Below are 72,089 nucleotides of genomic sequence, written 5' to 3'. Positions count from 1 at the left end.
GTTGGACAAAATTGCTGCGGCTGGAAGGGTGTTGGAAATGAATGAGAATGAATTAAAGGATATGCACAAGCAGATTGAGGAATTGTCTGGAGATAAAATCGAGATCGAGAAGGCCAAAAGCCGTCTCGAGATAGAAAATATAGAGTTACACAATAAAGTGATTGAGCTGAAGAATGTTGTGCAGAAGCTGCAAGAGGAATGCTCAGATCATCAAAAGAAGAAAATTGAATTGATTTCTGAAGTTAGCTGTTATCAAGAGTTAGTTGATCAAGTAACACTTCAGAAGGACCATGCTTTGAAACAACTCGATGAGGAGAAGCATAATGGTGTTAACTTGAGTTCAGAAGTTACAAAAATGGAGAATACACTCAAGAAAACTGTGGAAGAGCTAGCACGGAAGGAGGCTGAATGGCGGAACGTAATCAACGGAAAGGAAGAGATGGAGAGTCACAGTAGATCAATGGCTGAAGATAGAGATAGATTGCATAAGGAACTTTTGGAGGCTAAGAGAAGTTTCAGTGATTTGAAAGCTAAAATGGAATCGACCACCATTAATTACGAGCGAGCATCGACTCTGTTGGAGAACACTGCTTCACTGTTATGTCAATTTAAAGCTGAGAACAATGGGAAATCGACGGAAGAAGCCGTTGTTGCTGAACAGAAACTCGAAGATGAAATAGAAGCATATGCAATGAAATTGGAAGCAATCAAAAAGGCATTTAAGAACAAAGAGACGTTGGCTCAAGACTTGAAGCAGAAAGTTGTGTTGATGGAGAAATCCATGGCGGAAACCGAAAAGAAAAAGAGTTTCTGGACTTTAGTGTCTTTTGCAACCACAATTTTGGCTGCAATTACTTTGGCATATGCTGCAAAAGGACGTTGAGTGGTTTGTGGTTTTACTGGTTAACTTTGTTTTCAGCTCAACTTTTTTCGTTTACTTGTAGGATTAACTGAGAAAACTCTAATGTACAACATGGTATGTTGTCTAGTTTTGAACTTTTAGCTCAGTGATCAATAATGGGTTCTTGGATAAGAAAAGAATCATAACCTTCTTCAACTGCTACATGCCAATGCTTCATATTTTTCTAGTGACACTCATGTGTTGTCTGCTTATATGTCATTTTGTTGCTTATACTTTTTGATTACACATGTCTTTGTTATCCGGGTTAACGTGTGAGTTTTGGAGAACCCAACAATACAAGCCAATACTGAGTTCGAGTAACTGCGTTTGTAAGGTGTGTGTACGTTGTCAGTAGGTTAGAAAGTTCTGAATAAATATTACATTATATTTGTTCACTAGGTATGTTTCATGATGACTAATTCAGTATTGATATAAATGCATGAACAAATATCATAGGAGATGAGCCATTTGTGATATCTTTTGTAGCTGGCTCCTATGTTTCTCGGATTTGGGTTTGAGTTTCGAATATATATAGATATATTCAACACAAGTTTGTTTAGTTTTTCAAAAACTTCTTTCATGTATATGGAAAGTCACATCTTCGTATTCATATTCGAATATACTTTACACATGAGTATTCGAACTTAAAGAAAAATAAGGAGTCGGAATAACATAGTTTGATTTTACACATTCAATACTTGGGTTCCAATCTCAGAAGAGGCCATGCGACCTTTATCAAGTTAGGGTGGCAAATAAGACAGTCACAAATGTCATCCAATTCTTGTATTTTGAGGCTATTCTATTCATTTCACTTTCTTCAATGGCCATTATTTTGTAATAAGTTAGATAACTTTTTTCACAATATAAAAATTATTTTAATTTATAATAAGAATATAATATTAATATATATTAAACATCAATTAAATTAAAAAATATTATTGTAAACAATAACACATAAAATATCATTAAAATATATATATATATATATATATATATATATATATATATATATATATATATATATATATATATATATATGCTTAGTTGGTATTTAAAATCCTCAAACTTTTGAGGGAAAAACTAGTGTAGCCCCCTGAATGTGTCCCTTAAAGTGAGAAAAAAATAATTTAATCCTTCGACCAACAAAATCAAACGTTGACTGTTATGATGCTTATATGACAATTTACAAAACTTACATGATAACACAATATTAATATAGTAGTTCATCATATTATTGTACATATCGTAAACAATAACACATAAAGTGTCATTAAAATAATATATATAGTCAGTTAGTTAGTATTTAAAACCCTTAAACTTTTGAGAGAAAAACTAGTGTAGCACCTGAATGTGTCCCTTAAAGTAAGAAAAATAATATAATCCTATAACTAACAAAATCAAACGTTAATAGTCACGACGTTTATATGATAGTTCATTGATATGATAGTTCATGATGTTATTATGGCAATACATGATATGCAATGATATGGTAAATAGGTTTAATTGTTTTTTTTTGATAAGTTTGTGGAGCCATTGAATTTTCAAAAATTCAATGACTTAATTATTTTTTTATAAAAATTAAGAAATTATTTAAATTTAAAATATAAAATGTAAATAATTACTAATATATTTAATATATGACATATAAAAATACTAAAAAATTAAATTATTTAAAAAATTCAATTTAAGGATCACATTGAATGTGAAAAAATTCTGAAATCACATTGATTTTTTTTGGGTAAAAGTTTGAAAATTTCAGATACCGAAAACATGTACAAGTTAAAAATCTAAATCTCGTTTGTTTCTATTTTTAAAATTTTCAAGACAATTTAATGAAGATATTGAAAACATTTTTATACTTTCATATTATCATATATTTTTATTTTTCATAAAGCCTTTTCTAATTTTATAATCAATCACGTTTTTTAATCGTTTTCTATTTTCTAAAAATATATAAAAATTGAAAATGACATATATTTTCTAGAATGTTTATGTTATAAATAAGTACCTAAAGTATATTATTTTTCTCAATCTAAATATCTAAAGTATTTTTTTAATCAAAATAAGTATCTAAATTTATATTTTTTAGTCAAAATAGGTACCTAAAATAATCAGTTTTTTTCATTTAAGTTTTGAAAGAGTTGACATGTGACATCAATTAAGGAATACTTTAGGTAGTTAGATGAAAAAAAATGAAAACTTTAGATACCTATTTTGACCAAAAAGATAAATTTAGATACTTATTTTAATCAAAAAATATTTTGGGCACTTAAATAAAAAAAAGTGATATATATTTTAGGTACTTATATGTTATGCAAGCCTTTCAAACAAACAAACCCATTGTTGATCAGCATGCTAAATATTTAAGTACAGAATGAAACCAAATATGAACATATACATTCAAATATATATATATATATATATATATATATGAACATATGGATTTCCATGCTTGTCTATCATAAATATATATAATCATAACCCATGAATCTCAAACTCAAAATTTTCTCATATCTTGTACAACAATATAATTGTATTTACAGATTACAGTGGGCTTGCCCACAGGAGTTTTTCAAACAATTCAACAGCAATAATCAAAAAACGAAAAGCTAAAAGGGCAGATTTTAAGCAAACTTTACAAATACTAACGCCATGTCTGAACGTACAGTGTCATAATACCAAGGAACCATTCGAATCCATGTTCTAAAACATAACACTAGCCCTACACCAACTCTTTGATCAACTACCATTCCTTATGCATATGTATTCCCGTCTTATGCGGCAAGAAGCCAGGGTTCATACCTATTGAACTTAGTAGTCCGTGCTAAACGTACACAAAAAGGCTCTAACCAGTACGAGAGCTTCGTCAAACCATATAACATCCATTGTCCAGACATGCTGAAATACCTCTTCTTCGTCAACAATGCGACAGTAACTGCAAACTTCCTAACCACCACGAGATCGTGTCGTTTATGGCTGCCTGTATGTAAAGTTAATTCTATTTAACAGTCATAACTCACGAATTCACTTATCTCGTCCATGACAGTATGGAAGTGATTGTTATTTGGCAACAAGTAGAAACCGATGGTTGCCTGTTCCATATATAGAAGTTTAACCTTATGGCCAGCCTTTTTAAGCCCTTCGACATAAGCCAACTGCCAATCCTGAATAAGGTCCAATCCGGCAACCACCACAAGACTCTTTGGAAATTTGATTCCTTCAAGGCTTTTACCATTAGGACCGAACGGATTACATGCAGGATGGTCACGGTTTTCGCCTTCAGGTAGAAAAGCTCTCCAGTACCAGTCTCGGTCTCGTAGAGTAACAAAGTATTTCCCATCTAAATGTTTTTCGGATTCAGTCCTTTCTTGACCACTAAACATTGGATTGAGCAATATATTTCCCAATACATCAATTCCAGATTCTACGGCTCGTGCCGCAACATGGTGTGCTATGTTACCACCAGAGCTATCCCCAGCCAAATATATATGAACCATTGAATCTTTCTGACTTTGAAGCCATGATCTAGAGTTCACCCAGTTAAGAGCGGTCCACCCATCATCATAAGCACACGGATATTTATTTTCAGGTGCACGTCGATAATTCACAGAAACAACAACAGACTGGCAAATACCCACCAACCGTTGACATAAAGTGTCGTATATAGCACTATTTGCTGAGGAATGTGCAAAGCTCCCACCATGAAAGAAAATTATAACAGGGACAACCTCACCCACAACAGGCTTCTCGAGGTCAACGATACTCGGTTGAGGCTCTTCAGCAGTTGCAGGTCTGTAAATCCGACAAAGGAGGCTCGTAGCACGATCAATGAGGACATCAAATGAGAAAACCCCATCAACTGGGTTCAGATTAGCAGTGACTTTACGATCGAGATACTCTGCCAAGGGACGATTGAAAGTGCCATCCGGTCGACGAAGAAGATTGTAAGCCAACTTAAAACTGGAGATGAGGACCCATGTATTTAGGGGAACCACCATCTATGCAATAAGATATACACACAGCATGTTAGCAACCAAGACATCATGAAATCAAATCTAGAACAAAGAAGATCTTTTACAACCTATTTAATATTGGCCTCTCTAAATTCATCAAATACATGAACTGAAAACCCTATAGACCCACACATTAGCTACACTCACTTGCAAAGATAAACAAAAATTTTGCAAAGTATTCAAGTCAAAAGTTACCATCCTACAAAGCAAGCTGATCCAAACCAATAACTATATATGATCTTCAAAATCCAATGAACACCAGCAAAGAAAAGAAAAGAAAGAAAGAAAGAAAAAACTACTACAAAGGCTTAACCAAATAAAAAAACTCCAACTTTCTTGGAAAACAAACTCAAATATCATGTTGAAACATATAAATAAAATTTTCTATAAGCAGCGACGGAATCATCTTTAAACAGTACAAAAATCTTTATAAAGAAGATTAGATAAGGTATCCAGCTCTAACAAAAGATCAGCAGTAATTCAACTTAAATCACCCGAAAATAAATCAAAATCCATTTAACAAAAATTTAACAACCCAGTTTAGAGATAAGCAATACAAGTTGACCAATGAAATGAAGGGAAAAAAAGATTGTACCTTGCACTCATTGAGGTTGACATCATTGCTTCCAGACATTTCCCCTTCTTTAAACACTCAAAAACAAAACCCAGAAGCTAAAAATAGATATTTTTGAACAAAGACTCACAATTCATATCACAAACCAAAAATCAAATGAAAAGGAAACCCAACAAAGATTTTAGTCTTTTCTCCACGCTAGAGATCCCTCCTTTGCCATTCCTTTTTTCTTTCTTTCTTTTTTCTGTTCCAAAGTCCATAAGCATACGAGCAAAAAGTGAAAAAGTTTTATTTTTATTTCTTAATAATTTCTTGAATAAAAACAGATAAAGAGACGGTAAAGATAAATCTCAGTTGTAACTTGTTGAAAAGGATAAGATGGTGTGCGCAGGTTAGAAATTCTAAGGGTGTGGTGCTAAAATACTCATAGAGTGAATGTGGGACATGAGAGACGACACGACAAAATGAGTAGCCGAAGGATTTACGTCGCGTGGGTCCCTTACATGTGGATTTAAAATTATATATTTTTGTGATGCAATTATATATATATATACATATATATTTTTTTGAAATAATATTTTATTTATTTATTCTACACACCAAGAAGTCAAGAACTGTAAAATAAGATAAATAATACATACTAAATAATTAATTAGTAAAATATAACTCCTTCAAATTTATTTTGAGATATAAGTTATTTATTACAGTGTAAATAAAACTTGTCATGTGTAGGTGATGTGGTTCATAAAATATATTAAAAGATATAACTTATCATATAAAATAGATAAAAATTGTATGAAATTTGTTACTTTAACGTTACAAGTTTCAAACTCGCCATCTTCACATTACGAGTTTTATGTGCATTATAGGAAATGATTTATATTTCAAAATAATTTTTCATCACTTTTTTGAAGTTCCTACCCATATTATTTTCCTAATTTTGCCCATTAAAAACTTATTTAATTGGGTAGAAAAAACCCAAAATATTTAGTTAAATACATGCAAAGAGTTTTCTAAATTAAATTTAAATTCATTGAGTTGGTTTTTTAAATAAATTGAATTAAATAGATTTATCAATTAAATTAAAAATAACAAAATAACAAAATAAAATTGGACCATAATTTATGTAATCATTTATTTTAATTTACTGTGTGGACCCATCCAGCCAAAGAAAATCTGTAGTGCCCCAAATGACCAATCCCAATAATAATTCCACCTTCTTGGCTTTTCCCTTCTCCATTCATTCCAACCCTACTTTATTTATTTCCACGGAACATTCCAAACCTTTCATAAGAATTAAGGATGAAGTATACAAATGGTATTTCGATATAAGGTATTGATATGTTATCTCACTATTAAATATTAAAAAAAATAATTTTTTTAATTATAAGATATTATTTTTTAGTTATTTAATTATTAAAACTTATAAAATGATTATTTAACTATTCATATATTATAAACCCGTCATTTTTTGTTAAAAAATCGAAGATCGCTTGAGCTGAATGTTAATTCATTGACAATGATATAATAAAATTAGATTTCATAATCATTTAAGTTATATTTTGTAAATTGAATCTCCTTTTACATTGTATCATCAAATTTAATACTTAAAATATAATATTGTCGAGCTAGTTATTGAAAATAAATGGTGTGCCAATATACATCATCAAAATTTATACAAAATAATTTAAAATCTTTTGAATATAAATTAACTTTATATAGACTTTGTTTATATCGGGTCCCGAATTTTCAATCCAAATATCCTCAAATAGTATTATTTATTGTTTGTTATCATTTTGCACTATTTTAATTTTCAATATTTCTCATGTATATTTAAGAAATAGGATAAACTACATATCTAGTACATAAGTAAATAACTTTTATTTTATTTGGCACCTAAATTTTATTTTTTAAAAATATACCTAATATTTATTTTAGTTTTCATTTTGATATGCATCTTTAAAAATTTAACGTTGATGTTACCAAATCATCATCGAAAAAGAGATAATTAAACCGTTCATTACTCAACTATCTTTTCACCCCTAGTTTGATCACTAAAATTTAAAAATGTTCAATTTTATCATTAAACTTTTAAATTACTCTTATTGTAATTACTCTGTTTTATTTTATTAATATTTGTCATGATATGATATCTATTATTATTATATTGACTTATACGTCGCATAGTATTAAAAAAATTAATTAAAATCAAACCCATATTTCAAACCTAAAGATTATACCTAAACCTTAGATCCCGAATTAAAATGAAATCTGTAGATTGAAGTTGACAATTTAGAATGAAATCAGAAATATGTTGTGAAACCGGTCATCAACACAATAATTTTCAACATCGAAATCACAATATATCTCAGAGTAAGGAGAATGAAAAGCTTTGAAGCATAGGGACCTTAACTTTGAGGAAGGGGAAAAACTGATGGTGCAGTAGCTACACTTGAACACGTACTATATACAATCATTAATTTCAAAATGATTTTGACTTGTCTACAAGCATAGCAACTCACATGTATTGGCAGATGCATGAAGGCATGGCAATCGAAATAGGTATATTATAGCGTTGATGTTTCATGGAGGAGTAGAATTATGAAGCTTAGGCGGCGGAGGACGTTGGAACCGAAAAAACCAACGGTGGTGGATCGAAAAACGACACTAAGGAGGATGGGGGTGGGGGTTTATAATTTGGATTCATGAATTGGGAATAATTTTTAGGTTTAGGATTTGGGTTAGATTTTAGATTTTTAATTTAATTTGTTATTTTAATCCTACATGGCATATATATTAATAACAAAATAGTAATAAATTTAGTATCATATAAAAATATTAATAAAATAAATTAGATTGATTAAAATAAGAGTAATTCAAAAGTTTTATTATTAAATTAAAACTTTTTAAATTTCAATGACCAAAACAAGAGTGAGAAGATAATTGAGTGATGAACGATGTAGTTTACCCTTGAAAAAGTAAAATATTTAACATCAACAATTCTGTTAATTTTTTAATAATATGTACCAAATTGAAACATAAACTAAATTTAAGTATGATTTAAAAAATAAAGTTTAGGTATAAAAAAGGAACAAAAGTAATAATATAAGTACTAAACATATAATTTATCCTAAGAATATTTAGGTGAAATTGGGCTCTTTTTAGGAGGAGCAACGGGCTCTTATATATTTACGATTTTGTTATATTCAAACCAAGAAACAAGTGCCCCGCGAGAACTCTAAACATGAAAGGAAATATATAATGTTTCCCGCGAAAACTCAAAATCTCGTGCCACGTTTGCAATCCTCGTGATCATCTAATGACCAATCACATTCCACCAAGCTTTGCTATATAATGTTCCGCGCACAACCCTCTTCTCTCGAATCATCCATTTATCAGTTTAGGCCGACACCTTTGCCATTCCAAATCTTCTATTCCTTTTTACCAACAAGATTAGGGGTTTGGGATTCTGAAAGATGAGCCCCCAGGAAGGATCAACCAAAGGAGGGAGAGGGAAACCTAAGTCATCCAAGGCGGTTTCCAGGTCACATAAGGCCGGTCTTCAGTTTCCGGTGGGAAGGATTGCTAGGTTCTTGAAAGCCGGGAAATATGCCGAGCGTGTCGGTGCCGGAGCTCCCGTCTACCTCTCCGCCGTATTGGAATACCTCGCTGCCGAGGTGAGATTTCTTGTGGTTAATCGATTTGTGCGGCTATGCTTTTTAGGGAAAAAATTGTGATTTAATAATCGTTTACGTTCTTCATTACGATTTATTTAATTTGAGTTTTGATGTGGGTTGAAATGATGGATTGATGGTTAATTGATTCGAGGGTTCGTTTTTTGATATCTGGTTAATTGATCTGTACTATTAGTCAATCAATAAATAAAACAGTTTCTTGAAGGTTGAATAATATAGGGGGAAAATAAGACCCTTTTTGATATTGTTTTTACTTGTTATCAGGTTCTGGAGCTTGCTGGAAACGCAGCGAGAGACAATAAAAAGAATAGAATAGTTCCAAGGCACATCCAACTAGCAGTGAGAAACGATGAAGAGTTGAGCAAGCTGTTGGGTTCGGTCACCATTGCAAATGGAGGTGTCTTACCCAACATTCACCAGAATCTTCTTCCCAGTAAAGCGGGAAAGAACAAGAGTGATATTGGATCCGCTTCCCAGGAGTTTTAGCATTTCTCTTATCCTTTTGATTTCTTGGGTTTTGTTTTGAACTGTTGTGTGATATGCAATGTTTTCTTTTCGCTTTGAATCCCTCATGTTACGTTTTTGATCGAATCTGTTATAATATCAAAGCTATTATATGAAATTTGCTTGCGTCTTTCTTCCTTCCTTTCCACTTCTCATTTACTCTACCTTCATCACTTTGCTAGAGAAAATTGATCACCATAGGTTGCATCTTATCTTGAATCTCATGCTGCATTCAACACAAGTTGTCAAGTATTTGATAATGTAGCCATTGCGTCAGAAGTCATGCATACCATCGGTTGCAAGGGTAATGGGAAGTAAAAGTCTTGGGGCTCCCAAACTTGATATTTATATGGCTTAAGACAGTTCATGTTGATCCTTTCTTTAGGAAGTTCTTAACATCGGATGGAGTCGGTGAAGTCTGTGTCTTGTCAGGTTTCAGTTTTTTATCCTCTTGAAGAGGGCTAAGACAGGGTGTCTGTTGTTCCCAAACTTCTTGATTTTTTGTCAAGTTGTTTTTTATGTGTTTCTTCATAAATAGGAGATCAATTCAAGGCATAAGGATTAGTAAAGTAAGTGTGTCCACGTATCATCTCTTTTTCGCCAATGATAATCTCTCCTAATTCAGAGTGAATAAGGAAACACGTCATTCTTTAAAATCTCTGCTAGACACTTTTAGTAAATATTCTGGCCCTATTAATTGAGAGAAATCCATCTTGAAGCTCATCCCAAATTAAAAATGGTTACACGCTGTCTAGTACGGTCACCTACCGTATGCATATATGGGGTGTACAAGTAATTAAAATCAAATAGTTGAGATTCTATAAATAGATGCTATTTTATATTTATTCTAAATTAATAAAAATCTAAGTCTATTTATGATAATATATCTTTATCATATAAATGCGGGTTGAATTTACGAGATAATGTTCTCGAACTTTTTTATTCACGAGATAATGCACATCCCAGATTAATTGCTGAAATGGGGTGAATTCTACAGTGATGGCCATAGGTCGTCATGCAATCCAGGCGATCTTGTAAGACGCCATGCAATCCTAGCGACATACGGGGGTGACATACGAATACGAGCCAGCCATACGAGCCAATGGAGAGGTCGCCATGCAGTCTGGGCGACCTTGTAGGTTGCCATGTAGTCCCGGCGACCGAGTAGGTCGCCATGTAGTCCTAGCTCACGAGACCATGCATGCACATGCAGCCAAGATTCCTTCACGTGCTCCCCTCCTGCTCCCCGCTGCATGCCTACAACTATTGATGCATGCATGTGAACCATTTGAGCCGTGAATTATTGGTACAATAATTGAACCATTGCTGCGTGAAATCAGCTGCTATCATAGCTGCAATTGCACAATTATTGGTGAAATAATTGAGTCAGCCGGTTATATATGGGGTGTGCATTATCGTGAGAACATAAAAAAAAGAAAGAAAGGGAGAAGAGATTGCAGCCAGAGCTTGGTCGCCGAGATTGCAGCCGAAGAAAGGGAGAAGAGATTACAGCCGAGAAAGAAAGAAAGGGAGAAAGGAAAGTAAGAAGAAGAAAGGGAGATAAGGTAAATTTTTTTATATTTAAATTAGTTTATTATTATAAATGTTTAATTTGTTAGTTTAGGGTTTAGGGTAAAACAAAAAGTAGTTAATTAGTTTGTTAGTTTAGGGTTATATGATTGTTAGTTTAAGTTATAGTATACATAAATTAAAAATTATTTAATTAGTATATGTTTGATAGTTATATAGTTAAAAAATAATTAATTAGTTTGTTTTGTTAATAGTTAGTTATATAAAAAATTATTTAATTAGTTTGTGTTAGTTAAATAGTTAAGTTATATTTGTTTGTTGAATTTATATTATATAAAAAATTAGTTAGTAAGTTTATTAGTAGTATATTATAATGAAAAAATAGTTTATTAGTTAGTTTTAGTTATATAAAAGAATATTTTATTAGTTGTTTAAGGGTTTAACGTTTACGTTTAACTTATATTTTAAAAAGTTTAGTTTGTTAGTTTATTAGTTTATTATATTATAAGTTATTATATTAAAGTTTAGTGTTGTAAATTAGTTAGTTAGTTTATATTATATTATATTAAATGATTTTTTAAATATTGTTGTTTAATTTTTTTTTACAGATTCATTCCAATGGCTGACCAAATTCTACTGTTGAGGCTTGACAATGAACATATTTCAAGTCATTTGGGAATAATGGTGAATAAAATATTTGTTTAATGAATTATAATTAATAAATATTTTAATATTATTTTATGATTGTGATAATTTTTTTGAAATATTTAATTGTAGGAGGACGAGCAGCGAGTCCTTCGTCTTCGACTACATAAAGTGCCCAAGCCACACCCACTGATAGAAGAAAATTTGCAAGAGGCTGGATTTTGGTATATAACATTTGTGCGAGATTACAAGTTGGTCCCAAGTTTGATCAGTGCGTTGATTGAACGTTAGAGACCAGAAACGCACACGTTTCATTTGCCGTGTGGCGAATGCACGATAACTTTGGAGGATGTGGCAATGCAACTCGGGGTCCAAACTAATGGGATGCCGGTGGTAATGTCACATGTGTTTAATAAGGTGGAACAACTTTGCAACTTGTTTCTTGGGAAAGCGCCCGTACCACCGGAGTGTAAAGGGTGGCGGGTGAGGTTGTCATGGTTGAAGAATGAATTTCAACTTCAATCAAATAGTACGGAGCACGAAATTATATATGCAACACGAGCATATATATTACAATTGATTGGGGGAATTTTGATGCCTGATAAATCCGGTAGTTATGTTCACACTCAGTATCTTCTTTTTTTAACAAATTTTGAGAATTGTAGGCAATATAGCTGGGGTTCGGCGATATTGACGTTCTTGTATCGTGAGATGTGCAAGGCGTCATTAGTCGTGAATGATAATAATACAGTAGAAATCGGTGGATGTCTGTTGCTGCTACAATCATGGGCTTGGCATAGACTTCCGTTTTTGACACCGATTAGTCGGATTGCGGTTGACTTTCCACTTGCCGGAAGGTAATATGAATCCTCTATTTTAATATAAAATATTAATTAAAAAATATTTATTTTGATTAAAATTATTGAACAAAATGTCTCTATTTTTGTTTTGATTGATATACAGATGGAGGCATAAAATTGAAGGCACAGGGTTGGTGCACAACAACATTAAAGAGTTCAGGTTGAAGATCGACATTAAGGCCAAAAAGGAGGTATGCATAATCTATATTTTTTTAATTATTATTTAAATTAATTATATTATTTGATTTAAATCAATTTTATTGTTTTTGTAATTTTACAGTTTAATTGGAGACCATACATGAATGAAAAATTATTTGCGTTGATACCGCACGATATTTTAGATGGGTTTCAATATTGGTGTGCTGTTACACCATTGATCAATTTTGCTTTTGTTGAGATCTAATTTGGGGATAGAGTGCTGAGGCAATTCCACTTCCACCAACCTATTCCGCGGAGTCCATGGGATCATGACCTCCTCCAAAACTTAGATGGTCGTCGTCCAGTGAATTGGGTTGAGACGCATGACGACCTGCACAGATTTGATGGTCGTCGTAAAGAAAGCGTTAATTGGGTTGAGAAGCATGCAACCTACATTAATGCTTGGAACAATAGGGCTTCATTCATGCCAACTCTTGACGCCATTCAAGACGACGACTTTAATTTTGAGACTTCGGCTTACCTTACTTATTTTTTGGATAATGGAAAGCCGTTCCTCACAACAATAGTAGAGAGGCGATAATTTTTGAGGTTTAAGAAAAGATTTGGTAAAGCTGAATACTCTCTACCGAGTAGGAGTGGGAGTTCATCTCTACAACCTGAAGCGGAAATGACCGATGTGGATAATAGCGCACCACAATCGTTGCATCAAGCAGTTGATGATTCTACTGTCCCGGCATACATACCAGAGTTTGTGCAGCCTGAGGCACCCATCTATTCTCCTACGTTTTCGTCGACGTATGACTTTGAACACATGACAGTTCAAATACCCCCAATGAATGAGGGGGATGGGTACAATACTCCTGAGCCACAACGGCCACAACGTATCAGACGTCCGCCCCGACATTATCATTCAACAACACCCCGGCATCGACAACAATTGTAAACTCGTTTGCTATTTATTACAAATTATTTATTGAAATTAGACTAGTTTTTTTAACCTTAACAATGATTTTTAGTATCAAATCATTACTAGTATCAAATAATTAAATATTTAGTAAATCAACTATTTTAAATCATTAGTATCAAATAATTAAATATTAACAATAAATCCTTATTAATAATAATTAGTAAATCATTAGTATCAAATCATTAAATATTAAAAATCATTAATAAATTCGACTATGTATAAATTTAAACTCAGTAATCCACACTTGTACACTCATTTGTTAGTATTCTATAATTATTAGTAATAATTATTAAATCATTAGTATTAAATCATTATTATAAATAATTACTAAATAATAACTAAATAATTATTATAAAATCATTATTATAATAATTATTATCAAATCATTACTAAATCATCAAATCATTAAATATTTAAATTATTATTAAATCATTTTTATAATGATTATTACTAAATCATTATTATAATGATTATTATCAAATCATTACTATAATGATTATTATCAAATCATTACTAAATCATCAAATCATTAAATATTTAAATCATTATTAAATCATTTTTATAATGATTATTACTAAATCATTATTATAATGATTATTATCAAATCATTACTATAATGATTATTATCAAATCATTACTAAATCATCAAATCATTAAATATTTAAATCATTATTAAATCATTTTTATAATGATTATTACTAAATCATTATTATAATGATTATTATCAAATCATTACTATAATGATTATTATCAAATCATTAAATATTTAAATCATTATTAAATCATTTTTATAATGATTAATAAATACATAGAAATACATATATGATTACTAATGATGAGGCCTATATCTTGGTAAATTAGGACAATTGTTTTTTGAATGGCCTTCACCCCTACATAATCCGCATCTCTTTGCTTGATCTCTCTCTATAGCATGAAAATCCATACTGGTATGAATTCGAGTGGACTCAGGTCGACCCTTTGGACTTCTGCGAAGCATTGGATTTGGTAGCCATTCATCATGATCCTTTTTGGGCCAATATGATTCATTCGAGATCTGTCTGAACACATAGCTGTAGACATTTAATATCCTACGTAGGTGGAAGCATTCATAAACATAAGTGTATACGCTTACACCAGCATACATACATGCAGCAACTGCATGAGCACATGGATATTTCTATGCCTGAAAACGACCACAATCACACTATTTGTGTCATAAATCAACTCTAAATGTTTGGTCTTCTCCTCCGACGTTACGACGTATGCACGACACGACAAAAGTATGACCAACTCGGTCGAAATTATGAACAACCATTGATGTTGCCAATCGCTCATTTGCTTCCATTGATTCCACCACTGTAGGAGCCCAAGTTTTACCTCTATTTATGAGACTCTCAATTTCCTTGCCTTTGTCCGACCAAACTTTACCCAGTCTAAAGTACGTCTCTTTCACCACACTCGCTATTAGGAGATGGCGTGTACCTTTTAGTACCGAATTAATGGCCTCAACAAGGTTTATGGTCATATGTCCGTATCTCCGACCTTCATCGTATGCTTGAGACCATTTTTCCCGCGGTATTTTTGAAGCCCACTTCCAAACACGCTGATCATCGTAAAATACCTTCAAATTCTCCAATCTCTTGTCAAAATTTGGTCGACGTAGTTCGTATCCTGTTCCATAATATATTGTGTTAAACCGCAATTAAAAAACCACGTAAAAAATACACAAATATTGAAAATAAAACTTACCCATGCTGACTATCTCGCTACGAATATGTGCGTTATGAAACTGGTCGATACTATTCTTGCCAATATGACGGATACAAAATGTCGGATATGCATACGGAGGTATCCAACGACTTCCTGGTCGTTCAATTGCCGCCAAAATACCCGTTCCTCTATTGGATATCAAGCAAACTCCATCTTCACGAACGACATATTGACGTAGATTGGTCAGAAAGAAATCACAAGCCTCTGTTGTCTCTCCCTCAACAATGGCGAATGCAATTGGAAGATATTTCGCTCACCATCTTGAGCAACTGCCATCAAAAGTACATGCCTATATTGACCATACAACCACGTACCATCTACTTGAATCATACGTTTGCAAAATGGAAATCCTTCAATACATGCCTTGAATGCCCAAAATAGTCTATGAAATATTTTCTTCCCTGGCAGAAGTTGACCTTCTTCGTCATATGCGGGCATGGTTTGAGACTTCACTATAGTTCATGGGATAAATCGCTTCATTGCTTGTAGCAAATGTGGTAGCTCATTGTACGATGTATCCCAATCTCCATACGTCAACTTCATTGCCTTCATTTTCGCATTCCACACCTTGCCATATTTTACTTGATATCCAAATTGGCTTCGAATAGATGCAGCTAACACTGAACAAGATATCCTTGGATCCTTTTCAACCATCGCCTTCACGTATTCACATATTACATCGGAGTCCAATAGTCGGTGGTCTTGTTCGATGGAGTTTCGCAAACATGCGTGCGAACCATTGTACCTCGTGATGACCCAAACATCGTGCCTTTGATTTTTCGACACTCTGATCTTCCACTTGCACTCTGGGCCATATTTTACACACTTTGCGTATAGGGTTTTCTGGTTGGACTCTGCAACATGGACATCAACATGGCATTTGATGCAGTACTCTTTAATCGCCAGCGTAGCTTCATTTTTTCCTCTGAATTGCACCCCAACTGAAAATTCACCAGAATTATCGAATGATTCAGTCATTTGGTACGGAGGTAAATGTGGCATGTCTGGGAATTCAGGTGCCCTCATTGCATCATAGTCTATCTCGTACATGTGAGGAGTAGCTTCATACGGTGTCGGAACTTCATCAATTGCACCTCCACCAAAAATATTTTCGTCGCCGCCCAAAACGGGTTCTTCAGTTTCTTCATCTTCGCTTGAATCATCATGAATTTCTCCCCATCGATTTTCAGCGTCAATATCAACAACCAATTCCGGTATGTTTCTCGTCTCATACTCTGTTGCTGTAGATGTCCCCCCCGACTTTATTTACACTTTCCAATAGTGCCATAAAACTGTTCGGGAACCTGTATGTCGGCTCCTCAAACTGACTATATAAAGCCATTTCAGATGGATTTTGAGCCACACCTCTTGATGACCCAGGAACATCACATATGTTACGCACATCAACAAATAATTCAATAACTGCTATATTGGTTGACTCATGTAATCCAACCATGGTTCCAATATCATCATCTTCTTCAAGTGGAACTGCAGCATATCTGACTGGGTTAGAGCATATCATAAACCTATACATCAAACCATCAACTGCAGCTCAAATTTTTCTTTCTATCTTATGCTTCATTTCTATAAATGTGATTTCTTTTTTTGAACATCATATTTATTGGTTTTTCAGACTGAAAAACTACTCCGACCTCATTTTCCATAATCTGTCCATTATAATGGACAATCGTGAAAAAGTTGTTGCTCATTTTCTCTACAAATAAAAAAATAAATTAATTTAGATTAAATAATTAGATAAGATAATTTCATAAATTATTAAATATAATATAATATACTATTATATTAATGATCAAATAAAATTTATTATTTAACTTGATTGATTGCTTACTAATAAACCTAATAATGATTTGATAATTACTATTAATCTAATGATTTGATATTTAATGATTTAATAATAATATGATTTAGTCATAATCACTAATAATTATTTATTATAAATATTTAATGATTTAGATTTGATACTAATCATTTAGTAATTATTACTAATAATAATGATTAGTTTGATAATATTTTTTATTTTTTAAAAATATCAAACAAATTTGTTAGGCAAAACTGTCGAGATAATGTTCTCGAAATAATTATTTCGCGAGATAATGCGTTGTCCAGATTATTTCATTCAATTAATTTTTACTCCTTACTAATATACACATACAATGTAAATTAAACAAAATATTTTTAAAACAACACTAAATATTTTTAAACACAATATTTTTTAAAACGGAAATTATCTCGCACAAAATAGTTTATATAATCTAATATAAACTTACTAACTAACTAATTTACACATACACAACAACAAAAAATGGACAACAAAAAATAATAAATTACTCACGTCTTTATGCCTTCTTCCTTTACTTTCTTTTCATGCCTTGTTTCTTTCTTCGAATCAATCTGTACGTGGGCAAATGTTGTGAAATAATGTCCTGTATGTGTAAACAAAATATTTATTTAAACAACAATAGCTCCCACAAATTAATTTTATATAATCTAATATATTATAATATACCTTAAACTAATAAACTATTTCTTTATTATAATATAACTTAGTTAAAATAACAAACTAATTAAGCACTAATTAATTTTTTATAATATAACTTCAACTTCAACGAACAACCTAATATACGTTTAAAGACACTAACAAATTAATTAATATTTTTTATATTTAATAACTTAAACTAAGAAACTAATTAACTAATTTTTTATATAATATAATATAACTTAAACTAATAAACTAATATAATATAACTTAAACTAACAAACTAATAATTTATACTAACAAACTAATTAACTAGATTTTAGTTTTACCCTAAACCCGAAACTAACAAACTAATAATTTCATATAATAAACTAAATTAAACAATAAAAAAATTACCTCACGAACTATGTTTGAGCCTTTATCTTCTTTTCTTCTTCTTCCTTTTCTTTCTCTCGGCAAAGTTTATATGTGCTTATGCTTCTGGTTCTGCTTGTGCTTCTACCCTAAACCCCATATCCTTTATATAAAGCAACTGAGCGTTGGACAGAGTCATTAAATTTGACTGTTGAAGCAAATAATATTAGCATTGCATCGTATAACTATTGAGCATTGAAAGGCTGCAATTGAACAATAATATTTGCTGCATTTGGCAGCTAAATTAACGCTGCAGTAACGCAACTATGGATGCAACACATGCAGCTACGGATGCAGGAATCTCCCAGCTATGATGCAACGCATGCAGCTACAGAATCTCCCAGAGCTTGGTCGCCGAGACTCCATGGCGACCTACCTACCACGCCGTTACTCCATGGCGACCTACACCGTTCGACGTGCATGGCCCATGCACAGTTCCCACGTCCCATGCACAGCTCCCACATGCATCCCACAACTCCCCCATGCATGCTCCAATACTATTTGATTGCATGGTGGTTGCATGGCGACCTACACCTGCTCCTTTGCAAAACACCACACAGGTCGCTCGGATGCCATGGCGACCTCCAAGGTCGCCCGGATGCCATGGCGACCTCCAAGGTCGCCCGGATGCCATGGCGACCTCCAAGGTCGCTGTAGAATTCACCCCATTTCAGCAATTAATCTGGGATGTGCATTATCTCGTGAATAAAAAAGTTCGAGAACATTATCTCGTGAATTCACCCAATAAATGCGGCTACCTTATAAATCCTTGGGAATATTTTATATAATTAATATGGAAATTGTCTAATAAGGCTTATTCAGGTTCTTGTACCTAGAAAATCTTTTTTTCTTTATCATAGACTTGAATTTTTCAAGAGATCATACAGTCCTTATGATATTAAAATTAAAATATTGTTTTTATGTAATTGAATTTAAAAGAAAGTTGAAATGTTTGATTTAGAGAAATTAGGTTGTTGAAGGCTAAATCTGTAATTTAAAGAATGAAAGTTGGGCCATTAGATGTAAAAATGAAAAAGAAATGTAGGACCACAGACTGTCACAATCTAGATATTGCAGTTATTATAATTTTAAATCTTTGATTCAAACAGATTTAATTCAATCCAGATAACACGAATCAAGGAGAATGTTTAAAGAACGATAACTTAACTTAAGATTACAAAAAATACAATATTAATTTTTTAATATTTATAAAACTTTAAATGATAAATTTTAATATATTTTTTTACAACTGAAAATGTTAATTTTTCATATTTAAAATGCAAAAATTTAATTTTTTAAGTTACGCAATTAACATTTTAAGATGTGTTCAACTAATGAAAATGTTAAATTATTTTAATATTTTCGATTACTTTTTTCATAGCCTTAAATTGGACTGTTGTATGACAGAACTATCTCGAATCAAGTGACCTTAGTAATAAAAAAATTATCGTTATTCTTTGAAGTTTCATGTTCAAGTATCATGAATGTTAAAGGTACGATCGATCAATGTCAATTAATTAAGAGTTATCTTTAAACAAATATTCATTTATATTTACCCTATATTAATAAATAAATAAAAATCAATCCAGATATTTGTCTCTATTTTCTAAACATTACACATAAACATGTGGGTTCACATTCAAGTTTTCACTCAAAAGGAAATTATATAAATAGCTTCATCTTCTACATCTAGGATTTCAATAAACAAGCAATCTTCCGAATCTTCTTTTCTTATCACTCTTTCTGTTTGGTTCTCGAGAAAGTTTTTACACCAAAGAAGAATAATGAATGTTTTAGTGGCAACCAACAGAAACTTTAAGCTGGCAGCCAGGCTTCTAGGTTTGGATTCTAAGCTTGAAAAGAGTCTGCTCATTCCTTTCAGGGAGATTAAGGTGACGCCATTTACTTTGATTCTTTATTTCCGAGTCGAAATAAGATGGATTTTGGGAGTTGCAGGTTGAATGCAGCATACCCAAAGACGATGGGACTTTGGCAAGTTTTGTTGGATTCAGGATTCAGCACGACAATGGTTGAGGCCCGATGAAAGGAGGGATCAGATATCACCCCGAGGTTGTTTACATGTAAACCCCACCCTTTTTCTTAAAGTTTCGCACTCGAAATTGAACCTAATCGGATCAGAAATTTTCCCTGAATGCGAGTGAGTGCAGGTTGAGCCTGATGAAGTGAATGCATTGGCACAACTAATGACATGGAACACTGCAATTGCCAATATACCATACGGTCGGGCTAAAGGTGGGATTGGGAACAAACCTGGAGAACTGAGCAAATCCGAACTCGAACGCCTCATTCGAGTATTCACCCAGAAAATTCATGATCTTATCGGCATTTATGCTGATGTTCCTGCACCAGATATGGGCACTGGTCCACAGGTACATGCATCTCTGTTCTCTGTCATTACGTTATCTACACTTGACTCTTCATTTGGTACTTAAATTGACAAATGGTTTATTGTTTTTGTTTGTTAACTACAGACAATGGCATGGATACTCGATGAGTACTTAAAATTCAATGGCCATTCACCTGCTGTCGTCACCGGAAAACCAATTGTAAGCATCAACTTCGCATCGTTTTTATGCTAGTTTTAACTAGACTTAATAATTCCGATGTTCGTGTCCTGTTTATATAATTTTTATTTTTACTATAAGACCTTGGAGGATCACTAGGCAGAGATGCAGCCACTGGCCGAGGGGTACTCTTTGCAACAGAGGCTCTTCTTAATGAACATGGAAAGTCCATCTCTGGACAAAAGTTTGTAATTCAGGTACAATTTCAATCCTGAAAAAAGAATAGATTTTGACACCAATAAAAAGGAGTTATTTGAAAATGGTGATTTTCATTTTCAGGGTTTTGGAAATGTTGGATCTTGGGCCACAACTCATCCATGAAAAGGGAGGGAAGATTGCTGCAGTAAGTGATATAACGGAGGCCATCAAGAACAGCAAAGGGATTGACATTCCAGTTTGTTCAAACATGTCAAATCCAGCAAGGGTCTCAAGGGGTTCCATGGTGGGGATTGCCTAGATCCGGAATCAGTTCTTGTTGAAGACTGTTACATACTCATCCCGGTTGCACTCGGAGGCATCATCAACAGTTAAACGGTTGTCGGAATTTGAACTCAAAAGATTGTTGCTATTATATAATTCAACTACGGAATCATTGGTGCTAATTGTTGAACTTTGATCTTTATTGGAAGGGTAAATGCAAATGATATTAAAGCTAAGTTCATAATTGAAGCTTCTAACCATTCAACCGATCCAGAAGCTGACGAGGTTAGTGCTTGTGATATGAAGTATACAAAATACCTGAATTCGAGTAACATAGATCACAGCAATGGGCAAACATTTCTTTTTTTTTATAAAAATTGCAGATTCTGTCAAAGAAAGGGGTGATCATTCTTCTAGACATACATGCAAACTCTGGAGGAGTAAATGTTAGTTACTTTGAGTGGGTTCAGGTATCCCCTTTCTCAAATCTTGCACATCTGTTATAGGATGATAATCGGTCCTGTTTGATTGCAGAACATTCAAGGCTTCATGTGGGATGAAGAGAAAGTGAACAATCAGCTAAAGACATACATGAGAAAAGGGTTCAAAGATGTTAAGGGGATGTGCCAAACCCACAATTGTGACCTCCGAATGGGAGCCTTTACCCTCAGGTTAACCGCATTGCTTGGGCTATTGTTCTTCGAGGTTGGGAAGCATGAGAGTGCTAACTGCTAATGCTGGGTTTGAATAAACATGGAGGCCACTATAAGCCTCCTGATTCTAGCCCACCATTATGGTAAACCCTCATTCAGATTGAAGAGCATCAAATGAAGCTTTGCCATTTGTATTTCTTGCTTTTAATGTTGAATTCTACCTTAATACATGCAATCATTGTATTATAGACCTAGAAAATTTGAAGACAACACAACAATTTTGGTACATCTAAGTATGAATCCAATTCAAAGTCAGAAACCGAATCCAGATATTGCAGTTTGGATAAACAAAAGACTCTGAAATAAACATGTTTCCAATGAACACAACAGTCACAATTAAAGCTTGGAATCAAATTCTCAAAATTGTATCCCCGCGAAAACCAAAAGGGATTGCAGATAACCGCATTTGCAATGTTACAACATGTTAATGCTCTAAAACCTACCTCTACCTCTGAATCCACCACCACGGCCACCACCTCTAGGACCACCTCGACCACCTCTTGGGGCACCCCTCCCACGAAATCCACCACCACCTCTACCACCACCTCTGCCTCCTCCTCTACCACCTCCTCTACCACCTTGTGCTTGTCCCTACAACAATACATGATAAGATATCATAAGTTTTTGAATCAGAGAGGAAACTATTCCAATACATCAACATAATGCTAGTGGAAAAAAAAGATGCAAAATATAGGGTGAAAATGAACACAAATTGTCAATAAACAAATTACGCAAGCGCAAATTTCAACAAATTATCCATGACAAATCAAAGCATATAAGATTTTAGAGCACAGGAACTGAAAACAATTCCAGGACATGATCATCAATCCTATTAACTGAATCACAACAGTTTTCGGATATGGAATACAAGGATAGTAAACATACTTTGGTTGTGGAAGAAATCTTGCAAGAGGCAAAAGCTTGCTCGGGTCGATATAAAACTTATCACCCGTGGCATAAGAAGTTGCCACAATACCTTCTAACAGTTTGATTGAAAAGTACTGCAACAAAAATAAATAAAAAATAAATAAACAAAACTCACATGAAGTCCTAACTCTTTAGCAGATAAAAATTCAAACTAGAAATTGAACTCACGGATTCATTGATGGGGCCGAAGATTTCATCAACTTTACCAATCTGGGTCTTGTTCTGGAGATAGATATTAGCATTAAAGAAAGGTATTTTCTCATTGGTAAGCTTTGTCACCGCATCACCTTCACACGCGTGAAGGAATGAAGAGACCTCTGCATTAATAACAACAAGAGAAAATTCATGTTAATATGTTTTAAAAACAAAACAAAAGAATCAAAATATAAGGTAAATAAAATACTTTCGCACTGTCATTTTTCTTTGACTGTACATTTTAGCTTCGTCCTAGTGAAAAACAATGAGATAATGCAACAAATAATAGTTACTGACGAAATATAGAGAAAGCCCATATTGAAAAACTAGTTCTTTCTAGCTTTATTTGCATCAAATCCGTTCATCTATAATTAAGCTTCATTTTCTCAGGCATTAAATAAGAAGAAAAAGCACAGACAAATCAAAGGGAAAATGAGAATAAATCATGAACAAATAATTAATAGGAAGTTACTACTTACTCCCCATTGCCTCAGATGGTCTCTTTCATATTTTCTCATTTTCTTAGCATCCCAACAAGAAAATAACACAAAACAAAACAGAAACAGCTAAAAATCCAAAACTAACCAACAACTTCAGCAGGAGGTCCTTCGTCACGGAAGCCACCACGTCCTCCACCACGACCAAAGCCTCCGCGACCACCTCCTCTGCCTCTTCCACCGTCCCTTCCGCCCCTAAAACCTCCGCCGCCTCTCGGTGGTCTCATTTTTCTTTTGCTTCTCTGAGCTAAGGGTTTCAAGGGTCTATACTTGAACAAGTGACAGTAAGATGTAGGGTTTTGATGTTCTCTTAGGAGACTAAATTACTACAATATCCCTTAAGTTCTCTTTTTGTTATATTTTTAATTCATAGATTTAAATGGGCCTTAAGTCGGGTTAAGCTAAAAAGGTTTTTCTTAATTACTCAATTAATAAATATTTATTTCAATAAAAAACATTGTTGTTATGAAAAGAAAAAGAGAGTTTCGTACTAAATTTGAAACTCAAATTTTTTAAAATATTTATATACATTCTTTTATATTGTAATTATATTTATTAGGGAATTTTAATACATCAATGGTTTATATTTTATAATTTTAGTTATGGATTAGGATCCACTTATATAATGTAAATTCTTTTAGTTTTACACATATTTAGGATCGTTGAATGAATAAAAATAGATAACTGTGTTTGATTTTTTTTTGTTTGCTACTCTTTTATCTAAACACTCTCACATGTTGTTTGCAGCTCGTCTACCACGCTCCCACATAAACTAAGATCCTATGAAGCCTACATCTAATAAATCACAATCATTAATTATATCATAAAGTACATTCATTTGTCTTTCGGTTTGGACTAAATTCCTTTCTTTTTCAAAAAAAAATATAATCACAAACCACAAGATCTCTGAAGCATCATTCAAACAACGTAATAAATCTAAAAATTCATATCAATGATTCTCTTCAAAATCTCCATAAAAACTCATGCATCTCTATTTAAAATCATTAGTATCAGTAGTTATAAGTACATCAATATATGAACTCGAAATAAAATATAAAATAACATCCCACATTAATCACCAGGCCAAACACAAGCCGGTCCCTTGGGGCTCTACTTCAATTTCATGCAAAATACCAAGACTTTTGAACTTATTTATTTTTTAAGTTGGGTGATGATTATCTACGTTTACCTGAAAATTTTCATCTATGAAGATTTGGGTATGATAGTGTTTGAGGAGGCTTATGAATTTGAACGTGTTGTGTATATATATATATATCTTTAGATCTTTGCTTATTGTTATTTGTACATAGAGATAAATCTTTGGGGTGATTTATGTGACTTTGATAGCTTTCAAGTTGTGGTTTTGTGTATTTCTCAAAGTGATATGCTTTGGATATATTTCAACTTCTTTTTAGAGTTTTAATTTCTATATTCTCAGTTTTGCTTTATATCCTTTACTTCTACAATCACAGAAATAGCAGATTCAATGGAGAATCTATCTTTGGCTTCACAGGTCAAGACCACAAAAGTTCCTGAGCCTGTCAAGAAGGTACTACTTAGATTTATGAAATACTCCGTTTTTTAATGGTTAAACGTGTGAATCCATACTAGTTGTACTAGCAGGCTAAGTATCGAATTTGATAGGTTTAATGTATACTTGACAGGATTTTTACGGTGATAATGGCTCTTACATGTATCCTCAAACTTAATGTTATATGCCGTATTGGGCATATTCTGTGCCCAGTTCACCACTTCCTGTTATGGGACATGATGGTCAGTTATATTCGCTGCAAGAATATTATTATCCGAAAAATCCTTATTACCCACCACCTATATAAACTAGCCAAGCCGATGCTTTTCAAGTGGAGGTTCCAACTGTAGCTGATAAAGCTTCTTTACCTGTTGAAACAAATAAAGGAAATTTGAGCTCCGTAGCAAGTGGTAACGATGGATCTGGATCATTAAAATCAACTTTCAAGAGCTCTTCTCTAAACCTGAACGCTTTCTATAAAGGAGGATTGACATCTGGTAATCTATCTCAAGGTTATCCGGATCCAAGTTTTAGCTATGATGGGGTCCAGTCTCCAATTCATTGGTTAGATATGTCGATGTCTTGTAATGGGCAATTTGAACATACTGCTAGTACCGGGTTTTCATATACAAGCAGCCTTTCATCTGTCAGGAATCAGAACCTTCATTCCTTTCCTCATGTGATGGTACGTCTAACTTGATATTTTATGTTGATTGAATGTCACATAGTTTCTATTATTGAATGACCAATTGTTCTAATGATTTGAATTTGCGTACATAATTTGCACAATGTAAGACCACCATCAGGTGTAGGCCAAGGACACCATCAGGTGTAGGCCAAGGATACGGATGCATGAACCACATGTACCCTAATAACTTGACTTATGGTCATTATGGAAAGACCATTAGAGGTGGTTCAGGTTATGGATTATATGGCTATGGTGTCCAAAAGAAAGGACTAGGGTGGAATAATGTTAGCAATAACAATAAATATAGATTTAATGGTTATGGGAAAGAGATTATTGATGGTTTGAACGACCTAAGCAGAGGACCTAGAGTAAAAGGGTATAAGAATAAGGATGGTGTTGGAACTGCAACACTAGCCGTTAAAGATCAGAATCTTCCACTGACAGAGAACTGTAAGGACAATGCTGTTCTTGTTGTTCTAGATATGGGGCTGTATAACAAAGAAGATTTTCCTGGGACTTACTCCAATGCAAAGTTTTTTGTCATTATATCATATAGTGAAGATGATGCCCATAAAAGCATCAAATACAATGTGTGGGCCAGTACACCTAACGGAAACTTGATGCAGCAGTCTGTGGGACTACTGAGAAGCCTGATGGCTGTCCTATATTTCTATTGTTCTCGGTGAGTATGATTAACATTACTATCTTTTGTATTGGTTCACCAAGTATATGGTTTGTTTGATTTTTACTAGGCCTGCATTTTTTCAGGTTAATACCAGCGGACAATTTGTTGGATTAGCGGAGATGGTAGGCCCTGTTGATTTTAATAAAACTGTTGAATACTGGCAACAAGACAAGTGGACTGGTTGCTTCCCTGTGAAGTGACACATCGTTAAGGATGTCCCAAACACTTTGTTGAGACATAAAACACTTAAGAACAATGAAAACAAGCATGTAACTAATAGTAGGGATACCTAGGAGGTATTTTCCTCTCATTGAGTGCCTATTCTATTACAACTTTTTTGTTTTACATCCTTCTTAAAGTGGTTGGTGACTGCTGTAGGTTAATTTCGAGCAAGGGATGCAAATTCTTAAAATCTTGAAGGCTGTAAGACGTGCATCCTTGATGACTTTGAATTTTATGAGGCTCATCAAAAGATAATCCAGGAGAGGAAGGCTAAGCATCAGTTGTTACAAAAACAGGTATGCTAGATTCTTGTGACTGAGATTTTTTCCCACCATTTATAAATGGTGCCTTCTAAATTATTTAAATATTTACAGGTCCCGAGTGGGGAGCGTAACGAAGAAAACCCGGCCATAGCAAAGGAAAATATAGAAAAACCTGTTGAAGCAGAACGAATGGCTGCTGCAACAGCAGATGTATTAAAGGTGACAAATGGAGATGTGAAACCTGTTGAAGAGAATGGATCAGTTGTTGCAACTGCAGATGGCCCCTTACGAAATCAGGTTGTTTCGTTACTGCACCTCGTAGTTGGCTTTCTTAGATTTTAGGATAGGGCTGTACTTTTTGTTTGCTGTTTAGAAAGTGTTATATAATCACAGCATCTATTATTACAGCTACTTTGAGTCTATATTTTGAGCTGAGACTGGGGTAGAGCTTATTCCGTAGAATGTAGGAATAGGCATATCATCTTTTTAAAGTGTTCCATCATTCATGTATGGAGGGGCTATGGGCAGAATCCCAGAAATGTGACTTGTTCAATAGCCCTCTTTGAGTTTTTTGTCTTTTTTCATTCTGCTTTGTTTCAATGCGAAATGAGTTGAAGCTTGAAGGAAACAAATTACTCTTACTGGATGGAATCAAATCAACCATCACATTTAACCAATTTCACAATACTTTTCGAGCAATACTTCAACATTGCCAAATTCTCATTTCATCACTATTCCTTCTAAAGCTTGCAACTTGATCCCTAAGATTTATTTAAACTCCAAATCAACCCAATACAACATTCCATGTTAATCTAGATGCAACATTTCATCAATCAAACCATAATTTCCAGAATGGTACTCTAATTTTCCAACAATTGCCTATTAATACTTCACTTTTCAAACCATGCAAAATAGTCCTTAAAACCCGACAAAGTTCCAATTTGATCCAAAACACAATTCCAAGCATCTAAGATCATTCTAAACCATTCACATATCAAACTAAAAAAAATGTAACATCTCTTCATAATACCCCATCATAGCCAAAACTTTCAATTAAGTCCCTCCTAATCATTTTCAATCAATTTTCATACTTGTTATACTTCCATAACACTCCTAAATTTAGATTACAACCTTATCTCAATCAAATTCAAATTTCTCTTCAACCACCATAAATACCCACTTCACCATTTAAGCATGAAACAATGAAATACCTATACCAATTTGTAGAGAATTAAGTGTAGAACATTTTCTTATTTCACACTTTAGTCCAAATTCTCACTAAAATGGATCAAAAATGAAAAAGAAAACCTTGCTCACCTTGGCTATGGAGTCACGGAAGAAAGGAGAAGATTAGCTGAGATTTCTTGAAATTTATTACAAAATATCTCCTTAAAAACCCAATTTAAAATGAATTAAAATTCATTTTAGCCCAAAAGTTAAAATTACCCTGAACGAATCCTAATTTTTACCACCATGCCATCCTTTTATCTCCATTTCAATATCATTAAATAGATATAAAAATCTCATATATCAATTTCCATATTCACTCTTTCAATTTTCCAAAAATTCAATTTAGTCACTAAATTTCATTATTCCACTTTAACATGGAAATTCCTCCAAATTCCACCAATTCACAACAAATTCCACTAATTAAAAATATCAACATAATATTTCTAGCCCCAAACTACCTTCCTTTAAATTTTTGCAGACTTCCGATTCGATTCAGTTATCTGAATATTTTACCGATCTTTATCGCTTAATAAACTTTTATACAAACTTCAAATAAAAATTCTAAAACCCACTAAAATTTTTATTCTTGGGCTGAACTACTCAATTACAGTCCCAAAATATAACTTTTGAAAATTTACATTTTTAATCTTTGAACTTTTACAAATTTACACTTTAATCCTCAGACTTTCAAAATTTATTTTTCAATCACAAGTCCAAAATTTGGGATATTACACCCTAAGTAGGTATTGATAATATATCGGTATTGTTTTTTCATAGTATCAATAGTAGGCCAAGATATTGGTACCATATTGAGCTTCAATGCTTGAAAAAAATAAATTTCCATATTGATACTAATAGTGATGAAATTTTAAAAATATTCAACTTAGTCTCTAAATGATTTGAGTTGAATATGAAATGATCCTAAAGTATGTTGTATTGTTTAAAATAATCCTTAAAGTAATGACCACTTAATCCCTAAAGTTCATAAATTGATTAATTAAATATCTGATAATCAAATTAAGTTAAAAATTATCAATTCTGATTAGTTGTGTAACATCGTTTATTTAATTCTTGACTAGATTGGGTTGAAGGTGTTACAATTAATTTTGTGGAGTAAATGAAATATGAAGATAAACTCTTCCACGTAGATATCCATGTATCATTAGAAGAGACTTTTCTAGCATGTAACGAATGCTAGGGCTCATGGTTAAGAAAGAAAGGATAAATAGGACAAACAAGTGTTTAAATGTGACTTAACCAAGGATCAATATCTTCATTCTTGCTTTGCTTGATTGGAATCTCCTTCCACACATTTTTTTTGGATCTCTCTAGTCTGCCTACTTATGAGTTATCACCCTGAAGTTCATTTTCCTTATTCCACTACCTTCAACATTTTATGATCTTCTCAAAAATTAAATCAGGAACTCGAAGCCAGTTGATCAACCTTTCAAAGGAGTCATTTTTGTGAGTTACTTCTTGCGTGTGCTTTCCATTTTCTTTTGATGATTTCAAGGTTTCAATTTCCTTTGGCGTAACATTATTTGTATCTTATTGTTCTCGACTAAGTCTATATCTTTAAACACATTGAGCTTGATCATAGTCATTTACCTTCATTCATGCAAGCATATTTTTCTTTACCTTGCCTCCTAATGTAAAGGTGATTCTTGGTTAGTGTTGAATCCAAAGAAGAAATATTCAACGCTCAAATGAGGGAAACAATGGATAATTTTCTCTTTATGAAAGGTAACGAAAGAAGGTCGCTCTCCATTTCATATACGGAAGTCCTTGTGAAAGAAGAATTTCCAGGGGATTGATGTTTAGAATTAACCTTATTATTCACTCAAAAATAAATAATTAATACATAATATTTTTTTGATTTATTTTATTTTTTGGTTGCTCTAGTTATTCAAAGCTTAATTGTGCAAGATGTCACATCTTATCTTTTTGTAGGAAATTTACATGTGATATCTCTCGTTCAATGTCTTAGGGTCTTATTGGTCAAAGAAGGTTTTGTGTCCAAGAAGATAACATGTCTTTGAAGTCGTCTCTTCGTATCAGATACTATCATGTCAAAAGCTAACTGTAAAGGTAAGTGTAATGCAACACCTTCGACCCAATTTAGTCGAGAACCAAATCAAAGATGTATCAAAACTTAAATTGAAGTTAAATATTTGCAAATCATACATATTATCATATTAAAATCACAAAACATATCCAAATCTTCAATTTTATCAATAAATAACAAGTTTCAAGTTAAACTTATGTTTAGGGACCACAATGAAATTTTATAAAATTTAGGGATCTAAATGTAAATAGTCATAAATTAATAATGCCGATTCAAAACCTTCCTTATGGAGCCTATATTAAGGGTGAGTTTAGGTATCAAATATGAAAAATGAAATATTTACATAAAGTATTATGTGTAGCGATAAAACATATCACACTCTCAGAAAGAAAATCTAATTTAATAATTATAAATTTCAAAAAAATTATTTTTCATAAACTATAAAACTTTTAGATATTTATTTAGCTGAAAAAGAATATTTAAGTTGTAAGATATATTGACTTGTTTTCTGATACAAATGAAACCAAAGTGTTTGAACACCTATGTTTCCTTAATCAAAGTCTTGTCTTAAACAATACATGATAAACAAACAAAACTAATTTCTAATGTTATGTAAGAAGCAATCTAGATTTGTGTTTGAATCATAAATAAGATTATATTATGAAATCTTGAAGACCAATCTTCAGCTCCAACTAAGACCATTGAGATCCAACTGTTTGCAACTTGAAGATCCAAGGTTGTCGTGTTGTTCGTCAACATTTAAGTCCAGCTTTGTTGAAATGTAAGGCAATCGATTAACCGAATCCAGCCTTTTGTTTCCGTCATCTATGAAACGATGTTCTTCATTTCTTCCGAATTTTCGCTCGGAAAAGCTTCCTCGTAATCCCACACTCATCGATAAATCACTGCAGTTCCTGTCTGCAAAAAACTCATTGTTTTCCGATGATTTCGGCTGCATCAATGGATATTGTGAGTAGTACTGTAACTTCTTAAACACGTTCCATTGTTGTTGTGTAGTTCTTGATCTTTTAGTGACCCTTCACAGGATGTCAAGCAACTATCCATCGAGCAATCGTTGGCAGGATTCGGTTGTGTCGATTGACGGTATAGACCTTGTAATTCTTTCAAATCAGAGAAGGCCGAGTTCAGGCATTGGTTAGACACTTTCGAAACCAGTTCCGAAAGCTGAACTTTGGCCGCCTCCAGCCCCACGGTGCCCAAATTCTGTCTATGGAGAGTCTCTTGAGCTTTCTCCAGCACCGACTGTAAGTATTTCCCTTGCGCCTCGATACGGAGCTGTAAATGTCGCTGTACCTGCACGCAATGAACAATCGATATGACACATTCGCGATCGCAATTTAAATCTTGGTAATTAATACGGTTATGTACCTCGAGTTGCTCATGCAACCTTCTCTGCACTTCGATTTGCATTTGCAGTGCTTCCCCTATTTGAATTCCTCTGGATTGATGAACATCAAATTCAATATATATACATATAGATTGTAGGATGAAAAACTAACAATGGAGATTTATCATCTTACTTGTTAGCCTGAGCTCCAATGCTTAAGTTATTCATGGGGGAGCTGTCTACTTCATATATTCTTTCGCCCGCCATTGTAACCGCCCCTATGTTCATTGCATCGGAATACAATCTTTAGATATATATTATATTATAATTGAAAACTTATTGGAAAAGGAATGTGTGAGAATTCTATCGAGTCAAGTCGAATTTGTGAAATTCGAGTCGAGTTGTTCGAGTTTCTGTACAAGTTTAATTGTAATTATTTATAGTATTATGATACGGGTTAATTCCAAATTATCAACTTTTTTAAACCATTATATATATATATATATATATATATTCCTTTCACGTTTTAATGTTATTTAATAAATCAAATACAATATAAATTTATAAAATATATTTATAATATTATATTTCAAAGAAGATATTATGAGGGTAAAGTATTGATAGAAGTATAAAGGAGTCAAGAAATTGATGAGGAGAAAGAATTTATTAAAAAAAAAACTTAAAAGACCAAATTGAGTAAAATGCAAAGTTAATGGACTAAATAGAAAAAGATACATTTTTAGTGAAAAATAGAAATTGGAGTTACATAGATATTCTATATTAGTAGGGGAGTATGTGGTCCATATCTGGTCAAAAATAGACTTAAAACAAATGATGAATTGAAGAAATAAGAAAATCATGTAAATTTGAGGGGCTAAATTGAAAATTATATAGTTTATTATCAAAAAGAGAAATTAAAAGTAGATATGTATTCTACCATGGTTTAGGAGTATTTTGTTCAAATTTGATAAAAAAATACACTTTAAATGAAGAAAAATTGAAAGAATAAGGAAATCAAGAACTAAATCGTAAAATTGTCAAAATACTCACCAAATTTTTTTATTTTTCGAATGACTCGAAATTTTCAAATCTTAACTCGAGTCGATAATTCGATTGGTCTCGAATAATTCAAAATAAAAAATATATAATTTTTTAAGTCGAGTCAAGTTTATCATAGTTGTCTTACCTAATTTGTTGTAGCCATTATTAGTTTGTCCGTTGAGATTTTTACTAAGCCTGTATTTCTGCAGTCAAAACGAGAGATATATCATAATCATCTAAAATTCGATATTTTCAAACTCTGTCTGTAACTCACTATAAGCCTTGAAAACAAAGAGATGATAAGTTACCTGAAGATGACTTTTGAGATGGTATAGGGTAAGGCCTGGAATTCCCATTAGTTTCATCACTGTTTTGGGTGTGGCCTCTGCAACAAATACAGAGAAAACACAATTATCAGAGTTCATATATATGCATATGGTTTACTCAGGTAACTTGTTTGATGCACTCACTGTCGGCTCCTCCAAGCTGGTTAACGGCTTCGATGAATCGCTCGTGAAGATCAGGCGTCCACTTCAATCTTGGTTTGGCATCAGTCGAAAGTACAAGGCCGGAATCTCCATGGCCACCTTGAAGGAACAGATGCCTCTCATTATGAATCCCCATTCTGGAACTCGGGTTCATGTTCTTCCCTTGATGCTGGTACATTTGGGGTCTTGAAAACAAGAACAAAACCAATTGTAAGTCTTGTTGTATGAATAACTTGGGATATATCTCAAAAACATGTGTCCGGCATGCCTGTGTTTTACCTGGTGCTACGATATTTGATGAATTCTTTTCTAAACGTGATGGATCAACCTCTTCACCCTTCAGTTCTTACAAGCCAAAGGTGAGCCCCAAGCATGGCTTTATAAAGCAACATAGCATAGAATCTGGGACTCTGACTCATGGAACAACCTCACCCGATCCAATATTCAGACTCACACAAACTGATATTGTCTTACTTTTTTTTAAGGGTAAAGTGGACAAATCACCTCCAGACTATAAGATATTGTTTTGTTCAGTTTCTAGACTATTAGAAATTGTAAAATGGTCATTCGATTATAGGGTGTTGATTTGTTGAGTTCACCGACTATTAAAAGTTAAAAAATGGTTACTCGACTATTCATATGTTCCAAACTCGTCATTTTCTGTTAAAAAATTGACCGTTTTCTGAGCTAGACGTTAGCCTATTCATTAGGATATAATAAAATTTGATCCTAGAATCGTTTCAACTGTGTAGTTGTTTGAGATTTAGGATCAAATTTTATCATATTCAATCAACATGTTAACGTTTAGCTCAGATTGCCGTTATTTTTTTAACAGAAAAGGACAAGTGTGAAACATATAATTAGTCGAATAACAATTTTGTAATTTTTAATTATCGGAGACTCAACAAAGCAACACCCTATAGTCGGGGACCATTTATATACTTTACTTTTTTAAAAAAAATAGGTTGAGGTAATTATAAGGTAATATATGTTCATAATATTTTTTTTAATCATTAACACACACACCCTACAAATATAATTGTTCGAACTTAAGACCTCAAGAGAAAACAACACTCCCTTTTAACCTATGACATCACTCAATAGATTCTGCCCAACCCATTGTACTTTCTTCTCTACCAGCCCCACACACATTTGTATTTATTACGTCTATAATTATGATTAGTAATATAAATCGATATAGAAATAATGGCCCTTATATAATGATAAAAATATTATTCAAAATTATTATTGCACGACCGTGATATCTACTATAACTATAATAGAGTTTACTGTTCTCACAATTGTGATAAATATAACATAACATAATAAAAAACGCCATCATAATTTTAATCCTTAATAATGATAAACATGACCGGAAAGCAGTGCAAGGAATGGCTCAGAAAAAGCAATTTTTTCCTGGAAATTATATGAGACGTTATCATTAGAATTAATTAGGTACTGGAATTTTGTTTGTGAGAATCCTTGATATTCGTCCCTAGGGGCAAAAGCCAGGAATCTTATTCCAGTATTTTATAAAGTTTTGAAGGAATTTTGTGACTTGGGTTAAAGGAATCCGCTATCTATCAAAAAAGCCTCCCATGCAAACTAATGGGATTAATTTATGTGATAAGTAATTTGATATCATTTAAGTATGTATCGAGTTCGAGATCTTGTATATATAGGAAATTTTCGTTGAAAGACTCATTCACTAAAATCATGTGTGTTATACAGGTCGGTCTAATTAATCAAGGTAAAATCTTGAGAACTGAAAAGACAAAAAAAAAACAAAAGGCCTCTCATGCTCTCTCAACTTATACCAAGATTCCTACCACTCTTTTACTAGGAAAAAAAAAGATGCTCTTAGAGATTGTTTGGAAGCAAGGAATCCATTCCATTTTGTCTCCTTCAGTAAGTTTGGTACTTATTCAAGCCTTTTGTTCACAAAGTAGAATGGGGGACCCAAAGTCTCTTCAATTCGCCTCTTCCAACATGTTATCAAATCCTAATAATAATTTCTCATTACCTTAATCGATTATAATCCATGTATTTTTATTTTAGTAGTTTAGGGTGTATCTGTTTAAATCTTTCTAATCATTGACAATGCAAATATTCTACATATATAACTGTTCATACTCGGGACCTCTAAGAAGAACAACACTCCCTTTTATCAACGAGGTTGCATAATGGTTCAATCTATGTATTTTTTTGTTTGTTTGTTTGTCTTGTTAGTGTGCTTCTGATGATTCTCTTGCATGAATCTTTACTTCTTGATCTTTCTGTATTTATTACTTTCTTTATCTTAACTAAGTTATTGCTAGAAAAGGTTTATTTAACAGAAATATACGTGCAAATTCTTCCATTCCCCCCTGCATGAAACTGCACGTAGAAACATGAAGCTAAATATATGCCTTGTATGCATGACATGAGGTTTCAAATCATCATTTGAAACATGAGAAATTAATCCTATAGTCTATAGATTAATTTTTACGTTTGAATTATGTGAATAATTTTTCCTTTCTAATATTGGTGTTTTGCTGCTTATCTGATTATTCGGGGATCGAACTACGTTGATGATGGAAATATGGATGGATCAAGAGGATGGGTAAGATTAGTTGTCCTCTTAAAAAATTTAAATTATCATATAGTTAATATATTTTTTTATTAGTAATATGTTTTTATCTGTCTAGAATTTTATATAAATCTACATCCCTTAAAATTTTAGAACCCCGTACCCTAAATAAAATCATGCGCGTATCTATAGATGGTACTTCGAACTAACGTTTTAATTTTCTAATCCAATTATTGTTAAGTTCCTAATATTTTGATGTTATTTAACTATTTTTTTAATTAATCATTGGTATCCGATCTATTGACCGACTAATCTAGATTGAGTATTGCAGAGACGAGGGCGACCCTCCCAACCCAATTTGCTCCATTCACAAACTCCAGGATTCGAACCCTTGACCTTGCTTAAGGGACCTAGTGCCCCCATCTCACTAGACCAACTGATTAATTGCACCATATGTCCCCAAACTATCAACTTCATTCAAATTGATCCTTAAAATTTTGAATATTCTAATTTCACCACAAACTATGAATCTCATTCTAAATTAGTCCTTCAATTTTTTAACATTCCAATTTCATACCAACACTATGATCCTCATTCTAAATTGGTCCCAAAACTTTTGAATCTTCCAATTAGTTTCAACCATAGTTTAACCTAATTTTGTTTCAAACATGTAATAATATAACTTGGCCTAAAGATTTTATTAACAAGGGATGTGATTAGTATACATATAGTTTGGGATGAAATTGAAATGTTTAAAAAGTTTGGGATCGATTTAGAATTAAGGTCATAGTTTGGGGATAAAAATGGAATCTTCAAAAGTTTTGAGGACTAATTTAGAATGATAGTTATAATTTAGAGATGAAATTGAGATGTTTAAAAGTTTAAAGACCAATATAAAAATGAGGGTCATAATTTGAGGATGCGTGATGCAATTAAATCTTACAAAATTTTAGTGTTCATGCTTTAATTTAAATTTTTTTAGATTTTTTTTTAATAGTATATGGTGATTAAAGATAATATGTTCATAATCCTTTTAACTATTGATAACACACACATACACTGCAGACATAGCTATTTAAATCTAGTACCTCGAGAAAAAAAATATTTTTAACCACTAAAATTGTTCTTTAAAATTTTAAAATTAAATGAATTGATTGGTATAGTTTCATCCGACGGTTATCTAAACTAGCACAATCAGGAATTTGTTTCCGATGGTGCCACATTTATCGTGATAAAACTAGTGAGAGGAAGAGTATCCCTATGAACTAACGTAAATGAAAATAAAAATTAAAAAAATGATTTGGTTATCATAAGGCATATTTCTTATGGTGAACTGTAAGTTCAATATGCTTATAAAATGTGTCAAGTGTAGTTCAACATGCTTATGCATGTGTAAGTACCAGATATCCAATCATGGCGGTAACCAGTAGGTGTGTTTAAAACTATCTGATTTGGTTATTAATACGATAACGATGTACGAATCAAACGGAGTCGGTAGTTAAGAGATTTCTTGTTATTCTTTAAATTTTTGGTTCAGCATCACGTATACTAGATGTATGTTAAAGAGTTGAAAGTTTTTGAATAATTATTATATTGTATTTACCCTAGATATATATATATATGATGACTTGTTAATTTAAATAAAATTAATAAGCTATTTTTATTATTTTAAATTGGATATCTAACTCGCTAATTTTAAAGAATTCATGTGCCAGACAATGGACCGTAATATCCGACTCATCAGGTATCTGATGATTTAGTTCCTATTTTTTTTAAACTAAGACTTTCATTTTTAATTTTCAAATTATTTCATCTTAAATTTTAAAATTATTTTTTAAGTTATTTCTTTTAACCTCAAAAGCATCTAAATTTAATTGTATTCCTTTAATTGTATTTTTTTGGATTTTTAAGTTTTAACTTTAGATTATATAATTGGAATTTTTAAATTTTATGTTTAGATTGTCTATTATAAAATTTTAAATTTTATGTTATTTTATATGATTTTTTTAAAATTAGTATAATTTAAAAAATAACATAAATATGAACCATGTACCTTTTTTTTTTTGAAATGTAATATATATATCCGATAATGAACAATCCTAATAAGAAAGAATTATACTCTATACCTATTTTAAATACCCTAAATACATAAATAAAAAGAATAATATCTACTTGATCATCACCAGCTAGTGCAGAATAAATTCGTATTTTATGTTATCAACAACAAATCTGCCATATCAAAATTCAACAAGAATAATAGTTGTCCAATAATTTTGTACATGTATATAATTTAAGAAGATATACTATATTATTTCATGTTGTATTAGTATATACAGGGACAATCATAAGATTTTATGTTAGAGGGTCAGGGGAAGACGAATTTATAAAATTTTAGGAGACGAAAACGTATTATCAATAGAAAATATAAAGGAAAAAATCTAAACTTTAAGAGAACTTGAAAATCTTAGGGGGATAATTGTCCTCCTTTCGGTCCATCTTTTGAGTGAAGATCATATAAGTCAATAGTTAAATAGAATGTTATTCTCTCTAGAAGTTGTGAGTTCGAACAATTATGTCTGCAAAGTGTATACGCGTTATAATATAAAAAAAATTTGAATGCAAGCAATTAAACAATAGTAATGTATATAAAAATTATGCTCGTCGAGTCTAAACGTAATTGATGTTATGTATATTATAATATATATGAAGATGCAATGACAACACTACATCAAGACTTGAGGTGGAACCTGACTCCTTAAAATTTTGATAAAATCATTATTATCCCCCTTGGAGTTAAAAAAAAATTGACCCTTCAGATAGTTTTTATTTTTCCTTATAATTTTTTTAATTTTTCACATAAATGTATTTATATATTATATTAAATTAAAATTGGTATTCAAAAAATATATTTTTATATTTAATTTAAGTTATTATAAAAACAAATCACAAAAATATAATTTTAAATTTATTTTTTAAATTATTTATTTCTCTTTTAAGTTGAAATTTCAATATTTACGTATACATCGATAAAATATAACAATTTATCGTAATTGATATATACACATAAATATAATTTTTATCAGTTTTTTATTTAAATGTTGACTTTTTATTTTTACTTCTCCAGACTGCAATCATGATCCCTTTACACGAAGTATTAAATTGACAAACACGAAGATTTGATATTTCCTCGAATTTAGACCTACTCATGTTGTATATTTGGGTTTTATGGGTGAGTCTCTTCACGGAAATTTTCTATATATTAAAAGCCTCAAACTCGAGATCTACTTAAATTATATCAAGTTGTTTACCACTTGAATCAATCCGGTGAATTATAAATTGTATTTATTATATTAATTATGTTATGAATTTTTATTAAACAGGTATACCTTTTCACTTTTCGATTCTTGATTTTTCATCTATAAGTAACACTTCCACACTTCCTCTATGATTACAATTCTAGTCTCGTAAATAATGGTGTAACTTTCTAGACTCGATCTATACATTGTAGTTAAATTTTAAAAAACTACACCGATAAGAATTCATAAAATATATCTTTTTATATAATATTATCAATCAATAAACCATTAACAATTATTATACCAAATTTATGTTATATCTTTCTCAATTCTTTTTTAGTGTGCATGTCAAGACTTTCGGAGAACTCCTCCAAAATACCATTAGATCAATATTATCAAATATATAAAAAATTTAACATAAGTCGAAATTTCTTGGATCTCACTGTCTCCACTTATACTTCTGCATACACGATGCTCGAATGCAAATTTAATGAATTTTGGTAAGCAGTAAACGTGTTAACTACGTTCCCTTTTTACGAATCAATACGCAAAAATAGTATTCATTATTTAACTAAATATGAATATAAAACAAAGGGAGCATGATACTAATTTCCTTCTAGATTCTGTGTTAACATATTATTACATTTTCAAACATTAATTCAAACATTAATTCAAACATTAATTCAAACATAAGCAGTATAAGTGTAAGGCATTCACTGGCCAATCATTTGTTATCACGTGGCTCAAAATAAAAAGTGTACGGAGTGATGTTTTTTATTAAGTAGAAAGATATTATATTTAAATAAATATCGAGATTTAAAACTCATACAATATAAAATAATATGATTATTCTTGATTACTCAGTCAATTATAGATCTCGAAATGTTATTCGTTTATGGAAAGTAATTATATGTGTAACAAAGGAACTTTAAATGATAATTATGGGAAAAAAAAGAATTTAACTAAAATATGATTCTCATTAAGGAATATACAATAAGAACAAAAGTACTAAATAAAAATTTAAATAGGATCGTAACACAAAATTATATAAATACAAATTATAAAATGAAGTAAGATTTAATTATTACTTTTCTTATGAAGTTATAAAATGCAAGAATTTAACTTAAACTAAAGGTCTAAAGCCAATACACTATTATTCCCAACTCATGAATTTTAGGTTATTCTTCTCCAAATAAATAAACACATTTTCTTTTGGAGAGTAATTGTCTACACTTGAACTATCAAACAATACTTAAGTAACACAACATGTTTTTTTTTAATTATTGGTATATGATTTATTAATCGATTAATTTGGATCAGATATGTAAAGACGAGAGCGACTCTCCCAACCCAATTTATTCCATACGCAAACATCATGATTCAAACTCCTAACAATGTTTAAGGAATCTAGTACATCATCTTATTAAACCAACTAGTTGTTGGTAGTAATATAAAATGTTTATCGTTGCACTAATTGCCTATTATATTTATAATTACTTTGTGATTTTTTTCATTTAACTTTTTATATTTTATTATAAATGTTTGTATTAATTAGATTTTTAATAGTTTGGAGATTACATAGTAGTTTTTATTTAGAATCTTTCTTAGTCATCGACAATATACACATCCCACAAATACAATTGTTCATACTTGAGACCTCTAAGAAAAAAATAGTTTTTTTATCAATAGGGTCACTCAATAGGATCATATTAATTAATTAGATTAAAACTGAAGTTTGATATTCTTTTTTATTTTAACAATACAAACTAGATTTCATTAATAAAAACAAAGTAATGAATAATGATTACTCGCACCCAAGCATAGAGAAAAAAATTGAGACAATAGTCCCAAAAAAACTCATATAAAAATATTAAACCTAAAGATACAAAGAAAAATGAAATATTCCCTTGAGAATGGCGACTAACATTAAATGACTCAGTAACCTTCATAAAATATCATTGTCTCTGTTGAACGAGACGTTTTATGAAGCGATAAAGGAGCGGTGAGCGAACCAAATTATCTGACAAACTATTTCGCTACACAATTCTGACTACATCGACAAACATCCTTTTACTAAAGAGGGGATTTGACTATACTTGATTACTGACAAACCAATTAAAAAATAAGTGTCGTTTGTGCGAGCACCAAAATGACCGCAAAGGTATACAAAAAGCATACCAAAAGTCATAAGATCATGCCATAAGAATAAAGAAAACGAGTGCTACAAGAGCATAGAAAAGTGTATCATAATGACAAAAATTCTTATTCAAAATTAAAAAAATAAATAAATGATATAGTATGAAAAATATAATCACCAGGAGTCAGCGACCAACATTAACATTGATATAGTCGTCGACTAAATAAAAATCAAAATGAAAGAGAAAGACAACATAAAAATTTTGAGAAAACACCTTATTCTTTTAAATATATATGCCTCACAGGATAGCCGAAATAGAATATTAATTTTGGTATTATTTGGATGATGTTTTAACACATGAAGTAATGTGACTCTGTTTTCAGAATTTAATATTAATCATACATTAAAGAACCAAATCATTAAAGTGTGACCGTATCTTATTCCATTTAATTATGAATCTTAAATATTGGCTTAGGCTAATAGCATATGTCCTTATTTTATCATGTTTTAGCACTAGTCAGACCAACGTTCGATCAATTTATACTTAAAATCAACTAAATAAAGAAGAAGATACCTGATGATCAATTATATTAAAATATTAAATTTAAAAATTCTATAAAAAAATTTGAGTGGTCTCAGTGATAAAAAAAATATTGTCCATCTTAGAGGTCTCGAATTCCAATAGTTACGTCTGTAATGTGTGTGCACATTATTATAAGTTAAAAAAATTAACAGATACATATGATAATCATCGTATACCATTAAAAGAAACATTAAATGTAGAAAAACAACTCAGCTGTCACATTTATCGAATATTAGATATAATAAAAACAGAAAATTGTAAAGAAAATAGATGGAATAAAGGCCAAAAGAAACTCAACAATAAGCTGTAGGTGAACAAATTTGATCAAGAAAAGGAAAAAGGAAATCGTTTCACATCACATGCAAATATGAATGTCGCTGGCCCTACTTTTTATTATAAAAAATATTTAATTTTTAGTTCCTTCATATATTTTAGAAATTATATCATTTATTTATATTAAAAAACGTATTAAATATAAAAATTGGATAATTTTTTTTAAAAAAATTAGAGATAGCATAACTTAGGGCAAAATGTAATCCCCCACCCACACACAAAAAAGAAAAAAAAAGGAAATTTGAAAAAGCGACCCCTCCCTAAAATTATGCATCTCTAAAAGTTCACATTCCTAAATAGTTGGCCAACATAATGTTTACTTTCTCTAATACTTCTTGCATACTTTGTAACACCTTATTTCCCATTAAAAGATTATATATATATTAACTCATCAAATTATCTCAATGATAAAAGAGAATGTTGTTTTTTCTAGAGATCATGAGTTCGAGCAGCTACGTCTTTAAGGCGTGTATGCATTATCAATAGGTTAAGAAAGTTCTGAACAAATACTACCTTGTAATCATCCAGACTATTAAAAAAATTCACTATATATTAGTTTAAACTTATACTTGAAAAGTGAAGTCATCAAGTGACATTAATAGTAAAATGGAGTGTTGTTCTCCTTAAAAGTCTTGAGTTTGAACACCTACATATGCAGAGTGTGTTATTAATGATTAAGAAATATTATAAATAGATATTATCTTATAATCCCCTCAAAATATTAAAAAATTATACTTTAAAAAGTGTTTTGTTTTTTACCTCCAAGAGTAAAGATGCCCATTTCATGCATATATTCCCAGTCATTTTCATGTGTTGGGGCAACCCATGTTGTAGTGTAGGCTTGCATGGTCCAACTGCATCTTTTATATATATATATATATATAAATAAATTTTATATTAGAACATTAGTAAATTTTATATATATTTATAGGGGTCCAAGTCTAATATTCCCAACCATCAATTCCATTCAATTTAAAGAGATTTCCTAAAAAAAGTTTGAATCCCATTTTATATGATTTAAAACAAGATGGACACATTAAATTATCACTAAGCATTGCTCTTGTTTATCACTTCAATGTGTAATCACCAATTTTTCCACTCAAATATATATATATATATATATATATATATATATTATTTTTATTTTTATAAAAAATACAAAAAGTAAAAAAAAAAAAACAGAAGGGAACATAATCCCTTCATATCAGCTGTTGTCTCTTCCATCTGCTGTTTCTGCACCAAGGCAACACCAAATTGGCAACCATGCAAAAAAGGAAAGCAAGATGCTATCAACACAAAGATAGGATTTTTTATATAACTTCTTTATGTACATTAGTTATAACTTCTTTATATATGCTTGTCTCGTTATTAGATATTTTGGAGGTGTAATTTTCATTTATGTTTTGTTATATGTCAAGAATATTCATCGAGGAACGTCAAAGCTACAAAGGACCATCATGGTATGGTTATAATAGAATAATGTTTTCCCCTTTTCTTTTAATTATTTTAACTTAATGTAAAAATAAATACTTAAATTATATATATTTATCATGCTTAAATTATTTTTCGGTCAATTAAGGTACACAACGTTATAAACGTTACTATTTTAAGTGTCTCGGTCACAATGATCGTTAAAAATTTTCGTTGAGTGACACATGTCATATTTATATAATTTTAAAACTTTTATTTTAAAAATCCTTAAAATTACAAATAAAAAAAATTCCTTAAAATTAAAATTATATGAATACGACACGTGTCACTTAACGAACTTTTTTAACACCGTTATGGCCGAGGCACTTAAGATAGCAACGTTTGTAATGTTAACCACATGGATTGACCAGAAAATAGTTTAGATACTCAAATGAGAAAATTGTATATTTTAGACATTTATTTTTGTATTCCTCACGATTCCCCAGAGCTTTGCCCTGATTAATTCGAACCTATCCTTGTCATATATTTTGATTTTGGTGGATGGATCTTCCAACGAAGAGTTTCTACCAACACAAAAGCTCAAACTCAAAACCTACTTAAACGATATCAATTTTTTCTTTCTTTCTAAATCTTTAATATTACAAGGATTCTTTACCCCGTATATATCCATATGTACTCTTAATTAGGGATGGCAAACGGGTACAGTTTCGTGGATTCCGCACCGCATCCGCTCCAATTGAAACGGGGATGGGTATAATTTTAGCGGGTAGTGGGCGGGTATGGATTTATAAAGTGGTACCCGTCGTGGGTGGTGGGCGGGTAATGGGTTTGAGACATTACCCGCCCCGCATCCGCCCGTCCCACATCCGCCCACCCAACTAAATATCTATTAAATTTTGGACCGTTATGAATTTAGGTGTAATTTTAGAGACTAATTTATAAATTTTAATATTGTATAATATATAACATATAATTTATCCAAATATTAAGGATATTTAGTCTTTAATCTGGTCTTTAATTAGGGAAATATTCGGCTCTTTGATTAAACCCATAATCCCACTAACCACATCACTTTCCATGTTCTTTAGCCCATGCTGCCCATCCAAACACAAATTAGTCGTATTATAAGCATTAACATCAAAAGCATCAGTTTTCATGTTCTTTAGCCCCTCAAAACCCATATTAGGCGCACTATGAGCATTAACATCGAAAGCAACACAACAATCCAGCTCTGCGACTACATGCTCCCTACAATTTGTCTCCATAACATTCGTTGAGCTACTCCTCTGACAAATTGAAGCATGCGCTGCTACCCCATCACGAACTGTCTGGGAATCAACTCCAACATCTCATTAGTTTGCTGTCAGGCGAGTCTAGATAGGTATGTCGCTAGTGGGTAGTGGGTGTGGGGATGTATTTGAAAATGTACCCGCGTGGGCGGGTGTGGATTTGAAAATTTGTACCCATCATGAGTGGTGGGCGGGTGGTGGATTGAAAAATATTAGGTGGGTATGGGGATGGGGGAGGGAGTATCCGCACCCGACCCGCCCGTTTGCCATCCCTACTCTTAATGCATTATATATGGTACTTAAAATATCTAAATTCAAATATTATACGAATTCAAAAAATAAACAACATATTTGAAAAATACATATACGCATTAAAATGGGACCTTTTTTCTACCAAGAAATGTATGACTGAATACTGATCAGATGAAAAATAATTGGCTTATTTCTAGGAATAAAACCTAAAAGGATATCTATGATTTAAAGTATTGTACCACAATGCAAAATATACAAAGCTTTCGACATCATATGCCAACTTTGCCCATTTTCTTTCGGATAATTATATGGAAAATGCATGAGCATCTGGACTAAACAAAGATCAAACACTTATGCACCCCACTTGACTATGTATGGAGAAATGCCCCCATATGGCCATATCCGAAACCCCTCATTGCTCGATATGTATGTTTATATATATATATAGATATGTTATAGGATCCATACACACTTCTGATCCTAGTAGGCAAACATACAAAAGACATGAGTTTTCCACCAAAATATACTGAGACCAACCTACAACCCGATAGATGCAAGAAAATACAGTTCAAATTCCAGTTAAACTAATTGCTTTCCATGGATATTTCCAATGGAAAGAGAAACTATGTGATGTTAATTTACTCATCGAAATGAAGAGAATAATCGCCGGCATGCTTCCTCTCCCAAAAACTTAAAGCAAATAAACCGAAAAGAAATCCAAGTGAATACAAGTATCCTGTTGTTATCATGACAACTAATGTCTCTTAAAGAATTTACGTTCATGTATATGTTATTATGTTAGAAGTAGTATACGTCCAACTCACCTGCTCCAAGAAACCAATAAATCACCTCCTTTGAATCACTCTATAATTAAGCACCAAGTCCTCGGGTTTCTTCCATATGTAAGCCCGCACAGTAGATAAGCTCATGTCAGGAGATAATACCTGCAACACATGATAGCAAACCAAACAAACGACTAGCTTACTATGATTGAACTTGACAAGTTGATACTATGTTGATTTCGAGCACCACATTTGATATGAAAATGACTTGCCTGATTATTACATAAAATCTCAATAGAATGCCGAGGATTTTTCCAAGGCTTCAGTCCAGAACAAAGCAATCGTCTCCAACTGCTGAATGCTGCAATTGTCCTCCAATTCCAGGAGCAAATGATCCAATGGTATTTAAACTATCAATTGGTTTGTCAAGCACCATCTTTTCTTTGACATAATAACCTACATAACCACAAGTGAATGTCACTATCAATGTGCCCTAAAATAAATTTGTAATAACCTAACATTAGTCTTTTGACCCTTACGTGATCTAAATCAGTATGCTAACAACATTTGCCTAGTTCACACAAACAAATGCCATGTAAAAGAAATTGCCTTTTGCAAGTACGGAAGAAAACCAAACAAGCCTACCTTCTGTATTCTCAATATGCGAGGTGACTGTGTGAGGATTTGAACAGCTGAACCTTCACATGGATGAAGGTGGAAGCTGCACCTGCAAAAATGAGAAGTGAAACTTCAGAAAAGGAGAAACGATTGAAAGATACCCTACTTATTACAAGATTTGGAACAAAAATATTATCCATGGTTCTGAATTATTGCTACAACACACAGGAAGCACATTTATTTTTTTTCTACATAAAGAGAAAAGCATATGTCCACTAGAAAAATATTAAACAATAATGACCGAAGGCTATGACAAAACAAAAACATAGTGAACTAACAATTTTTTAAGTTCATCCCCGTGTAGCAAGCATATTTGACAAAACAATAATGTACGCCAAGTTCGTTGCAAAATGCAAACTTGTTAGTTACAATCTAATTAAGCAAAGGAAAGTTCGAGATGGATAGAGAAGTTACTTGGTGTTCTCTCGTGATGGGAGCTGATTATTCAACCCACAATCCAAAACCCACCAGGGGAAGTGCTCCTCATCCTCAGTACCATACAGTTCTGTAATTTTCTTTCTCCAAGGACCTCCTTGGGAACCTTCAGTGATAATTGAAGGAGGGGAAACTGTAGACAACTCAAAAGGAGGATAGACCGTGGGGGACATTTTCAGCATTTCCATCAACCTCAATTCTTGAATGAGCAAGACTTCTTTGGGTAGTAACTTTTCCTGATAAAACATTTCCATTAGCTGAAGTCTGCAAGCCAAGTGTTTGCCTTCTTTTGGCCATCCAATGAGCTAACAGACCTTTAAGGGTTTCAAGACCTAGATTAATCTGCCAAAGACAAGTCAACACCAGATGAATATAATAATCAGAGAGATTTGTCATGTGTACTGTGTCAAAATAATGCCACAACCAATGGAAAGATTTTATACCTTATCATCCTCAGGCTTGCCAGTTATTTTCAAATCTGCAGAATACATCTCTGCAGAAAAGCATTGGGGTGTGTCCAAATGAACAGACAAGCTTCCAAGCGGGGAATCCACAGTGAACCATGAAGGAATGGTTACCTAGAAATAGAATGGATTTTAACAAAAATCAAGTATAAATTCAATAACGGAAGATGCATTATATTCAAATGATGTAATTTCAACTATGTAGTTACTGCACCATCTCAAACAACTGCTCCTTTTTCTCGTCAAATGAAACCTGGGCATTGAAATTAAAGAAATGGATCAACACACACAACTAAAAACATAATTGTGCATCTACAAGTGTGTTTATCTGCACCCAAGCTGTAAGTGAAAAGCAAAGTGCAACCCACTTCTACTCTAGAGAAAAAGACAAAATGGTTATATCCCAGAGCTTTATTGAACCAGCAGTATCCTGTTAAAGAAGCATTAATATTAAAAAAGAAAAACCTGGAAACAAGATCTTTGAAACCAAAATCTAACAAATACAAGTATTATCACATTTACCCTAGTCAATACATGCCTTTTTTTATTTAAAATTTCATACTGGACTATTGCTGGCGTTCCGGGAATAGTAAATATTTGTTCTTTAAAAACAGGAGTCTGCCAATGCCCAACAATGTCAGAACATCAGTAAAGGGAAAGGGATAGACAATAAATGTTAAAACAAATTCCATAGAGAGCCAAACTTCAAAAAGAAAAATATCATGGTTCATAAAAGAAAATCTAATATCTGTTCTTTTCTTTTTTGGGGTTGGTTGAGCAAGAAAACAATGAAAAAGAACCATTGAAAACTCAATGATAACCATCTAATTCACTAAAATGCAAGCATATAAGAAAACTAGTATTTATAAAAGAGAAAAGATGAATTTTGAGATCAAACTTGTCATACTAATTAACGAGATGTTTTGCTATAATTTCAAACATATATATATATATATATACACACACACAAGTACACACACAGTATACTTACTGGGGCAGTCCCTTCTAAAGAAACTCTTGCCCTCGAGAAAGACAAGTTTCCAGCCAAGAATGAATCACCTCTTTGAAAGACCTTCTGAGGGTTTTGTCCTTCAGCAGGCCTCCTATCAACTGAAGAATCTGTCGTTGCAACCCATATATTATCATCATGAAATGCCAGTAGTGAAATTGGGTGTTCCTTAGTGCAAAGCAATATGTTTTCTCTTGTTGACAAGTCTGTCAAATATAACTGATGTAGGTATAAATGTAAGCACAAGTCAAGAGTTAAGGCTATATATTAGAAGTAACAGACAAGGATGTTAAGAATTGTCAAGATTACTAACCAAGAATATATAGAAGTATAGCCATCGTTTGATGTCAGAATGATTTAAAACTTATATAAGCAAGAATAGTTATTAGCAAGTCTTAACATTAAATTTCACCGATTTGCAAGGCTTTTTCTCATCCCCCCCCCCCCTTAAATGGATAGTTTTAGCCTTTATACGAACTGAAGAATTTGATGTTAGGAATCATAGTTACTTGAGTTCGTCTTATTAGACTTTTATTCATTATTTAGATGCTGTAATTTTACCAAGTTAAACTTGGAAGTTTCCTACTTCACATGCCCTGTATTTGTATGAATATTATTAGTATGAATCCATAAATGAGCATGATTGACTTCATTTACTAAACAACTTTTCGAGAAATTCAGCAACTATTTTGCCAACCCTTACCCTAGAGCAAAGTTTAAGGAATTCTAGATCTTAAGCATAAATCACTTATTCTTCTTCATACTCTCTAATTTCAAGAATTGGCTGAAATCTTAAACCAACCCCAAATCCTTCCAATCCCACTCACATGAAATCAGTATCAAATTAAACCCTTCCCCATTAAATTACCACTCACAAGTACAGTTAGTTAACAGTAGCAGAACATCCCAACCCAAATCCCATTACAAAGGGTAAACGTGACTAAATGTCAAAAATGATAAACATGTCCATTAAAAAGTTTTAGCATGATACTTACAGAAAAATCTCTACCACTACTATAAACATGATTAAATGTTGGGGTGCTCGCAAGTGCCCAAACAGAATCTGTATGCACCGCATACGAGTGCACACAACGTTGCTGACCAAGATCCCATAGCCTACAAAATAAAATGAATAATTTTAAAAGACAAGGCCTTATATTCTTTCTGCTTGAAAATGACATGTGGATATATAACAGCTAATCAACAAATTGTGTACCTGATCATAGAATCAGAGGACCCTGATAAACAATATCTGAAAGAATTCAAAATGTCTGTCAATAAAATAAATACAGAACAGAATAGCTTACAATCAAATATCATTATTCAACAATAGTAAATCAAGGGAATAATCCATCAGACAACAATAAACTTCCAGATATGTTCAAAGGAAATGTATCATTCCAAATTCACCAGAAAGCCACATTCCGGATGAAAACAAAATGCTATAAAGCCATAACAAGGTTTGGTTTGGTTTCCGCAATTCAACCACCAGCATTTTTATCAAAATATCTAGCATCAAGGGACAACGGGGAATATACCAAAATTTTCCAATCAATCAACCAGATTGTGCCAGTGCTAACATTAACACGGTTGCAAGATAAAGTATCAGACAGAAAGATGTCTCATGATGCATGATCAAGCTCCATAAGTGTAAGACCTCCAACTAACACCAAGCTAATTCTATTTTATCTCAGAACTGCAGAGCTCAATTCATTGCACCAACCTGCCAGTAGAATCCAGAAGCAGAGCCCTAGTGTTATCTATATGCCCTCTTAGCTTCATAGACTTTGAACCAGTTCTTGGGTCCCAAATTCGCACAACCTATATGAGAGTGAGGCAGGAAATTCAGGTTACTACTGAAATTGTTAAATAAATCAAAACATCAAAATGATAACAAAACCAGATAAGACCATCTATTCCAAAATGTCATAAGTGGAGAGAAACATGTTACTGTCAGAAAACTTGAATTCAGTAAGAAGCAAAAACTACCTTCTCAGTTTCACCAGAGATAAGTTCGATCATCTATCTTGTGCAACCTAAACTCAATTAAACAAATATAAAACTACCTGAAATTCACCAAAATTTAGTATAAAATAATAAAAAAGGAAAATCTTTCTAGAAAAACGAAAAGAGAAACTGAAAACTAACAAGTCAAAAGGAAGTAGTAGAAGGCGGAGTGGGGCTGTGGCTCATCGGTGTGTTGTAAAACAACTAGTCAGACCGACGTATGTATTTATAGTGCTGTACAAGTATACTTTGATATAAATCTAAAGTTTATTTCAATAATATCATGGTTTTATTTAATTAATATTCTCAATTGATTATAATAAAAAAATTATTTTTAACATTAATTTAATAATTTAATGAATAAAAAATATTTTTTGGTTTATTTTTAAAAATTCTATAACATAGATTATAGATAAAGGACTAAAATTTAAGAAAATTTAGAGGGTGTAATAAAATAAAAAAGAGGAAAATGCTTACCAAGAAAGACATTGTAGGAGTATTTTATTATAGTCAATGAGCTCCTTTAATTCTTATTAGATCATCAATTATAAGTACATGCAACCTTGCTTTAAGGATGAGAATTTCATTTGTTTCTCATGTGTCAATTATATTTTATTTTGAAAACATTTTTACTTTAGTGACTAATTTTATCGATAGGTGTTATTTTAATTATTTTTTTGAAAAAAGAGGGGTTGTGGTGTTTTTTTTATGATTTATCTATTTTGATTTAGACAGAGAGTTGCAGACGATTGTTCAGTGAATGAGAAAGAGATAATAGACGAACTAAAGATTATAAAATGTCGAAAAACAGTGTGTGATCGTCTCCTTCTCCAATCTTATATGGTGATTTATATATATACCTTTATTTGATAATGTCAAACTTAGGGTGGTTATGACTATTTTATGGATTAAGAGTAAATAAATTTAACTATCAGATAATAGACTTAATTGATAGATCTTATGTACATGATGTCCATGAACTATAATACATCAAGAGCTATAAAAATCCTTAAGCTTTGAGGTTTGATAAGTGGATGAAAAACAACAATGATATTGATTTGCCGCAGGAGGTACAACACTTGTGTCTCCTGGTTCAAGGAATGTGATAAAGTGACATGAAGTGAGACTTGTAATTATTGCGGGGAAGTGTTTATGAAAAGAAAGGAGCCATTTTTTAGGAATACACGGGCTGATTTTTTATTTTTTTTTGCTATAATGTAGTTGAAAAAAATTATTCAAATAATGCACTTGATAAATTATTTATTTGAATGAAGTGAATGCTACAATATAAAACGGAGTCGTATTGTGCTCCCATCGTCTACTCAAGGTCGCATACATCATGTGACTTCCCCTCTCCTAGATCACTATGCGTCTTTCTCCGCTTTTAGTTTTGTCTTTAATTTTGCTTTGCCTTTTTTGAATTTTTTTTATTTTTCACTACATTGCAAAATTAAAGGCTGTCTTTAAATTATTGGGGAAAGAATCCGGGAGAGAGGAAGTAACATGGTGTTCTATACGACCTTAAGGAGGTGCGGGAAACTCAATGCGGTTTCGTTCTATATTGTAACATTCACCCCGTAAATAATCTCTCGAATATGCTATTCGAACAATTTTTTTCCACGCATAAATTCAGCCGGAATATGCGTTAAAATTGGGTTTGAATGGTTATAAACTTGTACACATGTTGACATTTCGTTGGTGTAGGTCGAAGGCGAATTGAAGTTGTTGTAAAATGTCATGTCATCCGGATATAAAAATAGGGGAAGTTAGGGCTAAATCCGTAATTCCATTTTATTTTACTTCTAATTTCTTGTTCTCGAAAATTTTTTCTCCAAAATCACTTTAAATTTTCTTTATTTTTCTTCAAAATTTCTTTATTATTCTTGATATAATAATAAAGGAAATTACAAGGGGAGCCAAGAATCTGCGGAAGAAAATAAAGGCGGGCCAATCGTTCTTAGTGGTCAAAGCTCTTTTGAATGTAAACCCGATCAGATTGAGGTGATAAGGTTGTCGATGTGTCGTAGTTTGCGCGATGGGCAAACTACGAGTTTGAGATCCCGTGGGGACTCGCTCCTTGAGCAATTGTGATGAGGGAAAAATAAGGATCGGGGTGGTTCTACCTGCTCTGGTATTCTTGCCCCCAGTCAAGTCGATAGTCGCTGCTTAGTATTTCTTCGCCGCCTCAAGGTTTTCGAATCCACCGAGTGTATAAAGTACCTGTTAATGAAAAGCATAGTACGCAATCATCAAAAGAATAATTCAGGGGAGAATCCAAAGAGTTCAGGCTAGAAGTCTTTTCTTGAACCAATGCAAGACAAAATGCATTATCCTGGATGGAGTGTTTAATGTCCCCAATCTTAGGAAATTAAATGCATCCATAAAAATCTCATTAACAGACAAATACCCTCAAATGGTATCAATGCCAGCTTAGGGATAGGGCACCACTGATTATAAGACTGGTCCAACGCTTATTACGAGAGTTCCCTTCTTGATTGGTCGGGAATCACTGTTGTTTTATGGTATGGATTTTTTGTATTTTACTTTCTTGAATAACCACATTCACTAAGGAATTGGTTCATCAAATTCTGGTAGAACTATAATTACTACTAAACCATTTTTTAAATTGTTGAGCTCATTATGAACGAGAATAATCTAAAAGAAGGGCATTTAAACAGAGACTGCTATTCTCTAGTAAACTTGGAATTTGAGAAACTGCAAATGAAACTGCATCCCAGATTCTAATTTTGTCAGTTCAGGACTTCACTTTCCCTTAAGTATCCATGTCCTACATATATTGAACATGGGTATGGAGGTACAATCCTCTTCAAAACAACTGAGATATCCGTGTCGGATGCATACTTTTATTTTGACACTCACCCTCAGAGTCTTAAGTAACTTAAGTTTCTAAATATAATAAAGAAGACACTCACATCAACATTGGCCAGATGATACAGGGGAACTGTCGGTTGAGACAAAATAAGCTCCTCATAGCAGAATGCAGCTTGTTTGTACCTGATATATCAACCAAACAGAAAGCTTGAATCACTGCTATTTTACGATTGGCAACATAAAAGTAGATAATATTAAGCCGTACTAATTAAAACTCACATTTTAGGGAGACGTATATCTCTGCAAGTTCTCTCCAAGCATCATGATCTGCCATAAATCTAGCAAAAGACAAAAAGGGAAATTGAGTGCCATTTGCTCATTTGGAAAGTATCGAATTAGGAAAAATAACTGATAAATCACAAACAAAAAGATGAGTAACTGTGGAAGAGGGGGGAGAGGGACGAGAGTTCTACGAGATATCTCGCATTTCAAGATATTTATTAAGCCACACAAATAGCCACTGAAATATTTCTTTGAGCCTTTTCCATTGCTACTCTCCTATTATGTATTACCTGCCCAATATAGGATTTGTTATCATAGCCCATTATATTTCTCAATAAAAAAGGAACACCATTACGGTTCAGGAAAGAGAGAGAGAAGGGGGAGCGGTGGTCAGAACAGTGGTGGCAGAATGATTACCTGATCAAGTGGATTGTCCTCTAAAAGACTTGAGTAAGCTTTTTCAGCCTCTGCCCACGATCCTGTTACTTCAAGCAACATGCCCTCCAGCCTGCCTGTAGATCATTAAAAAACAAAACCAAAAGGCCATCAAATGTTAAGAGCAAATGATTACCGTCAGCAGCATCCTTCGGAATCCAAACTAATATAGCAACAGTATGAGCTTGTCCATCCTTATTCAAGCCATTACACTAACAAGGTTTAGTGTACAATGCTGGATGAGATGTCAAGAAGAAGCTTAATTCAAGTGTCTAAAAGATCAAAAGTAAGCCATGAATGTGTGAATCACAAATCACTGAATCCGTAGCATAAATTAGTACCAAAATATACATACCCTTTTCATCACACAAACCAGAAACATAAAACATGTTAAGTCGTATACACTTACCAAGCCTTTCGCTCTCTGGAAATATTTTCTGTAAAACCTTTATGCAATCCTGCAACATTAAATTGTACCAATGTAAGACACAACTTCTCAAGTCTACTATCAAAACATCTATGCTAAAAAGCACTATGATTCAAGAAACAAGGTAAAATACAAATAAGCATAAGAACTGTTTCAGTGAAGCTCAAACCAACAATATTTGGTAAGAGTTACACTATTTTGCACATAAATGATAAAAAAGGCTAAAGCCATATCTTTCTAACTAATGGCTTTATAAAGCATGAGAAAACTGTAAGAACAAGCACCGCCTTAAAGAACTCTTTCAATCAAAAAGAAATATTCTTAACATGTTGGAAAGAGAAGCCAGATCAACAATGAGAGCGATTAATCTTATGGCACAATCAGTAATTAAATAGGTAAAAGATTAGAATTAGTTTTGTCCATAAATACAAAACTCCATCTCAAAAATTATTTCTTTAGAGCAAAAACTGACTTAACATAATATAGAAACAAAAGGCTTAAAATCAATCTAAAATTGAAAAACTCAGACAAATTTGTACCTTTGCAACATCAAGACATTGGCAATCTATAGCAGCAATAGCTACCTGCTCATATAGCGTCCATTCTGCATCAGGATATAACTAGTTGTTAGTAATTATAACTGTTCACGAAAAACATGTTATTAATTAAGTGAAGTCATGAGTAACATATGCTGACTAGTCGTAAAAAGACAGGATTGAACGCAACACAGAATATCACATTTCGGAAGATTAGAAAACACTGGTTCTCAAACGCATATTGCCCTCAGTGGTGTATGAAACTCAATACCAAGAGAAGCAACGGATGATGTCACAGCAAATGAAAAATGTATAAACCTAGAACAATTTCTCCTATCTAAATGTGTGCATAAAACTAACAAAATGTCTAAGAAGTACAAGGTAGTACAAATTGTGCATCATCAACCCTTCCTAACTATTTTTTATTACTTCTCAAAACCTCAGCTGAGAATTCAATGTAATGTAAACTTAACCCGACTTGCTTACCAAGCTAATTCTTATTCTACTAGATGCAATTCAAATCAAGTTTTTCACTTTCAATTTATACCCAATCACACCGCCTCACAGTTAATACCACACTCAATTTAACTAAAATATTCGATCCTATTTCGTAAAAAAAGGCATAAAGCTTCAAGTTTTAAAATCAAGCAAATCAGCTTCAGAGGCAGCAATCCATAAAGCATCAAGTTGTTGAATTCAAGCAAAACCGATAAAAGAACTGAAAGACAAAAATCTAAAACCAAAACAAACCCAATTACGAAAACCAATTAAAAAAGCTAAAAATTCAGACCAAACACTTGAAAACCATGGAATTCAAGAAAAACCCAATCTCGCAAATCAACCAAAGAAGATAAAAGAGAGAGGAAACAACACTAACCTTCAGGGCCAAGAGAAGATCTTTTCTTGGAATCGTTTAAGATGGATAAACCATATTTCAAGACTTTCTCTGAATGCCAAACTTTGAGCTTCCTGGCAAGGCAAAGGTACTCCCAAGCACCTCCTCCTCCATTATCTACATGGTTTTCTAACCTATTCAGTTGGGTCTCTTCGGTTTTGCTTACCATCTCTCAATGCAAACGTTTGTTTCTATTGGGGTAATTGTATGGATTTTTTTTTTAGAAAAAAAAATGTAGTCTGCTCTGTTTTCGGTTTCTCTCAATCGCCACTCGCCTGTAGATTGGATCTCCAGTGTAGGGTTGGATAATTGATTCCACTTTTTTTTTTCTTTTTCCATAAGCACCTTCCTTCTTTTGTTGATTGTTTTTGGTATCGTAGTTAATACAAATCATGAATGTATTCCATCTTATTTTAATTAAAAAATAATTCATATATTATTAAAAATAATATACCATAAATATTCGAATTATTATTTAATATGTGGGACCGTAAAGGAATGCAATATCACTATTCGATGATTTATTTTGAATTATTCATATATTATTTAAATAAACGATGATAAATAAAAAAATTTATTTTTAATTATTAAATGAAGTTTGATATATATATTTATATATAAATTTCAGGCTTGTTAATAAATGTATTTATGATATAATTATTAAAAAGAAATCAGGTAATTTATATGGATAGTAAAGTACGAGTAAGTTTTTTTAGCACTGAAATTTTAAAAATAACAAAATGATCATTAAAATTATTATTTTGTAATAAATCAATTATCCGATCGTTAACCGTTGTTAATCTAATCACAAAATTCTGATGTGGTATGTTTGGACGGCAGACTTGGTACCGCTTAACCAACCACTTTGATTCTCACTTAAAAAAACATAAATCTCTTAAGAAAGAGAGAGATCAGAGAGGTCATAGAGAAAGGGATTGCGGAGGAGGATAATTAGAGAGGTGGTAGTTGGAGACATTTGAGAAAAGTGCTTCAATGGTGTCCTCCGAGAAGCTTACAATTAAACTGTGGCAGTCGTAATTGTCGGAGACGATAGTGCCCGGTGTCTCAGAGAGGAGTGATGAATTAGGGTTTAAGGTTAATTTTTTTATAATAAAAAAAAATTGGCTCCATGATCTGTGCTTTTATGTTCTTTATTTCCCTTTTGTTTATGAATCATTTGTTACAATGAGAATATTGTGATTAAAATTAAAAACCATGATTTTGAAGGGATTGTTTTGGGGTTTAGCTTGTTTATAATTAATTTATTGCTTATATTTGAAGTTTTTAATCATTAATGCTGGGGAAAAAACATTGATCTTTATAATGGTGTCATTATTTGATCTTTGAATGGACTATGATACCTTAGATTTTGCTTGCATGTTTAACAAAACCTTTCAAAACTTTTTAAATGCAATTGGTTCATATTATTTCATACCTGAAAGTGTCCTTTCCTAGTTTTCCATCATTGTATGCGCTGCTATAGTTTTTTTTTCCTAATCAGGAGTCCTTTTTGACATGGTTTTCGGCAGAAAATTTTTCAAAATACTGTAGCCAAGCAAGCAAGCAATTATACTTTTAATTTTTCTTGAAGCCTTAGTGTCCAACACATATTCAAATATAAGAAAAGGATATATCACATTCACATCCGAGCTAGCTCGAATTGTGTAGTCTACTTCATATAGGACCTGAGTTTGTTAGCAAAAGTTCCACCTCCAACTTTCAGGTTCCCCATTCTCTTCAATTCCATTGCCCAAAGATTGTGATTACCCTTACTTTGATAGGACCTAACCCAGTTCCCTTACTTGATGCACCCTTAATCTTTCACTGGTCTAAGACTAATTCCTAAAGTGTGCATCGACATCTTGATTTTATAGTGCTATAAGGCTACTTGCCGATGAACAAAAGCAGGATTAGTAGAAAACAGTGAAGCACTCGTTGCAGATGACGGTAAGTGGCCACATTTCCTACACAACAGTAGATAACAAAGAACCTTATATGCTATTGAGTTCATATGGCTGCTTTCACTTTCTTCTATTTCAGTTCTACAAAGTTGGATTACTGACAGAAAAGCAGGCACTAATGTCAAAATCTTAAGCATGTCGCTAACAGATTCACATTCATAATCTCCTGTTATATGCTACTGGGTTCATGCGGCTGCTCTCAAGTTCAATGTTTTTCATTGCTTGTATTTCAGTTCTACAATGTTGGGCAGGCATTATCAAATAATCTTAGGCATGATGCTGAACGATTCATCCTGAAAACCTAATGTTATATGTGCTAATGGTTTCACATGGCTGCTTTCAAGTTCAATGCTTCATTACTTCTATTTTGGTTCTACAACGATTGATGACTAATGGAAAACGGAAAGGCAGGCACTACCAATAAATCTCAGGCATGATGCTAAGCGATTCACTTTGAAAATGTCATGTTATAAGAGCGATTAGGACCATATGGATGCTTTCAAGTTCAACCCTTTTTCATTTCTACAATGTTCGATGACTGACGGAAACGGAAAAAGGCAGGCACTACCAAACTATCTTAGTCATAATGCCAACAGATTCACTTTCATTACTTCTATATATAGGAACTTTGAAAACAAACATCTGCAGTTAAACATGAAAACCAAAGCAGTCCATACCAAAATCCCAATTATTACACATTCTACAATTAGTCTAAGACATTATCAAAATCCATAACTTTGCAACAAATTTCCCAAGAACTTCAAAAATAACCAAAAGAACATGGAAAATAAATAGATCATAGGAAGTACAAAAGTACTACATAATCATTGACCAATTCATCAATTTTATTTCAAAATCCCAAACTATTCCACATTGTTCAATTACTCTACTCTACACAACACCAAAATCGAAAGCATTGGCAATAAATTGAACCCCATCACTACAAATCAAAATCCCCTCAAAGATCAAATAACAACAATGAAAATTCCACCTCACCTTTGTCTCAAACTTCTTCAATCACTTGGTCATAACTTCCACACCGGTCTTCCCAGCAATAATAACAGAGGTAGCCATCCCCAAAAACAACCCATGTTCCACTACACCTTCCATGGAAGAAATCTCTTTCCCAGCTGCAAACCCATCTTTAATTGGATTCTTGAAATACAAATCCACAATGTAATTCCCATTATCAGTTACATAAGGCTTTTCACTACCATCACCTGCTAACCTCAACTTCGCTTCACATCCCAACTCTTTGAACAACCCTTCAAGTCTCACCAAGTTATATTTCCAGCAAAACTGCACGACTTCAACGGGCATAGCCAAACCACTCCCTCCAAGCCCCGAAACAAGCTTACTATCATCAGCCACTACAATGAAAGACGACGAAGCCGCTTCAACCATTTTCTCACGCAAAAGTGCACCCCCACGGCCTTTAACTAAGTCGAGGTTGGGGTCGACTTCATCGGCGCCATCAATGGCGAGATCGATATGGGGGTGCAAGTCAAGGGTGGATAAGGGGATATTGAGCGATGCAGCTTGTTCTTGGGTTCTTTTTGAGGTTGGGATCCCAACGATGTTGGAAAGTTGACCGGTCGAAAGTAGTTGACCCAGTTTGTCAACCACAAAAGCTGCCGTTGAGCCTGTTCCGAGGCCTAGGATCATGCCTGACTTGACTGACTCGACCGCTTTGTCAGCTGCAAGATTTTTGAGTTCATCTTGGGAAAGCACCGGAGCAGATTGGGACCTGATGGAGAATGGTTTCTGGGTTCGGGTCCGTAGGTTGAGAGGGGCGGCGCGTGGGAAAAAAGGGGTGGCGGAGGTGTGGTGGAGGGATAAGGAGGCCATTGTTTTTTTGTTGAATGGAGGAAAAGAGAGAAATTGGGTGTTCTATTATAGCCCTTTTTCTATCTAGTTTCTTTGGTTGGGTTTGGATTGATTGATGACAATGATGGCCTTCGTTGGTTGGATTTTGCTTTGATCTTATAAATTTTGTAAAATTGGTGTTTGGTGAATGGCTAAAGACGAAAGGTTAGGAAATGGTAAATATATATAATTATTCCATTTCCATCTCATTAAAGTTATACCTTAATTTTTTTTATATAGTCAATTTTTAAAAAGAATTTAATTATTTACTTAAACTTGATTTTAAAATTTGGTAAAATTGGCCTATTAGTGAGGTGAAAAGAAATTCTCAAAATAAAAATTGTCAGAGATTATTTTTTCAAATAGGATTCTATCAAAGTAGTTTATATTTTTGCCTTGGGTTTAACATAATACAGAATTTATCAATGTAAATATGTACTTATAATATAGTAGGTTAATTTAAATGAAGAAAAAGAAAACAGATATAAAAAATAATATTAGAAGAAATAAAAACATACACTTACTACGAACAGGTAAAATTTTATTTATTCAAGTAAAACATGTAGGAACTCTGAATAAGACTTTCTAAAACGGAACAAAAAATAAAAATAAATACAAACACGACACAAGGAGATTGCAATGTTCACAGATGAGCAAGTGAAATTTGTTTTATTTGGGAAATCCAATCACCAAAGCACAAAATTTAGTTTTAAAACATCTAGGTGGTCTTCTTTGGTGGTGTATTGCCAGTTTTCCAAGTGAAATTGGTTAAACGATCTGGAATAGAAGCCCCTGCAACTTCATGGAATGGGATCACATCTGAAATTTCTTTCAGATCCTCTTTTGTCAGCTTTACTTTCACTGATTCGATGTTGCTATCCAGATTTTTTATCTTGGTTGTTCCTGCAACATGTGAAAAAGTAAGTCTTTTTTGCTATCAAGAAAATCGAACATACTCGTATCAGACACATATCCGTCCAACACTTGTTATACTAAAATCCTGAGTAACATAGCATGTCCATGTTTGACACCACAGATTCGAAGTTGAAAATGATTGAATGTGACTTACCGGGAATAGGGGAAACATCATCCCCTTGATGAAGAACCCAGGCAAGTGCAAGTTGTGCTGCTGTACATCCGTACTTTTCAGCTAACTTCTCTACTTTCGAATATAAGATCCTGTTTTTGTCCAAGTTTTCTCCTTGAAACCTTGGGAATAATGCCTTTAAAAAAATGGACATTTGTAAGCAGTTAATCAAACTATTTGACATTGTACAAGATTCTAAAACAGAAAAAAGGGGAAAATAAACTTGGAATAAAATTCTAATATATATAGATATGAGGGTATGATCCTCCATATAAAATGAAAAAAGGAACTTAGACCAGTGTATTTATGTCGAACACATATTTATATCCAACACTCACAATTAAACTGTAGGTTAAAGCCATAACAAGGTGAGTTTCCATACCAGAGTATTATTTCCAGGGATAGCCTCGTTCGCTTTTCCGGCAAAGAAACCACGACCAAGGGGACTATATGGAACAATCCCAATTCCAAGTTCCCTGCATTGTTCAACACTTTTAATCTCACAGCAGTTGAAGGACTTAATTGTTGATAGTATATATTATCCAAATTCTTTTCTTTTTCAAGTATCCATGTCCGACATATGCAATATGAACAAAAAGGGTATTGTGTATAATTTCCTCCGAATATATGAAAAGCTTTAAAAAATTTGAATATATTCATATCCGATACGAATTCGAATCAATATAACATTAAAACTCCTTTTTTTTAAGTTTTGATGATTAAAGAATCAAGGTAGAAGAAGAAACCTGCAAAGGGGAACTATTTCTTCCTCAACATCACGAGTCCAGAGCGACCACTCGATTTGTAAAGCAGTTATGGGATGAACAGCATGTGCCCTCCTTATAGTGTCGGGGCTACCTTCAGATATACCGATATACTTTATTTTTCCTTCTTCCACCAACTTCTTCAGTTCTTCCATCTATCATACATAAAATAAATATAAATAAAAGCATCCGAATACATATCATAAGCAAGTATCATACACAAATACTTACAGTATCTTCTATAGGAGTGTTGGTGTCAACTCTGATTATGTAGTAAAGATCGATGTAATCCACGCCAAGTCGTTCAAGGCTACCCTCAATAGAAGCACGGACAAATTCAGGAGTGCCATTGACAACCAGACCATCTGGTCCCATGCTTACGATGCCGAATTTCGTAGCCAACTGCACCTTCTCTCGTGGTAGATGCTTCAATGCCTGCAAAAAGAAAAAAATAAAAAAAATGGATTTCCCAGATTCTTGAATTCCTTTAACTAGTGAGGGATCCAGAGTTGAAATCCGATTTTGTTTGTGCTTATCTTAAAAAATATTTATATAAATTACAAGTTTAGTATCTCGACTATCACTTTTATTTTATTTTGATCATTTAATTATTTTTATCTCAAAATCATATCTAACATTACATTTTTTTATTTAATTTTGATCACATACTATTAAAAATAAACGATGATGTGTCATTATATGGTAATATCATATCATGATTTAAAAAAATTTAAAAATATATGTTACTTTTTTAATGACGGTGATCAAAACAAAACAAAACATAATGTAAAGCATTATTTAAAAAAATAACAATTAAGTAATCAAAATAGAACAAAAATGATAGTTAAAATATAACACGTGTAATCTACCCAAAATATTTTCAGATCCCGTTTTTAACAAGCCAAGAGCAACAAGGAAAACGTAAAACCGTATGGATTCGATATACGAAGCAAGCTATCTCTCAAGCATATCGTCGAACGTCTAGTAAACATAAGTGTTGTACCAAAGAATGTGTACCTTCCCGACCAGGATTTCATTAGTTTTGTGTCCATACATGTCGGCTGTATCGAAGAAAGTGATTCCTCTTTCGAATGCGTGCTTAATGATAGATATGCCAACTTCATCAGACACCGGATCATTGTATGATCCGGAAAGACCCATACACCCAAAACCCAACTTAGAAACCTGCAAACAAGGATAATAAGCGCTTTTATTATCGTATTCGTATTCGAATATGTGTTTGAATAATTTAATAAAGAAGAACAAAATCTCAAACCTCGAGTCCTTGAGTTCCAAGTTTCACTCTAGGAATATGAACAGCCATCTTTTGTTTCCTTCAGTGTTTTGCAGTGGAGGATTTTTCTGATTATAAAACTGAAAACATTCCATTAAATAGAAAAATTATGGGGGCTTTAACTAGAACCTTGTTCTTAGTTATGTCAACTTTGTGACGCCATTAGATATGTCAGCCCAGGCACTATTTTTGAATACCTCCCTCATTGAACATTATGCATTTGAAAAACTATTAAATATTTGAAAAAAAGGAGGCAAAGAAAGGTAAAAGAAAGCTATAGAGTCTTGTCACGTTTGTTATATCCCATTAACAGACACGGCTCTAAATATTATTTCTAATTTTTGCTAAAGGCCAATGAATTTATTAAAGTAATATATATATAATAAATCTAGAAAGAATATAAAGTATTCTTTTTTCAAAAGCTCTCAATTTCTTGACAAAAAAAGGTTCATACCTCTGTATATGCAATGTCTACTGAAGTCTATTGGTTTGTATAAATAAATATATATATATATATTGAATATTAATTCAATCTATATTATTATTATATTAAAAATATAAATTGATATATGTTTAAATGCAATTATCTTTAATTTAAAATATAAATTATATTTTTGAGACTATCTCATCTTTCCACATCCCTAGAATCTCAATCCACCGATAAAAGGTTATATATACGCGTGTACCTTTCTTCTAAAGGTCAAATTTGGAGGATGACAGATTTGACCAATAAAGTAATCAAACTTTGAATTAATTTCATTTAATTTTCTAAAACAATCATTTTAATGTATTTGAACTTTCTTAAAGAATCATATAGGTTGATATTTATATATATATATATATATATATATATATATATAATACACGTGTCAATATATATATTTAAATGATTTTAGTGGCGAGTAACTATTTAAATATTTGTGATTATTAATGCATAATGAGAATGATTTTATTGTATTTTTATGTGATTGTGATTTAATATTGATTTTGTCAATTATTGATGATGATAGTTCATGGTAACGCCCTATGAATAAGGACTAGGAAAAGCATGAGAGCATTATTGCTGAATAAGTTTTAATTGATTGACTAGAAGTATGATGCGTTTGAGATAAATGAAACATGTTTATACTTGATGCTCATTGCTTATACTTTTAGCATGCTTATATTTATGAATTTCATGATGTATATTAGATTAATAATATATTATTGAGCTTGTGAAGTTAAACGTTAGGATGTTTTTGCTCGCAAGTTAGATCCAAGTAATTTGTGGAGCACAGTCATAGTAGAATTTCCAGAATTCATTTTCAGAGTACTATATTCGAATATTTAAGTGGCATGTATATTCATGGGATCCTTATATATATTTGATTTGTAACTCAATCAATATTTTGGATTTTTTTTATTAATAATTGTAAAATGGAGTGTAACATCCTCCATGCCGGGTTAGTGATTAATTTGCAAAGTTTCAACATTTGGTGATTTAAGTAAAATGATGGAAGAGTGTAATGATCTATTTGAGTTATATGGTGTAGGATTGAATTATAAAGAAGGGGAATTAAGAGGGCAAAAGAGTAATTGAGTAAATGAAATAATTAAATATTCCTTAGGGTGATATTATAAATCACGTGGGCATTTGAGATAAGCATTCCAGACTCTTCTCTTCTTCTCTTCATTCTCCAACCGTGAAGCTTGCAAGTAAAGGTAAGAATCTGAACCTTGGTAGTTCCTTTGATTTTTAGCTTGGAAATTGAAGTTTGGATGTTATATAAGCTAAAGGAAAGCTTATATGACATTAAGACAACAAGATAAGTGTTTTAGAGATAGATTTGGAAAATGAGTTGTTAGATGAAATTTTGATATGGATGAGTTTTTGAAGTTTGAATAAGATTTTTGACTTGTCAATAAGCTAACTAAGAAGCATGAGGTGTTAGAATTCAAATTAGAACATGTTGGAATTTGGGTTAGATTCTTAAATTCTACATGGAGAATTAGATTTCTAAGTTTTAGAAATATTTAATGGATAATAATTAGCTTAAGTAAGAGTATGCAAGTTAGGAAATAAGAAAGAGGATGATATATGAAGTATTAAGCTGAAAAGAGTGGATTTTCGGGCATAAAAGAGGATTCTGGGCAGAGTGCATCGATGCATATTCATAGTGCATCGATGCATAAAGTTTAAAACCCATAAATTATTTGAAGGTGTATCGATGCATTGGTAATGCATCGATGCACTCTTTTAAAATAGAAACATCGAATGCAATTAGTGCATCGATGCATAAGTCATGCATCGATGCATCCCAGTAATAATACAACATCGAATGCATTTTATGCACCGATGCATCAGTAGTGCATCGATGCATACCCTCATTAAAGGATGAAATTGGCTTTTCTATGAGTCTAAGGAATGATAGTTTAGAATATATTAATTAGTATACTGATAAGTATCATTGAATTATTATGTAGATACTGAGCCTACACGAGTTCGGGAACAATCTACAAGTAGGATCGATCGAGGAAAAGGCAAAGAAATATAGGTGAGTGCATATGCATAGCATAATTATAGAAATATACTCCATTCTAGACTTGTGATAAGTCTAGATTTTATATCTTGGTACATGAGCATATTTTGTATTATGAGACATGACATGAGTTCATATAAAATGCATTATATGACATGACTATGTGGGAAAAGTTATGAGCTATGTGAAAAGGTAAGAATTTACATGTCTACGCGATATAGACTCCGTGAAATGTAAAAACCCATGTTATGTAGATGAGAACTATAGGTATAGTTGGCATGCCAAGGGTAGAGGGTTTACGCGGTCCTTCGGGACATATGTATATTCTTTGGAACATGTGTGAAGTCTTGAAAGACACATACTTGATCCTTAGTATATGTATATGATTCTTAAGGAATTCTATGTGGTCCTTATGGACATCATTATATGGCACTACGGTGCAATTCTACGCGGTCTTTCGGGATATATATATATTCTTTGGAACATGTGTGAAGTCTTGAAAGACACATACTTGATCCCTAGTATATGTATATGATCCTTAAGGAATTATATGTGGTCCTTATGGACATCATTATATGGCACTACGGTGCAATTCTACGCGGCACTTCGGTGCATTTATACGAGCTGTGGTGACAGCATAGTGCACAACCTCACATTACTCAGATACCTTAGGTTCTAAGTATGATATCATGGGCCAATAAACTTATTAATACAAAATTCATGAATGTTAAAGTCATACGCTTACAGGTATGGATATTGATGATGTAGACTACATTGATTAAGTACATGTTTGCATCTTATTTCATATGATCATGACATTTTCATTACATTGCCTTGTTATTATTATTGCCTCACTAAGTCAATGACTTAGCGTGTGAGTGTTTCACACGTAGGATCCGAGAAAATAGACGAGACAGGTGAAGCAGTTTGACAACGTTACTCCTGCAACCACCAGATCAGAAGCAACTTAATCAGTAGGTCATTTTGTTATGTAAATGGCAGTTGGCATGTAATTAAAGGGTTAAGTTGTGTATGCTCTGAATATTTTGGTACACTTATATTACAATATGTATATTATCGTATTTTCTTAATATAAGTTCAAATATTTTGCTATTATTTGTTAAAAGTTGTGTTTTAAAGTCAATGTAGTATCTCTGACTCATATCCGGGTCGGGTACGGGTTGGGGGTGTTACATGGAGCTTTTGATTTTTGTAAGCATGTTTTATTGTCATTTTTTATTTATCGATGTTTTATATTTTTGACTCGGATAGGAAATTTTTTAATGTAGGGTCACTTTAGTGGCTTAACGTAGCATAATAGATCCATCTTATAACGAATCAAGTTTAGAGTGTTACAAGCATGCTTATATTTATAGATTTCATTATATATATACATTGGATTTGTAGTATACTACTGATCTTATGATGCTCAATCTTCGAATATTTATGTTTGTAGATTAATAGACCTAATTAGTTCGTAGAGCACATCATTGCGAAATTTCCAGCATCCTTATTCAGAGTACAACATCCAAGTACTATAGGGAGCATGTATATCCATAACAACCTTATATGCTTACCAGCAGCAGTTGCATGAGCGACGTGGTTAACACTGAGTGTAAAGGCACCCATCCAGAGATTATAATGGTGAGTCTGACACATGATTTTTGATGTTATGAAAAAGCTTGTGTCATGTACCTCTTCACCTCCTTGTTCATTTTATCATCCCACCTGACGCCTTGAATGTTCTACCAACTCCAATGAAATTGATGTGGGAAGCCCCAATACTGTCGGAGTCGAGGATTGGAGCTGAGTTATTTATGGATTATATATTTTGATTCTAATTTAAAAGCTAACCATCATCCTAAATATTCATATCAAATCTAATTTTTCTATCATCTCTCATCTTCTTCTGCAATAGTAATATCAGCTTCTCTTTCTCTCTCCTGTAATGTGTTTATTAATAACAAAACAATTCTTCCTATGTATACAATAAAAATTTCAATGACTTTTGCTACTATAATAATCCTGATCACCATTTTTTTTCTAAGCATTTCATAGTAAAATAAGAAATTGTATTAATATTAGATATAAAAATAATATATTAACTAAAATAGAAAAGAAGATAGAAATTGATAATTAAATAAATAAATAGTAAGTTTCACCGTTTCTATAGTTATTTCTCAAATGGAGTTCTCTCTCTACATAAAATTCGTCGTTCGTTCGTTTTTTTTTGGTAATTTGTGCAAGAGAAAATCGCCTCAGTGACCAAAAAAAAGTTATAATATACGATTTTAACCAACTTTTTTTGGATTTGCCAAAATGACCAACAAATTCGCAACGCGAATAAAATCGCAACGCGATCCCCAGAATCGCAAATCAGTTTCCAGAATCGCAAATCAGTTTCCAAATCGCAACGCAATCGCAAATTAGTAAAATTCGCGATCGCAACGCGAAGAAAATCGCGATCGCAGTACAAATCGCATACAAATCGCACGCGTATTAATCGCAACGCGAATCCTATAAATCGCAACGCGTATCCGTAAATCGCAACGCGTATCCGTAAATCGTATGGTAAATCGCAATGCGTATCCGTAATCGCAACGCGTATCCGTAAATCGCAACGCGTATCCGTAAATCGCAACGCGTATCCGTAAATCGCACGATAATCCGTAAATCGCAACGCGTAAATCGCAACGATAATCCGTAAATCGCAACGAGAATCTGTAAATCGCAACGATAATCCGTAAATCGCAACGAGAATCTGTAAATCGCAACGATAATCCGTAAATCGCAACGAGAATCTGTAAATCACAATCCGTTCCTATCCAACGACATCCTTCCCAATCCGGCAACAGGTTTTAGTTTCGCAGCTCGTCTGTTTAGTAAATTAATTTACAACCATGAAATCATCTAATGTTGATCATGTTTGGATAGATTTGTGTTTTGGAGGGTCATGGGATAATGTTCATGGTGTTTTACAATATATGCCTTTACCCATGAATCTTCAACTAAAATTGTCTTTACAAAAGTTAACTTATGAAACTCTAATGCTACGTGTTTCAAATAAATTGAATTTAGAGCCCTAAGTGGATTTAGGCTATCTTATCAGAGAAATGGTAAAGTTTATTTGTTAACCGACAATGAAGATGTTGAACGATTCATTGCTTACATTAGTGTTTCACAAGATGATGTTACATTGTATGTTGTTGAACCTAGAAGTAGTATTGTTGGGTCAGTAGCGGTAGTAATCAACTAAGTTTTCTCAAAACCCACAACCTTTCTCTAATCCAAATCCCAATCAACTTTCAGCACCAAATTCCGGTTTTCGTATTGACCAGTTAGACGATGATGAGCCAACAGAAAAATTGTGAGTACTAGTCAGTATTCGAAATTTGGTCTTGGTCAATATCCGGACTTTGATATTGGTCAATACACGGATTTTGATGATGTTTCAGAAGAAGAAACAGACCATGCGTGTAGATATTGATATTGGTCAATACCCGAATTTTGATGATGAAACAGCCGTTGCCGAAGAATGTAATGTTGATGATAATGAGGAGGAAGTTACGACTGTGAATGAACATGTTGAACATCCATTCTGTAATTCATAATCCTGAAGAAGAAAAAGAAGAAAAAAAAGTCCCCGAAGAAAAGAAAATGCCACGGGCGTATAACTGGAATATGCCAGAATTACTTCAGATACCGGAAGAAGAGTTGATAAAGAAAGCAGTTGATTGTTACACAAAGTTATTCGTATCAAGAAAGATGATTGTTTTGATACAAAGGAAGACTTGAAGATAGCTTTTATACGAAATGTGTGGAAGATGGCTATCAACTAAAAGTTAACAAATCAAGCAAAGATCGTTTCGAAACAAGGTGTATGATTGACAAAAAATGTACGTGGCGTATGAAGAAAGCATTTGATTGTTACACAAAGTTATTCGTATCAAGAAAGATATTGTTTTGATACAAAGGAAGACTTGAAGATAGCTTATATACGAAATGTGGAAGAGGCTATCAACTAAAGTTAACAAATCAGCAAGATCGTTTCGAAACAAGGTGTATGATTGACAAAACTGTACGTGGCGTATGATTGCAAAGAGAATAAAAGATTGCAAAATGTTTCAAGTTAGGACTTTATTGATAACTACTGTTCAAGAACCCAGTTTTTCCTCACCATAGACAGGCAAACAAAAAGGTGTTGGGTGGTTTTCTGGCTGAGTTAATGTTTTTGAATGGCAGGTATATCGGGATGAAATATGACTGACATGAATGCTCGTTCAAGATTAGTATACATATTCTCAAGCTTGGAGAGCCAAATGTTATGCCTTGGAATTGTTGAGGGGGTCGCAGAAGCATCGTTTGCCCAACTGCCGGCTTATTGTCACAATTTAAAGCTGAAAAATCCTGGGTCGGTAACTCATATCAAAACAGATAGAGATGGACGCTTTGAGTTGCTGTTTATCGCCATTGGTGCTACGGTTAGTAAATCAATATAATTTGTTGACTCATTTTGTTAGTTACATGCATTTCACATTAAATGATTATTTCTTGTGTATATTATTTTGTAGATTCGTTCGTTTATTACTTGCATGCGCCCAGTTATATAGTTGACGGAGCACATTTGAAAGGTCGATACCTTGGAGTAAACTTATTAGCAGTAGCCATGGATCCTAACAATGGGATATTGCCAATAGCTTACGGGGTTGGCAAATCTGAAACCTCTGATTCATGGACATGGTTTATGGGGCATCTTAGGATTGCATAGGTCCTATTAGCAATCTGACAATCATATCCGATAGGGCAAACTCAATTGACAACGCTGTTAGAAGGTGTTTCCCAGATGCTTTTCATGGACTTTGTGGTGTTCATTTGTATAGAAATCTAAAATCAAGGTCTGCTGGTATAAAAAAGCACAAATGGACATACTGGAAGGCTGTAAAAGCTTATCGGGAAGTGGATTTCAATAAGCATATAAATTGTTTAAGACGTGTTTTGCCTCAGTGTGCTCAAACACTAGAAGATGTCGGGTTGAAAGATGGTCAGAGTACATCAACTTGGAGCAAGATATGGTTTCATGACGTCTAATAGTGCAGAATCAATCAACGCTCTAAGTCGTCATTCCCGGAAATTACCCATTACTATGTTAATGGAGTTTTTTCGAGCCTCTATTCAACAGTGGTACTACAAGAAAAGAAACCATGCAGGTATTATTTCTTTGAATTCGTAACTTATCATATTTATATTTTACTAAGTATTGTTTATTAATTTACAGGAACATTGGAACATCGTGTTACACCATGGACTGAAAAAAAGATAACGAAACGTGTTGTGAAGTCAACGTCATGGAGAGTTGAACCATGTTCAAACACTTTGTTTCAAGTACTGGATAATAACTTAAATGGGCTAGTCGATCTAAATGCAAAGACGTGTAGTTGATGAAATGGCAAACATCTGGTTATCCGTGTGGCCATGTTATAAAAGTTGCTCTTCATTTAAACCAAGATGATTCAAGCGCATACGCTATGGATTGCTACACTACAGAAGTTTATCGACAGACTTATGCCGAGATTGTCTACCCTATTCCATATCCTTCTGAGTGGGACATACCAGATGACTTACAAACAGTTTTGCCACCAGCCATGGACAGAAGGCTACCTGGCCGACCAAAAAGTCACGATCGTATACCGTCTAAGGGTGAAGAGAAGAAGAGATCGACATGTAGTCGGTGCAAGGAAAGTGGTCATACAAGGTTGACATGTGGATCACCAGTGCCATCAAAATCATCTTTCCTCTACCAAAATATGGATCCTCATCAAAATCCAAAGCTCATATGGTGTCAAGCAAAAGGCAATCATCTTTAAAATCCCAATCACGATTGGCTTCACCTTTTGAGACTGTTAACTTAGGTGATTTTTAAATGCAAACGTTGTATTATGTGGATTTATGTGTGAACTTTTAACATTTTCAGTTGAATTAATGACTCAGGCCAACCATTTTGACTTAACCAACTCTTGTTATTCAGTTGTTATCACTATTAGGCATGCATTTGACTATCGCAACACGGAAAATACAATCGCAACGCGAAATGAAAATCCCAACATGAAAATCGCAATGCGGAAATGAAATCGCAACGAGAGAATCGCAATGCGAAATGAAAATCGCAATGCGAAATGAAATCGCAACGAGAGAATCGCAATGCGAAATGAAAATCGCAATGCGAAATGAAAATCGCAACGACAGAATCGCAATGCGAAATTAAAATCGCAATGCGAAATGAAAATCGCAATGCGAAATGAAAATCGCAATGCGAAATGAAAATCGCAACGAAAGAATCGCAATGCGAAATGAAATCGCATGCGAAATGAAAATCGCAACGAGATAATCGCAATGCGAAATTATAAACGCATTGCGATTTCATTTCCGCATTGCGATTTTCATTTCGCATTGCGATTCTCTCGTTGCGATTTTCATTTCGCATTGCGATTTTCATTTCGCA

At 32.9% G+C, this 72,089-nt stretch overlaps 7 protein-coding genes and 4 pseudogenes across 7 annotated transcripts in view; 4 read left to right on the top strand and 7 right to left on the bottom strand.

The window, feature by feature from the left end:
* The window catches only part of LOC120207900 (cingulin-like), a 2,063-nt gene extending 1,165 nt beyond the window's left edge, over nt 1–898 (top strand). Inside the window, exon 1 of the mRNA XM_039207302.1 lies at nt 1–898. This exon is cut by the window's left edge and continues 1,165 nt beyond it. Within this exon, the coding sequence (XP_039063233.1) occupies nt 1–883 (883 nt within the window). The 3' untranslated portion in view covers nt 884–898.
* A 2,644-nt stretch (nt 899–3,542) lies between these two features.
* On the bottom strand, nt 3,543–5,704 carry LOC120207899 (gibberellin receptor GID1A-like). The gene is made up of 2 exons (XM_039207301.1): nt 5,510–5,704; nt 3,543–4,899 (listed from the first exon to the last, which is right to left on the bottom strand). Exons 1-2 carry the CDS (start codon nt 5,546–5,548, stop codon nt 3,904–3,906), a joined length of 1,035 nt encoding a protein of 344 aa, XP_039063232.1. The 5' UTR covers nt 5,549–5,704; the 3' UTR covers nt 3,543–3,903.
* A 3,163-nt stretch (nt 5,705–8,867) lies between these two features.
* Nucleotides 8,868–9,737, top strand: LOC120207896 (probable histone H2AXb). Its single transcript, XM_039207298.1, has 2 exons — nt 8,868–9,165; nt 9,448–9,737. Exons 1-2 carry the CDS (start codon nt 8,965–8,967, stop codon nt 9,667–9,669), a joined length of 423 nt encoding a protein of 140 aa, XP_039063229.1. The 5' UTR covers nt 8,868–8,964; the 3' UTR covers nt 9,670–9,737.
* Nucleotides 9,738–20,203: 10,466 nt separating this feature from the next.
* On the top strand, nt 20,204–22,431 carry LOC120207897 (annotated as a pseudogene).
* Nucleotides 22,432–22,519: 88 nt separating this feature from the next.
* Nucleotides 22,520–33,918, bottom strand: LOC120207898 (putative H/ACA ribonucleoprotein complex subunit 1-like protein 1). The gene is made up of 5 exons (XM_039207300.1): nt 33,902–33,918; nt 23,955–24,130; nt 23,343–23,491; nt 23,129–23,248; nt 22,520–22,838 (listed from the first exon to the last, which is right to left on the bottom strand). The coding sequence occupies exons 2-5, from the start codon at nt 24,091–24,093 to the stop codon at nt 22,680–22,682; spliced, it is 567 nt and encodes a 188-aa protein (XP_039063231.1). The 5' UTR covers nt 24,094–24,130; nt 33,902–33,918; the 3' UTR covers nt 22,520–22,679.
* Nucleotides 25,353–27,597, top strand: LOC120207886 (annotated as a pseudogene).
* On the bottom strand, nt 31,189–33,780 carry LOC120207895 (myb-related protein 2-like). Its single transcript, XM_039207297.1, is given in 8 exon segments — nt 31,189–31,525; nt 31,528–31,864; nt 31,940–32,009; nt 32,092–32,176; nt 33,085–33,142; nt 33,248–33,324; nt 33,410–33,612; nt 33,707–33,780. Coding segments are annotated over 7 exon segments (1,116 nt in total). The 5' UTR covers nt 33,606–33,612; nt 33,707–33,780; the 3' UTR covers nt 31,189–31,232.
* Nucleotides 33,919–45,850: 11,932 nt separating the features above from the next.
* On the bottom strand, nt 45,851–50,737 carry LOC120207893 (annotated as a pseudogene).
* A 1,919-nt stretch (nt 50,738–52,656) lies between these two features.
* On the bottom strand, nt 52,657–56,433 carry LOC120207892 (annotated as a pseudogene).
* Nucleotides 56,434–58,877: 2,444 nt separating this feature from the next.
* Nucleotides 58,878–60,016, bottom strand: LOC120207891 (probable ribose-5-phosphate isomerase 3, chloroplastic). The gene is made up of 2 exons (XM_039207296.1): nt 59,049–60,016; nt 58,878–58,989 (listed from the first exon to the last, which is right to left on the bottom strand). Exon 1 carries the CDS (start codon nt 59,906–59,908, stop codon nt 59,078–59,080), a length of 831 nt encoding a protein of 276 aa, XP_039063227.1. The 5' UTR covers nt 59,909–60,016; the 3' UTR covers nt 58,878–58,989; nt 59,049–59,077.
* Nucleotides 60,017–60,581: 565 nt separating this feature from the next.
* Nucleotides 60,582–63,161, bottom strand: LOC120207890 (perakine reductase-like). The gene is made up of 7 exons (XM_039207295.1): nt 63,054–63,161; nt 62,795–62,962; nt 62,009–62,212; nt 61,760–61,932; nt 61,396–61,489; nt 60,996–61,149; nt 60,582–60,829 (listed from the first exon to the last, which is right to left on the bottom strand). Exons 1-7 carry the CDS (start codon nt 63,099–63,101, stop codon nt 60,645–60,647), a joined length of 1,026 nt encoding a protein of 341 aa, XP_039063226.1. The 5' UTR covers nt 63,102–63,161; the 3' UTR covers nt 60,582–60,644.
* Between the last annotated feature and the right edge of the window lie 8,928 nt (nt 63,162–72,089).

Source organism: Hibiscus syriacus, unplaced genomic scaffold (genome assembly GCF_006381635.1).
Source record: "Hibiscus syriacus cultivar Baekdansim isolate YM2019G1 unplaced genomic scaffold, ASM638163v2 tig00015435_pilon, whole genome shotgun sequence".
Classification (NCBI taxonomy): Eukaryota; Viridiplantae; Streptophyta; class Magnoliopsida; order Malvales; family Malvaceae; genus Hibiscus; species Hibiscus syriacus.
Note: the sequence above shows the minus strand (reverse complement) of the source record. Positions and strands in the feature narration are given on the sequence as shown.

Bases quoted from the DNA above. Each gene is read 5' to 3' on its own strand.
- LOC120207898 (XM_039207300.1), bottom strand. From the start codon at position 24,093: ATGAGACCACCGAGAGGCGGCGGAGGTTTTAGGGGCGGAAGGGACGGT. The intron at 23,249-23,342 runs GTGAGTTCAATT...TTTTTGTTGCAG, and splicing joins TCGGCCCCATCAATGAATCC to TACTTTTCAATCAAACTGTT. The intron at 22,839-23,128 runs GTTTACTATCCT...GTATTGTTGTAG, and splicing joins TTCTTCCACAACCAAAGTAT to GGACAAGCACAAGGTGGTAG.
- LOC120207890 (XM_039207295.1), bottom strand. From the start codon at position 63,101: ATGGCTGTTCATATTCCTAGAGTGAAACTTGGAACTCAAGGACTCGAG. The intron at 62,963-63,053 runs GTTTGAGATTTT...CCTTGTTTGCAG, and splicing joins TTGGAACTCAAGGACTCGAG to GTTTCTAAGTTGGGTTTTGG. The intron at 61,490-61,759 runs GTTTCTTCTTCT...TGAACAATGCAG, and splicing joins GAAATAGTTCCCCTTTGCAG to GGAACTTGGAATTGGGATTG.
- LOC120207899 (XM_039207301.1), bottom strand. From the start codon at position 5,548: ATGTCTGGAAGCAATGATGTCAACCTCAATGAGTGCAAG. The intron at 4,900-5,509 runs GTACAATCTTTT...CTTATTGCATAG, and splicing joins TCAACCTCAATGAGTGCAAG to ATGGTGGTTCCCCTAAATAC.
- LOC120207896 (XM_039207298.1), top strand. From the start codon at position 8,965: ATGAGCCCCCAGGAAGGATCAACCAAAGGAGGGAGAGGGAAACCTAAG. The intron at 9,166-9,447 runs GTGAGATTTCTT...ACTTGTTATCAG, and splicing joins TGGAATACCTCGCTGCCGAG to GTTCTGGAGCTTGCTGGAAA.
- LOC120207891 (XM_039207296.1), bottom strand. From the start codon at position 59,908: ATGGCCTCCTTATCCCTCCACCACACCTCCGCCACCCCTTTTTTCCCA.